This window comes from Scyliorhinus canicula, chromosome 16 (assembly GCF_902713615.1).
Source record: "Scyliorhinus canicula chromosome 16, sScyCan1.1, whole genome shotgun sequence".
In the NCBI taxonomy this organism is placed as follows: domain Eukaryota; kingdom Metazoa; phylum Chordata; class Chondrichthyes; order Carcharhiniformes; family Scyliorhinidae; genus Scyliorhinus; species Scyliorhinus canicula.
The window spans coordinates 110,857,490-110,922,246 of NC_052161.1; the positions used below are offsets into that span (position 1 = coordinate 110,857,490).

The following is a 64,757-nucleotide window of genomic DNA, read 5'->3' on the forward strand; positions in this document are numbered from 1 at the left end:
CCTGTAGGTACCTAAAGGCATTTCCCGGGGGGAGCCCGTACCTCTCCTCCAGCTCACCCAGGCTCGCGAACTTCCCATCCACGAATAGGTCCCCCAACCTCCTTATCCCTGTCCTGTGCCACCCCGCAAACCCTCCATCTATCCTCCCCGGGACAAACCGATGGTTTCCCCGTATCGGGGTCCACACTGAGGCCCCCAACTCCCCCCTGTGCCGCCTCCACTGCTCCCAGATTTTGAGGGTAGTCGCCACCACCGGGCTCGTGGTATACCTTGTTGGAGGGAGCGGCAGCGGCACCGTTGCCAGCGCCTCCAGACTTGCACCCTCACAAGACGCCGTTTCCAGCCTCTTCCATTCCGCCCCCTCCCCCTCCAGCACCCATTTGCGCACCATTGCCACATTAGCGGCCCAGTAGTATTCACAGAGATTGGGCAGCGCCAGCCACCCCCCCCCCCCCCCTCCCCCCACCCCATCCCTACTCCGCTCCAGGAATACTCTTCTCACGCTCGGAGTCCCATTTGCCCATACAAACCCCATTATGCTCCTATTGACCCGTCCAAAAAAGGCCTTTGGGATAAAAATGGGGGGGGCACTGGAACAGAAACAAAAACGTCGGGAGCACCGTCATCTTCACTGACTGCACTCTACCCGCCAAAGACAGCGGTAGCGCATACCACCTCTTGAACTCCTCCTCCAACTGCTCCACCAGCCTCGTGAAATTAAGTCTATGCAGGGCCCCCCAGCTCCTGGCCACCTCGACCCCCAAATATCTAAAGCTCCTCTCCGCCCTTTTTAGTGGGAGCTCACCAATCCGCCTCTCAACAGGACTATTTTTAAAGAATGTGGAGCATCATAGAACATACAGTGCAGAAGGAGGCCATTTGGCCCATTGAGTCTGCACCGACCCACTTAAGCCCTCACTTCCACCCTATCCCCGTAACCCAATAACCCGTCCTAAACATTTTTGGTAACTAAGGGCAATTTACCATGGCCAGTCCACCTAACCTGCATGTCTTTGGACTGTGGGAGGAAATCGGAGCACCCGGAGGAAACCCATGCAGATACGGGGAGAACGTGCAGACTCCGCACAGTGACCCAGCGGGGAATCGAACCTGGGACCCTGGAGCTGTGAAGCCACAGTGCGAATCACTATGCTACCATGCTGCCCTGACTTATAATTAACTATTGGAAATGTCTGTCCATCTCTACGAGAATTCTAGGGGACCCAGTTTACAAATGAAAGAGCCAGCATTTAAGATTGAGGTGAGAAGAGTATTTTTTGTCACAAAGCATCGTTAGTTTGTGGAATTCTCTTCCCCGGGGAGCAGTGGTAGCTGAGTCGTTGAATATATTTAAGGCTGAACTAAAAATATTTTTTTGAGTGATGGGGGGGGGGGGGGGGGGGGGGGGATATCAAGGGTTATGGGGCAGGCAACAAGTGGGTCAAGGGGATGGGAGGTAGGCTCAGAGGTAGAGTATGAGGCCACAATCAGAGTAGCCGGTCTCTCTTTTTTTGAATTTAAATTTAGAGTACCCGATTCTTTTCTTTCCCGATTAAGGGGCAATTTAGTGTACCCAATTCACCTACGCTGCACATCTTTTTGGGCTGTTGGGCAGGCACGGGGACAATGTGTAAACGCCGCATTGACAGTGACCCGTGGCCGGGATTGAACCCAGGTCCTCGGCGCTGTGAGGCGGCAGTGCTAACCACTGCACCGCTGTGCCGCCCTTAGCAGCTGTGATCACATCGAATGGAGTAGCAGGTTCAAAGGGCCGAATGGCCTACTCCTGCGCCTAAGTCTTGTGATCTTGTGCTTTTGTTTCAGTGCTAGTTTGTGATGATACCTGGGATAACTTCATTTTTTACCGATTGGCCTGTTTGCTGAAGTTCAGGTACAGCGATTCATTCTACATTCAATTTTGCTGCCGTTGGCCATTAAGGAGCTGCTGCAAAGCTTTCCCTTCCCCGTTGTCCTTAAGGGAATCTTTCGAACCTGAGGAGGAAGAAGAAAGAAGTGAAATAACAACGTAGGAACTCACCGGTTGCGACAAGAAACGCAGCCAAGACAAAACGGATCATGTTTGCAGAATACTGGGGTCTCTGAATGCACTCTGTGACTTTATTTATACCCGAAGAGGAATTATCTCTTCCACATGTGACTACCCTTTCAACCTTGATTGTGTGAATTAACAGCATTTAGCAAATGCTTGCGTCCTTGTAAAATATCTATTGATTCAGCAATTTTTCTTCTTTATCTTAGACAAGCTCCAGCAATTGTACACCCACAGAATTCCCATGGCTTTTAGGGAAAAATAACTTGCAGAAATAACGGCCGTTGGAGGGTTGCCAGCAGCTGCAAAATGCACCCCGGTAAGATTCAGCATCTTTGACAGAGGAGGAGAAGAAAATAGAGATGTTTTTAAGTCAAACGAAAACAGAAAATGCTGGACAATCTCAGCAGGTCTGACAGCTTCTGTGGAGAGAGAAGGGAGCGAACGTTTCGAGACTGGATGAACAAGGCTTTGACAAAGAGTCATCCAGTTAGGTCCCTTCTCCGCAGATGCTTTCAGACCTGCTGAGGTTGTCCAGCATTTTCTGTTTTTATTTCAGACTCCAGCATCCGCAGTAATTTGCTTTACCTTCATGTTTTAAGTCAAGATCTGTTTCTTACTAAGGGGCTTCTTTTCATTCCCATGATGCGTGTACTATGGACAAGTGTAGAATCCTCTCTGCAGTATGAATGGAGAACCACTAAAGTGTTTTCTTTTGCAATGAACAAGTCTGCCAATCAAGTGCATTCAAGCTGTGTGGGACAACGGCAGCGACATTAGACATTGACAATTCTGAACAAAAAAACATGTAAATAGCAATACCACCCTCACGTTCCCTCGTCTGAATCTTCAAAGAACATTTCACAAACTATCAGAGTGGTTTTTTTTCAGGCAATGCATTATTTCCTCCTCCATCCTTCTTCTAAAAACAGTGACTTCTTCCCAAAGGCTAATTGCCAGGACAAGATCAACTTCAAATGTGAGAATGTCGATTCTGTCAGAAACCTGTAGCTGGGGAACATCATATCAGAAACCTTCAAAAGTATCCCTCAACGTAATGAATATTTAAAATTTAATCTATGCTGTTTCTCGTTCAGCAAAGAAGGTCATTTTAAACTATCTAAAAACGGTCCTTTTGTTGACAGAGGCTAAGATCTCAAGTCCTCCTTTGCTATTTACAGTAAGAACTGGCATTTAACACCAAGCTATCTCATATAACCTTTCACCTTGGGGCGGCATGTGGCACAGTGGTTAGCACTGGGACTGCGGCGCTGAGTACCGGCTTCAAATCCCGGCACTGGGTAATTGTCCATTTGGAGTTTGCACATTCTCCCCTTATCTGCGTGGGTTTCACCCCCACAACCCAAAGATGTGCTGGTTAGGTGGAGTGGCCACACTAAATTGTCATTTAATTGGAAAAGAAAGATAATTGGGTTCTTTAAATTTATTTAAAAATTATAACTTTTCACCTAATCAGATTAGATTGGTTAATGTCTAGTGATACCTAAGTGTAAAATGAAAGCGAACTACTCTGCTTGGCCAGAGCTGTACACCCAAATTCCATCACTCCTTACACCACCTCTCAATTCAGGAAGAAGTGTAATGTCCTTATCAGAGGAGGTAAGATAAGAGGAGTTGGCCACAGCTTCCAAGAATGCACTGTGCGCATTAAGGTTCTGATTGTCATTCTTAAAAACTCGTATTTAATTGGCATTAAGTCCTCATGTCACTCCCTCGACCATAAGTGACATGAGCTGCAATGCTTAGGAAAGCATCCCAACCTTCCTTAGAATTATAGAATTATAGAATTTACAGTGCTGAAGGAGGCCACTCGGCCCATCGAGTCTGCACCGGCCCTTTTTGAAAGAGCGCCCCACTTAAGCCCGTGCCTCCACCCTATCTCCCCAACCCAGCAACCCCACCCAACCTTTTTCGACACTAAGGGCAATTTAGCATGACCAATCCACCTAACCTGCATATCTTTGGACTGTGGAAAGAAACCGGAGCACCCGGAGGAAACCAAAGCAAGCACGGGGAGAATGTGCAGACTCCGCACATTGTAGTTCAGTCCAGTCTGTGCACCACATTTAGAGAAAAATAAAAAGTGATATCATAGGAGATAAATGATTTGTTGGTGAGTATTTTGCTCATTTATCTTTCAAAACAGGTATAATTTATCCATAATTATCATATTCAATTAGTATTAGGAACTTTACTCATGGTAATAAGGCTTAGTGGGAGTAGATCGTGTTGCTCCTACTTCTGCACCAAGTGGTGCACAAGGCAGACTTTCCTCTGTTCTCTTCGTGAGATTCTTCCTGGAACATCGCCAATCTGCAGTCTGTCACGAGAGGCTTATGGTGCACCAATCCAGCATCAAGCAAGGCTGACCAGGAGTCTCCCACTTTTACCACCTGTCATTGGTGTGTGGAAAGGATTTTGCAGATTGCTGCTCAACCTGTTTGGCCGCATTATGAACGCACCTTCCTTGGCTATCATGTCCTAGGGTGGGACCTGAACCTGAAACTTGTTGCGCAGAGGCAGGGACGCTACCCTCTGTGATCCAAGATTTCATATTGGGAGTAGTATAAAATAAACGCATAATGAGGATGGAAGGGCAAGTGATCTGTTGCGGCTGCAGAATGTGGGAGCTCCAGGGAGCCAGTGTGATCCAGGGCAAACACGGCAGCAGTAAATGTTTACATCTTGAGGAGTTTTGTCTCAGAGTAATTGAGCTGGAGGCTGATTTGCAGACGCTGCGATGCAACAGGCAGGACAAAGGTTACCTGGACACTTTGTTCCAGGAGAGGGTCACACATAGAACAGTACAGCACAGAACAGGCCCTTCAGCCAGCGCCGGCCCTAGGGTTGCTGGCGCCCCGGCAAGCTGAACTTCGGCGCCCTTTGGGGGGGGGGTGGGCCGAGGCGGGGGGAGGGGGCCGGGGGGAGGCGGGCCCGAGGCCGGGGGGGGGGGGGGGGGCGGGGGGAGGCGGGCCCGAGGCAGGGGGGGCGGGGCCGAGGCGGGGGAGGGGGCCGGGGGGAGGCGGGCCCGAGGCCGGGGGGGGGGGAGGCGGGCCCGAGGCGGGGGGGGGGCGGGCCCGAGGGGGGGCGGGGCCGAGGGGGGACGGAGGGGGGGGGCGGTCGGAGGGGGGCTGAGGGGGCCGCCCTGGGGGAGGGCGACCACCGCACATGCGCTGGTTGGCACCGGCCCAACTGCGCATGCGCGGGGCCCGAGTCTCTGGCGCCCCCTAGCACATGGCGCCCCGGGCGACTGCCCGAGTTGCCGGTGCCTTGGGCCGGCCCTGCCTTCAGCCTTCGATGTTGTGCCGAGCAATGATCACCCTACTCAAACCCACGTATCCACCCTCTACCCGTAACCTAACCGTAACCTGGGGCGGAGAAACTACGACATCTTCTTCGCAGCCTTCAACACATCATCAATGAAGATGAACATCTTGCCAAGGTCATTCCCACACCCCCACTACTGGCCTTCAAACAACCGCGCAACCTCAAACAAACCATTGTTTGCAGCAAATTACCCAGCCTTCAGAACAGCGACCACGACAGCACACAACCCTGCCAGGGCAATCTCTGCAAGACATGCCAGATCATCGACTCGGATACCACTATTACACGTGGTAACACCACCCACCAGGTACGCGGCACATACCCGTGTGACTCGACCAATGTAGTCTACCTCTTACGCTGCAGGAAAGGATGTCCCGAAGCGTGGTACATTGGCGAGACCATGCAGACACTGCGACAACGAATGAACGGGCATCGTGCAATCACCAGGCAGGAATGTTCCCTTCCAGTCGGGGAACACTTCAGCAGTCAAGGGCATTCATCCTCTGATCTCCGGGTAAGCGTTCTCCAAGGCGGTCTTCAGGACACGCGACAACGCAGAATTGCCGAGCAAAAACTTATAGCTAAGTTCCGCACGCATGAGTGCGGCCTCAACAGGGATCTTGGATTCATGTCACATTACATCTACCCCCCACCATCAGGCCTGGACTTGCAAAATCCTACCAACTGTTCGGGCTTGAGACAATTTACACCCCTTCAACCTGTGATTATCCCTCTCCCTGCATCTGTAATGATTTGATTACCTGCAAATGCCTGCATTCCAAGCATTGTCCAGCATCTCTGACTTTGTCTATATAAATGTTTCTGGAACATACCTCGCCATTCACCTGAGGAAGGAGCCGCGCTCCGAAAACTCGTGTTTGAATCAAACCTGTTGGACTTTAACCTGGTGTTGTAAGACTTCTTACTGTGCTCATCCCAGTCCAACGTCGGCATCTCCACATCAAGATTCTGGATATCTGCTTAAAGCTGGAGAAGAACTTGCAGTGGGAGCGGGAAGATCCACATAGGTAACAACAACATAGAAAAGAGGAGTTATTGGGTTACAGGGATAGGGTGGAGGTGAGGGCTTAAGTGGGTTGGTGCAGACTTGATGGGCCAAATGGCCTCCTTCTGCACTGTATGTTCTACGTTCTGCAGAGGGAGTATGAGTAATTAGGAGCTAAATTAAAAAGCAGAACATCAAAGGTAATAATCTCCAGATTACTACCTGAACTAGACAAAGTGGCAACGGGTAAATCTGATTAGAGAGATAAATGTGTGGCTCCAAGATTAGTGTGGGAGAAATGGGTTTCAGTTCATGGGGCACTGACACCAGTATTGAGGGAATTGGGAGCTGTACCATTGGGATAACCCTCACCTGAACTGTGCTGGCATCAGCATTCTGGAAAGTTGAGGAACTGGGGTGATAAAGAAGGCTTTAAACTAAATAGTGAGGACAAGGGATCAAATTTGGGAAGATGGAATAAATTAAACAGAGAAGACAAGGCAAGAGAGAAAGGCAACGATAAGGAAATTGGACATATTGTAAAGAATAGCATAGGGTGGCTAAACAGTTAACGAAGAAGGAAAAAAATTAGAGAACCAGAGAAAGCTAACCTGAAATTTAAAACAGATAGCAAGAGTCTCTGCAGGTATTTAAAAAGGAAAACAGTAAGTAAAGAGAGTGAGTCTGCGGGATTACCAATGGAGAATAAGGAAATGGCGGGCAAACTGAACAGATATTTTGCTTCTGTCTTTATTGTAGAGGACACAATAACATCCCAGAAATAAGTGTGAATCAGGGGGTGAAAGAGAGGGTTGAATTTAAAACAATTTCAATCGCCAGGGAAAGAGAACTGAGAAAATTATTGGAAAAGCTGTCAAGTACCCAGGTCCTGATGGGCTTCATCCTTGAGCCTTAAAAAAAGTAGCTGCTGGGATAGTAAATGCATTGGTTTTAATTTTCATATTGAATTGGAAAATAACAAATATGGTTCCTCTATTCAAGAAAGGAGGGAGACAGAAAGCAGGATACTACAGGCCATTTTGCTTAGCATCTACCATAGGGAAAATGCTGGAATCTATTATTAGTAAAGTCGACATAGTCGCAGATGACCATTGGCCATGAGGGGGAGAGCTGACTGGTGGTGATTGAACCTGAGGGTCATCACACCTCAGGCAAGGGGCAAGGCGGGGCCTTCATGAATAGCCTCAGCCGGTACGGGAATTGAACCCTGTTGGCCTAACTCTGCATCAGAAACCAGCTGTCTAACTGTCTGAGCTAAGGCATTATTATGAAGGTTATGGTGGGCTCTTAGTAAATCTCAATGCATTCAGGCACAGTCAATATGATTTTATGAAAGGGAAATCATATTTTGAGGAAGTAACAAGCATCATGGATGAAGGGGACCTTTGGAAGTGCTGTACTTAGATTTTCAGAAGGCATTTGACAAGGTGCAATATCAACATTTACTACGCAAAGTTGGAGCTCATTATATAGAGGTTAACATGGATAGAGAATTGATGAGCTAACAGAAGACAGAAAGTAGGTAAAATGGGTCATTTTTTATGTTTGCAGGACGTGGTGAGTGGAGGGCATCAGGGATCAATGTGCTTAGTTAGGGTGCTCTTTCAGGGGCTGGTGCAAACTTGATGGGCCAAATGGCTTCCTTCTGCACTGTAAATTCTATGAACTCTATGTGATCTTACTGAAACATATATGATCCTGAGGGACTTGACAGGGTGAATGCTGAAAAGGTGTTTCCCGTTTTGGGAGGGATGAGGACATTGTTTAAACCCTTTTAAGTCGGAGGAGATTTTCTTTCTCTCAGAGGACGTGCGTCTTTGAAACTCTTCCCCGGAGAGGGGTAGAGGCAGGGTCAGTGAATATTTTCAAAGCTGAATTAGATAGATTCTTGGTTGACATGAAAGTCAAAAGGTATGGGGGACAGACAGGGAAAGTGGAGTTGAGACCACAGTCAGATCAGCTCAGCCATGACCTACTTGAATGATGATGGTTCAGGCTCGAGGGGGTTGGAGGACCTACTTCAAATTTGTATGTTTGTACATTATTGGGGAGGAATTTATAGAGTTGACCAGTCGAAGTGAGCATTTATTGCATGGTGGTTTGTAAATGTCACCACAGTCCCCTTTAAGGGCTGGCTGGTGGTGATTTAACTGGACGGTCACCACACCTCAGGCAGGGTTAGGGCTAAGGTTGAGAAGGATAAACTTCATGGATAACCTCAGCCAGTACGGGAATTGAACTCGCGCTGTTGCCATCGCTCTGCGCCATGAACCAGCCATCCAGCCAACTGAGCTAATCGACCCCTTTGTGATGATTTAATGTCTGATGTGCAGTTTGAGTGGTCCATCTGGTTTGAGTCACCTGGGTGTCTCACTGGGCCATCTCAGAGCAATGAGGAGCCAAGCCCATGGGTGTGTGGCTGGAGTCACAAATGGAACAAACCTGATAATGATGGTGTGTTTCCTTCACTACTGAATCAGTCGGGAGCTTTACACCAATGTGACGGCCTCATGGCCACTTCCTGTAGTTTATTATTTCCAGATTTATTTTGAAGCTAAATTCAAATTCTCAAACAATTTCGGCGCGCTTTTGAACTCAGTTTCTCTGAATTTCTGGTGCAGCAATACAACCACTAAGATACGTGCCCGTGTGAACAAAAAGAAGCCAAGATTGCCTGAGGATCGATTCAAATCAGATGTTTTAAATTGAGAGACTCATTAAACTGGTGGAATGTTGAAAAGAACTTTGAAGTGAACTGTGGGAAGTTTGGAACAAGAAAAATATGCTCATATGCAACAACTTTCCCCTCATCGGGTTCTTTTGCAGACAATGAATTACTTTTTAAGTGTAGTCATTGTCAATATGTCAACAAGTATTTACAAACATGACAGTCGGAATGTGCATAATTGGATTCCATAATGAACAATGAGGTGGATCACCAAGTGATTGTGTTGAGTGCGAGATGAATTGTTAGTTTGGTACTGAGAGAACTCCCTGCTCTTACTCAAATAAAGCACCTAGGAATCCTCCACATGTCAGACGGAATTTCACATTGGCCCCCAAGCCCGAATCCCCCCCCCCCCCACAATCGGGGAGCCGGAACCCCACAGCCCCTGCCACCTCGCTCCCTTGCACATTACACAGAGATATTCCTCTATAGACTGCTGCTGCATACCTTTCCCTTCCTTGCCCTCGTCCTTCGTCCAAACATACCTTGGCGCTGCTTGTTGCCATTCAGCGGCGGAGGTTCCTAGTGGAGGTTCCACTATGGAGGAGCCCTCCCCCTTCACATCGGGGACCTGGGGGAGGAGGGTGTGGCATACAGCAGTCCCACACAACCATAGGTTGCATCAGCTCACAGACTCCCAAGGGCCTTGTGGAGTCAGTGGACCATGTGTATGTAAGTTGCTTTAGACTGCACTCCCTTTTCAGTTCATTAAAAATCCTTTTATTACAGTTTTGTTTGCACTTGCACCCCACGCTCCTGGAGCGGGATTCTGCCGTAATCGGCGGGGCGGGCAACTCCGGCGGGAAGGAGTGGTGTGAACCACTCCAGCGTCGGGTCACCTCCGTACCTTCAGGGGCCAGGCCGGCACTGGAGTGGTTTGTGCCGCGCCGGCCGGCGGGGAAGGGGCTTGGCGCCATGCCAACCAGCACCAAAGGGCCTCTGCCGGCTGCTGCCGGCCGCCGCGAGTTGGCGCATGCGCGGGAGCAAATCGTGGTTGCAAATCCCGGGGCCAGATCCCGCCTGCGCCTGCCCGAGAACCCCGGAGGCCGCCCGCGCCGTCAGGTCCCGCCGGTAAGGGCCTACTCTAATTTACGCCGGCGGGACTGGCAAAAAAACGGGTGGCCACTTGGCCCATTGTGGGCCGGAGAATCACTGGTGGCCCGCTGTCAGCGGCTTCCCGCCCCCACCAAATCTCCGGCGCCAGAGAATTCAGCAGCCGGCGGGTGCGTGATTTACGCCGCACCCTCGGTGATTCTCCAACCCGGCGGGGGTCAGAGAATCCCGCACCTGATCTATGGGCACCCGGTGCGGAGTGAGGGGTGAAGACGGAGGAGGAACTCCTCGGGAACCTGCTCCTTGGCCTGGCCAAACTGGCCATCAACAGGTCCTGGCAGTGGGCGACCAAGGTGTCGGCCGACCTGACTATCTGCCCCTCAACCTCAGTAACATTTGCAGCAGGGTGTCTGTCCCTGGAGAGGGAGCATGCGATATCCATGGGCACCATTGAGGCCTTCCATGCCCACTGTGCCCAGCAGGGACCAGGGTGTCTCATTGACCCCTGTAATAACATTTTAGCTTTATGTTTTAAGTTTCATTTATGATTTGTTTTTGTTGAAGGCAGATCCCTTTGAGGGGCTGCCCCTTTAAATTTATCCCTCTTTAATTTAGTTTATTTGGTTTATCAAAATCGTTGGAATCCTCTACATCCACGTCAACAGGACCTCAGTTTAATGTATCTATTGAATGTTGCAGCATCTGATAAATTGTGCTCCCTTATTGGTGCACTAAGCACCAGCCTGTATTATGCTCAAACCTACTGTGTTTTTTTGAATGCACTACCATCAACCTCTTTAATGACCAGGAAGGCAAGGGTAAGAAGCACAAAGGATTTATTTAACGTAACATGAAGCCTGCCCACGGCAGTAACTATTTACACATCACCGTCCCCATTGGGCCAACCAACATGCTGGCCTCTGCTCAGGCCGGCCTTTTAGCTCCCAGCCCTGGCTGGGTGGGCCTCCACTGCCGGGGAAGCTTGGGCGAGATTCTCCGGACTCACGACGGGTCGGAGAATAGCGGGCGTCGGAATTTTTTACGGCGACGCTGTTCCGACGCCCTCCCGCTATTCTCCGAACCCCGCAAAATGTCGGAGTCGCCATTCCCGACAAACGCCTCCTTCCCGCCCCTGACACGACCAGAATCGCCACTGATAGCCCCCCCCCCCCCCCCCCCCCGCTATTCACCGGCCCGGATGGGCCGAAGTCCCGACGTCATGGCGCCCTGTTTGCACGTCGTGAAACACACCTGCTTTTTAAATTCGTCAACCAGTCGGCCTGGCTGACGACAGCTTGGAGGAGGTCAGGGCACCACTCAGCGCACCGCTCAGCGCACCGCTCGAGTCTGGCCACAACGGGGAAGGCATCCCTGAGAACGGGAGGGGGTCCAGAGCGGGGGGAGTGTGGGGCGACAGGGGAGGCAGTGGGGGGCGACGGGGGAGGCAGTGGGGGGCGACGGGGGAGGCAGTGGGGGAGACGGGGGAGGCAGTGGGGGGCGACGGGGGAGGCAGTGGGGGGCGACGGGGGAGGCAGTGGGGGAGACGGGGGAGGCAGTGGGGGGAGACGGGGAGGCAGTGGGGGGGGCGACGGGGGAGGCAGTGGGGGGCGACGGAGGGGGGGGGGGTTAGGTAGAGAGTGAGCCGTCCAACCCCGTAACAATATGTCTGCCAGCATGCCATGGTGTGCCGGTGACGAGGACACGGCCGCTGGTTCCCCTGTGGCTTCCGGACACAGGCCACTGACGCACCCATGAGGAGGCCATAGTTTACTGGCCGTTGGATGCAGAAAGTGACCAGGGGTTAGGCTGACCGCGTGTCAGCAGCGCGACCAGGCCACCGGGACACACTGGTATCCCATGGCTGGCGGCTGCCGAGGTGTCGACTAACCTCCGTCTAACATGTCCCATTTCTCTGCCTCCCACCACCCTTCTGTAGGTTAGCACGATGTATGGGAACAGAACGGCGATGTTCTGCGCAGTGGTTGGGGCCGCTCTACTGGATTTGGAGATGCAGCAGCATCCACACCCACAACCCGCAGTGGCTGCAGGGCCAGCTGCAGCAGCAGAGGGAAGGGCCGAGGAGTTGCCAGTCTTCGAGCAGCATGGGGGGGAGGAGGAAGAGGAAGAGGAAGAGGAGAGAGTGAGGGTGCAGCCACGGCGCCAGAGGCGACGACCAAAGCCGAGGGTGTACCGTGTCCGGGTCTCTTTCCTAACAATGCCGGACATCACCTGCAGGAGAAGACTCCGGCTGAGTAGGCAGACGGTGATACATATCTGCCAACTCCTGTCGCACCTCGCCCCACTTGGAACGGGGGGCGGACACGCGATCCCGGTTGCCATCAAGGTGACGGTCGCTCTGAACTTCTATGCTACTGGCTCCTTCCAGTCTCCGAGCGGGGACGTCTCCGGGATCTCCCAGTCATCGGTGCACAGGTGCATCCGGGATGTGACCGACGCCCTCTATGCCATCGCGGACCGCTACATCACCTTTCCCGAGGACCGAGCAAGTCAAGACTCGCGAGCCCGTGGATTTGCCAGTGTGGCCGGGATACCGAGGGTTCAGGGGTCAATCGACTGTGTTCACGTCCACATGCGCCCGCCTGCTGTGGACAAGGAAGTGTTCACAAACAGGAGGGGGACATACTCCATTAATGTCCAGGTGGTATGCGACCCCCACATGAGGTTCATGAACGTCTGTGCAAGGTTCCCAGGGAGTGTGCATGACTCCTACATACTAGCGCAGTCGTTCATCCCTGCGATGTTTGAGGGACGTCCCCCCCCGGCTGAGGGGCTGGTTGCTAGGCGACAGGGGTTATCCGCTGAGGTCTTGGCTGATGACGCCTATACGGAGGCCTCAGACCAATGCGGAAACACGATACAACGAGGCCCATGCAGCAACCAGGGGTGTGGTGGAGCGCTGCCTTGGCCTCCTGAAGATGAGATTCAGGTGCCTGGACCGCTCCGGAGGGGCCCTGCACTACCAGGCCGACAGGGTCGCTCGCATTGTAGTGGTCTGCTGTGCGCTGCACAACATCGCGATGCAGAGGGGAGATGACCTGTTGCAGGAGGAGGAGGGAGAAGCTAGTGGCAGTGGTGCCAGCACAGAGGAGGAGGAGGAGGAGGAGGAGGAGGAGGAGGCTGGCGGAGTGGCGAGCGCAGAATGCAGACACGACCCAGGTGCTGGTGATGTCCAGGAGGCGGCACGACGGACCCGGCAAGGACGGCGGGCACGCGACGCCCTGGTGGCAGCACGGTTCACGCATCGCATGTGACGTCCCCGATGAACACCAAACCACCACCTGCATCGCTAGTCATGCAGAGGGTCACCACACAACTGCCACCACCACAACCCCCCCCCCCCCCTCAGTGTACACTGCTCCACTTCGACATGACGCTTATCACTGGGTGCAGACGGAATGGCACAACATTGATGGCTGTGTCAGCGGGTGTGATCAGTGCCATGTGGAATGATGACAGCCCGCTCTGCGAAGAGCTGTGAGCTCAGAATCGTTAGAGAGAGTCTGACCCATGGCAATAGCTGAACCAACCACCTTGGTGGCCGCTGAGTTCGTCACTGACACTCCATCACGTGCCCGCGTGGGCTAGCTGTGGGAGGGGGTAGGGGCAGGGACTGCACACCCGGCACCGAGGTTTCACCCCCCGTCAGCCCCAGCGACACTCGGTCACCATCACGATTCCTGTGGCTGTGGAACAATCACACGGTATTACAAGTAAGGTGGAACAGTGCGTTTAATATTAACAATTATTTACAGGTGCCCTAGCCCCTACAACTAAACTGTGCCCTTCACCCGTGCCAACTTACTCAGTGTCTATCTTAGTTGCGTTACGGGCCCTACCACTACGTCTAAGTGACTCCCCAGATGATACAGCAGGAGTGGAGGAGGATTGCTGCGAATCGCCCCCCTCGACTCGTTTCTCCTTGGCTAAGCGTTTCCTGGGGCGACCAGGCCTTGATGGGCCAGGCTGCTCTGCGGGCGTCTCGGGTGACATTGTGCCACCCTGCTCTGCCTGCTGCCCACCCGATGCACCAGGGATGGGACGGGGGGAGGCCGAGAATTCCGGGACGTCCCGTGATGGAGTTAATGGGACGGGTCCCGAAACCTCCTCCTCCCTCGGGGAGCCCGGTGGCCCCCGGGCCTCACTTTGGGACAGAGGTGTGAGCGGGGAGGTGCCCCGTCGCACCACCGACACCTGGCGCTGCCAGTCCTGGAGGCCTGCAAAGGTATCCACCAGGATCCGAAGGTTTGCAGAGACGGAGTCCAGGGAGTTAGACATTCCTGCCAGGGACTGTGCGATCTCAAACTGTGTGTGCACGACGCCATCCAGCACATGTGTCAGGCGGTTGATGGTCTCCGCGACCGACTGCTGCGACTGGGCCATGACCTGCTGAGACTCGGCCATGGCCCGCAGGGCGCCGACAATGTCGTTTTGGCCCTGGCACATTGCTGCCTGTGAGAGGGCAACCCTGTCCAGGGCCGAGGATGACGCGTGCACATTAACCCCAACGTCTTGCATAACCTGACCCATTGCCTCCACCGCGGATGCCACCCGTGCGGTGTCGGACTGGGTCTCTGCCATGAGCGGCACCACTCCCTGCTCTTGGACGCGGTTCGACTCCTCTAACAGCGTCTGCAGAGCCAGGAAGGCTGCCCTCCTCCCGCCATTGTTTCCCTGGGTTTCCTGAGGCATCGGCTGTGCGGGTGGGTTGATAAACTCCAGGAACTCAGAAAATGTCTGGGAGCAGCTGCATCCTGGGCCTGGTCTGGCCTCCGCGAGTCCGGGCCCTCTGTTGCTCCGACCTCCACCTGCTGTACCTGCTCAGCTGTGATGTGCCAACCAGACTGTGCCCCAGGAGACTCATCACTAAATAGGCCCGCCGGGGTGTGTGTCTCTGGGATGATGGATGTGGTGGGAGAAAGCAGTGCCGCAAGCCCGACGCTCTCAATGTTTAGGGCCTCCTCCAGGGTGTGGGGCTGCTCAGCGACAGGAGGGTTGTCCCTGGCCATTTCTGGTGGTGGTGGTGGACTTCGAACCCTCTGTGCGTCCTGGTCCGCAGATTGGGTTGGGGCGGATAGGGCTGCCCGCTGATCGGGCACCCTCTGTTGTGAGGCCCCGGGTGAGGTGGCGGCAGATTCCTGTCTCCGTCTGGAGGCAGACGGCCCTGGTCGTTCGGCATCACGTCCTAGGGAAGAGAATGAGACGGGTTATTTCGATTTGCTCGGCAGGCCGCTGGACGGTTCCAGTGGGCAGGGTTTGTGAAGGGACAGAGGATGGGGGAGGTGTCCCAGTGGGCAGGGTGTGAAGGGACAGAGGATGGGGGAGGTGTCCCAGTGGGCAGGGTGTGTGAAGGGACAGAGGATGGGGGAGGTATCCCAGTGGGCAGGGTGTGTGAAGGGACAGAGGATGGGGGAGGGGTGAATGTTTGTCAGGGAGGGTTGTCTCACTTGCTGCAGTTCCGCCAACCTCGCATTGCGCGATATCGCGGGTGGCAGACCCCCCAACAAGGTCCAGGGCCCTCTGTTCAAAGGTGCTGAGGGGGTGCAGGTTGGGCGAACCCCCTCCAGTCTTGTGCCGCTCACGGTGGTTATGAGCGGCCTTGGCCTGTTGGGGGAGGGAACATAGGTAGATCATTACAAAACGGTAGGTATCAGCAGTCCGTTCAGATACTGGCACAGTTTGGGGGGGCAAGTTGTCATAAGACGATTGCATCCCTCCTCGGGGCCAGAGCGCTGGGTCTGTGACAACTTTGTGAACCATCCTCAAATAACTCTGCCGCAATCCCCCTCCCCCCCCCCCCTCCCGTGCCCGGGGGGGGGGGTGCTTAAGTTAAGTGGGAGGGATGGTTGTGACTAGGGGGCACCCTCATGGCACTTACCCTGGAAGACCTGGTGAGGTCGTGTAGCTTCTTCCTACATTGCTCTGCTGAGCGAGGAGTCTGCCCCACAGCACTGACGGCAGCAGCCACGTCACGCCAGGCCTGGCGTACCGCGCTGGCAGGTTGGCGATGCCCTCTCCGCGGGCGGATGATGCCCCTCCTCTGCTCCACGGCATCGAGCAGCGCCTCGACGTCAGCATCTACAAAGCGAGGAGCAGCTCTCCTCGGCTCCGACATCCTGCCCGACAGATTCTGTGGTCGCCCGCGCCTTTTTACGGCATCGGGCGGCGTCACGTGGGCGTGATCGTGTCATCGTCGCGTTCCGTCGTCATCACGCACGTAATTGACGCGGCCGCGCTACTAGCCCATTTCCAGGAAGTGAATCCGTCGGGAAATGAAGCCTTCGCGACCGTCGTAAAACGCTCCCGATTTTTACGACGGTTTTACGACTTTCCGCGGGTGCGGAGAATTTCGCCCCTTGTGTTTCATGAGCCCTGCAGGGAGATCAATTCCGGTTTCCCTGTGGGAGTCATCGGGGTTATTACAACCTCAAAGTGCAGCCATTGTGTCAAACTGGTGCTACCTTTTACAGTAAGAGTTGCATTTATATTGGCCGCACTACAATTTGAATTCCAGGAGATCTGCGGCATTTTAAGAGCAGTTTGCAGCATTTAACATTTCAAATCTGACATACGTACATACGAACATTAGAAGCAGGAGAAAGCCACTCAGCCCCTCGAGCCTACTCCGCCATTTAAGTAGATCATGGCTGGCCTGATTTTGAACTCAGGCCCACATTCCAGCCTAACCCCAATAACCTTTCACCCTCTTCTTAATCAAGAATATTGACTCCCTTACCGTGTAAACTGAGTGGTAGTGCTAGTTGTTCATCGCTCCTTGATACTGTCTCGAGGAATGTAAGTGGTAGTGACTGCCTTAAGGTCTCCCATGGTCCAAATCAAAATGGTGTTGATATAAAAGCAGCTTCATTTCCAGTGGAGCATCTCTTAATAGTTCAGGAGAGGAACATCAACTATATTTTCCAGCGCTTCCTCTGAGGATTAAAGTGCAAAAATTCTAATGAGGGACAGGTGGGTAGCACTTCCTGGTCAATGTATCTCCACAATGACTGTCAGCTCAGTTCTACCACACCAGCCTCGTTGTTAGCAATCGGTTGTAAGTTCACTCCAGATCTTTTGGATTGTGGGGGCGAAACCAACACAAACACGGGGAGAAGGTGCAAACTCCACACGGACAGAGACCCAGAGCCGGGATCGAACCTGGGACCTCGGCTACGCGAGGCTGCAGGGCTAATCCACTGTGCCACCGTGCCGCCCTCGAGCTGACCAATTTAGTTCCATACCATGCATTTTCCTGCAAATCAGTGGTCTTCAAGTGTTCAATTGTCTTTTAAATTTTCCCATGGAATCTGATAACACCACCATTTCAAGTGATGCATACCAGATCGTAACAACCCTCTTGTATATAAACTTCTGACTTTCCATCTTTTTTTTAACTAATTATTTAAAATCTATATCCTCTGGTTACCCACCAACTAGCTGGAGGAAACAATTTCAACCTCCTTGCTTGATCAAAATCCTTGGTCATTTTGAACATTCCAGTTAAATCTTCCCTTACTCTTCTCAGCTCTAAGGAGAACCAAGTTAACCACTTTAGCCCCTCCACATAATTTTAGCCCCTACATCCCTGGTATAATCCTAGTGAATATCCTCTGTATCTTCGCCAGGGCCTTGAAGTCTTCATCAAAGTGTGGCACTTCAGCTGAAGCCTGAAACTAGCTACAAATGTAAAAATGGATAGCAAGAGTTTCCAAGTGTATTAAAAAAAGAAAAAAGTAAGTATACCTCAGAGAATGATGGTAAGGAGTTAACAGTTGAAAATAAGAAAATGGTGGATGAAATGAACAAATAGTTTTGCTTCTGTCGTCACTATAGATGATAAAAAAACGTTCCAGTAATGGTTGTTAATCAGGAGGTGGAAGGGAGAGAGGAATTTGGTGAAATTTCAATCACTAGGGAAGCCGTACTGAGCAAAGTGATGGAGCTGTGGGCTGATGTGTTTCCAGGTCTTGATGGACTTCATCCCAGGGTCTTGGAAAAAAATGAAAAAATGAAAATCGCTTATTGTCACGAGTAGGCTTCAAATGAAGTTACTGTGAAAAGCCCCTAGCCACCACATTCCGGCGCCTATCCACATTCCGGCGCCTATGAGGTGGCTAATGAATTATTAGATGGGCTGATGTTATTTTTCCAAAATTCCCTAGAATCTGGAAAGACACAAATCAGGGGCGAAATTCTCTGACCCCCAGCAGGGTTGGAGAATCACCCGGGGCCGCCGAAAATCCCGCCCCCGCCGTGGCAGAAATTCTCCGCCACCCGGGAATTGGCGGGGGCAGGAAACGCGCTGCACCGAGCGGCGAGCCCGCTGCGGCGATTCTCCGGCCCGTGATGGGCCGAAGTCCCGCCGCTGGGAGGCTTCTCCCGCCGCCGAGGTTTGAACCACCTCTGGTGGCGGCGGGTTTGGCGGCGCAAGCAGGCTCCCGGGGTCCTGGGGGGGGGGGCGGGGTGATCGGACCCTGGGGGGTGCCCTCACGGTGGCCAGGCCCGCGATCGGGGCCCACCAATTGGTGGGCGGGCCAGTGTCGTGGTGGCACTCTTTCTCTTCCGCCGCCGCCACTGCCTCCACCATGGCGGAGGCGGAAGAGAATCCCCCAGCGCGCATGCGCGAACCGGCGAAGGCCTTTCGGCCAGCCCCGGCGCCGGGCGGCGGGCGTCCAAGGCCGCTGGTGCCAGTTTTGGCGCCAGTCGGCGTGGTGCCAACCGCTCCGGCGCGGGCCTAGCCCCCAAAGGTGCGGAGAATTCCGCACCTTTGGGGAGGCCCGACCCCGGAGTGGTTGGCGCTACTCCCCTACGCCGGGACCCCCCGCTCCGCCGGGTAGGGGAGAATCCCGCCCCTGGTCTCAGAAATGTTGAGGAACATAGAGTTTAGTGAGAATGAAGAACTCAAAGAGATCAATATTAGTAGAGAAATTGTGTTGGGGAAGTGATGGTACTGAAGGCTGATAAATCCCCAGAACCAGAGTACTTAAGGAAATAGCTTTAGAAATAGCGGATGCATTGGTGGTCACCTTCCAGGATTCTATAGACTCTGGAACAGTTCCTGCAGGTTGCAGGGTGGCTATTGTAACTCCACTGTTTAAAAAGGGGGAAAACAGGGAATTATAAGAACATAAGAACATAAGAACTAGGAGCAGGAGTAGGCCATCTGGCCCCTCGAGCCTGCTCCGCCATTCAATTAGATCATGCCTGATCTTTTGTGGACTCAGCTCCACTTTCCGGCCCGAACACCATAACCCTTAATCCCTTTATTCTTCAAAAAACTATCTATCTTTACCTTAAAAACATGTAATGAAGGAGCCTCAACTGCTTCACTGGGCAAGGAATTCCATAGATTCACAACCCTTTGGGTGAAGAAGTTCCTCCTAAACTCAGTCCTAAATCTACTTCCCCTTATTTTGAGGCTATGCCCCCTAGTTCTGCTGTCACCCGCCAGTGGAAACAACCTGCCCGCATCTATCCTATCTATTCCCTTCATAATTTTAAATGTTTCTATAAGATCCCCCCTCATCCTTCTAAATTCCAACGAGTACAGTCCCAGTCTACTCAACCTCGCCTCATAATCCAACCCCTTCAGCTCTGGGATTAACCTAGTGAATCTCCTCTGCACACCCTCCAGCGCCAGTACGTCCTTTCTCAAGTAAGGAGACCAAAACTGAACACAATACTCCAGGTGTGGCCGCACTAACACCTTATACAATTGCAACATAACCTCCCTAGTCTTAAACTCCATCCCTCTAGCAATGAAGGACAAAATTCCATTTGCCTTCTTAATCACCTGTTGCACTTGTTATCCAACCTTCTGTGACTCATGCACTAGCACTAGCACTAGCAGTAAGCCTGACATCAGTAGTGGGGAAAATTCTAGAATCTATTGGCAAAGATTTTATAGCAGAGCACTTAGAAAATAATGGCAGTATTGGCAGAGTCAGCGTGGATTTATGAAGAGGAAATCATGCTTGACAAATCTACTGGAATTCCTCAAGGATGTAATTAGTAGAGTTGATGGGGGAGCCAATGGATGTGGTATATTTGGACTTTCAGAAGGCTTTTGACAAAGTCCCGTATAAGATATTAGTGTATAAAACTAAAGCACATGGGATTGCGGATAGTGTATTGAGATGGATAGAAAACTGGTTAGCAGACAGGAAATACAGAAGGAATTAACGGGTCCTTTTCAAATTGGCAGGCAGTGACTAGTGGGGTACCACAGGGATCGGTGCTCGAACCCCAGCTATTCACAATATATATTAATGATTTACATGAGGGAACAAAATATAATGGGCAGGATTCTCCTGAACCCGGCAGGGCGGGGGGTCCCGGCGGGATGGAGTGGCGTGAACCACTCCGGCGTCGGCCCGCCCCAAAGGTGCTGAATCCTCCGCACCTTCAGGGATTAGGCCGGCGCCGGAGTGTTTGCGCCCCGCCGTCTGCTGATGTCATCCCTGCGCATGCGCGGGGGGGGTTCACCTACGCATCAGCCATCGCGGAGGCTGACACGGCCGATACGTAAGAAAAGAGTGCTGCCATGGCACAGGCCCGCCCGCGGATTGGTGGGCCCCGATCGCAGGCTAGACCACCTTGGGGCACCCCCCGGGGCCAGATCGCACCGCACCCCCCCCCCCCCCCAGGATCCCGGAGCCCACCCGCGCCACCAGGTCCCGCCGGTAAGAGATGGCGGGACTGACATGATGTATAAGGAGAGATTAAACTGGTTTGGATTGTATTTTCTGGAGTTCAAAAGAATGAGGGGGATCACATAGAAACCTATAAAATTCTAATAGGACTGGAGGACATGGTAGATGCAGGAAGTATGTTCCTGATGGTGGGCGTCTCCAGAACCAGGGGTCACAGTCTGAGAATACGGGGTAAACCATTTAGGACAGAGATGAGGAGAAATTTCTTCACCCAGAGAGTGGTCGGCCTGTGGAATTTGTTACCACAGGAAGTAATTGAGGCCAAAAGATTGCATATTTTCAAGAAACAGTTAGATATAGCACTACGGGCGATAGGGATCAAAGAAAATCTGTGGAAAGCGAGATTAGGTTATTAGGTTGGATGATCATAATGAATGGCAGAGCAGGCTTGATGGACTGAATGGCCTCCTCCTGCTCCTATTTTCTATATTTCTATTCCATCTTATTTGAAAGTAGGAAACTGTAGGCCAGTGAACTTGATGTATGTCATTGTGCTGGTGTTAGAATTAAAGAGGTTATAGCCGGGCATTTAGAAAGACTCAAGGTAATCGGGGAGAGTCAACATGGTTGTGTGAAAGGGAAATCATGTTTAACTAATTCATTGGAATTCTTTGAAGGATTAATGTGTGCTGTAGATGAAGGGGATCCTGTAGATGTGCTGTACTTGGATTTCCAGAAGGCATTTGATAAGGTGCCACATCAAAGGTTATTGCGGAAAATAAAAGCTCATGGTGTAGGGAGTGACTTATTAGCGTGGATGGAAGATTTGCTGGCTGAGTCTCAGATTGAATTGATTAGGGGGAAATTGTGATGTAAGGTTTGGGGCAGCAGGGTAGCATGGTGGTTAGCATAAATGCTTCACAGCTCCAGGGTCCCAGGTTCGATTCCCGGCTGGGTCACTGTCTGTGTGGAGTCTGCACGTCCTCCCCCTGTGTGCGTGGGTTTCCTCCGGGTGCTCCGGTTTCCTCCCACAGTCCAAAGATGTGCGGGTTAGGTGGATTGGCCATGCTAAATTGCCCGTAGTGTAAGGTTAATGGGGGGATTGTTGGGTTACGGGTATGTGGGTTTAAGTAGGGTGATCATTGCTCGGCACAACATCGAGGGCCGAAGGGCCTGTTCTGTGCTGTACTGTTCTATGTTCTAAGGTAAGTGTGCAGCATGCCCAATAGGGAATGGAAAAATCAGTCACTAATTGCTGCCATAGGGTGAAGCCTGCAGGAAAATACTCTGTAGTGTGATTGTCAGGATGCCCATTTCTACCCCTCTCGCTCCTCATCCTTGTTGGATACACTGTTAACACAAAGAAAATTCAATCCAAGGCTTCCAGCATTTTAACATATTCAAAATGCCAGCCCACCCTGTGGGAGGATATTGGCCACCCACCCCTTGTTCCCTCGGTAAAGAGGTTGGCAGGCTGGTGCCGGATTTCCAACATGCTCGGAGTTTTTGCCTCTCTCAAATCCCCCTACCCCCGCACCCAATCCCACCCCCTCACCCATATTTAGAAAAAAAACAATTACTGTAAAGCCTGAAAAACAAAAAGTTCTGGAGTATAGTGAATTCTCACCAGACCATATCTCACAGGAGTAGGCAGCTTCAAGTGACGAAAGATGCCACCTGTAACTTTCCTGACATATTCAAGTTAACGATTAACTGAGCAATCGCTTTTTTCCCCACTTACTGACACCTGTCAGAATGACCTGTTTAAATTACGAGTTCTGGCTGTTTCACCTTAATCTCTGTTTGTCATTGAACAACCTCAGTGACATGTTATTAAAGGCTACTGCATTGGCCTCACCTATCTTTCAGTGCTTCCCGAGACTTGGAACACTTGAGCAACCCAGAACATGTGAGGTGCTATCGTTTCCGAAATTAGAACAGTGCCTGCACTTTAAACGCATTTCATTCAGAATGACAGAATCGTGTCAGCACAGGAAGAGGCCATTTGGCCCACCGTGTCTGCATCGGATGTGCGGATGCAAAGTACTTTGAGACGTCCTGAAGTTCTGAAAGGCACTATATAAATGCAGGTCCCTCTTTTGCTTTTATAACAGGTATTGGCTTGAGCCCATTCCCATCAAATGCAACAAACAGCACGTTGGCCAGAGTTACATTGCTGTCTCCATACCACACAGCAACCCAGGGAAATTAAGATGCGGTGGCTACATGCCAGCAGTGCCTACCAGTCTTTTAAATTCCAGTATTTGCTGTCAATGGTTTACACATAAAATTTAAATGTGTACACAGTTTGCCTCCGTCTGTGTGAATCATAAATGTGAGTGGATTAGACTCACCAACAGTGAAGAGATTTAAGAAACCTGTGTAAAATCTCTAGTGCAGTGATGCAGGGAGAGTTTACAACTGGTGTGAAGTTCGAGCGCTGTGGGATTAAATTCCTGAAACCATTTCTCAAACTTGTCCTAAATTGGGCCAGTTTCACCCCATAGTTTTATCACACATTGTAAGTAACTAGCAACAACTCCAAATCGATGTTGTCTCAAAGGTAGCAGTGTTGGAGGTTAGGGTTTGGAGTTCTGAATGCATGATGTAAGCGATTCCTAACGGAGGTGCGCTCAATCTATGGGTATAATCCCGCATTAGGTAAAGGAATTTGAATTTTGGAACTCCTGTGGTTTTCTGATGCAGCAATTGTATGATCTGGACAAACACTTCCCTGGTTCTAACGGCAAATCATAGAATTTACAATCAGTTTCAGGACCCTGACATGGGAAACCTTTTAGAAGTCCTGAGATGAGGGTGGCACAGTGGGTTAGCCCTGCTGCCTCACAGCACCGAGGACCCGGGTTCAATCCCGGCCCAGAGTCACTGTCCATGAGGAGTTTGCACATTCTCCCCGTGTCTGTGTGGGTCTCACCCTCATAACACAAACAGATGTGCGGGTTTGGCGGATTGGCCATGCTAAAATTGCCCTGTAGCACGGTGGCACAATGGTTAACACTGCTGCCTCACGGCGCCGAGGTCCCAGGTTCGATCCCAGCTCTGGGTCACTGTCCGTGTGGACTTTGCACATCTACCCGTGTTTGCTTAGGTTTCGCCCCCACAACCCGAAGATGTGCAGGGTAAGTGAATCGGTGTCGCTAAATAGCCTCTTAATTGGAAAAAAATGAATTGGATACTCTAAATTTATATTAAAAAAATAAATAAAATTGTCCCTTCATTGGACAACATAAATCTAGTGTACCCAATTATTTTTTTCCAATTAAGGGGCAATTTTAGTGCGGCCAATCCACCTAATCGGCACATCTTTGTGTTGTGGGGGTGAGACACGGGGAGAATGAGCAAACTGCACACAGACAGTGACCCAGAGCCGGGATCGAACCCAGATCCTTGGCGGCGTGAGGCAGCATGGCACTCTAAATTTATTTTTAAAAAACAAACAAAGATGGTGGGTGGGATACTCCAACCCTCAGCACCGGAATCGCGCCTGGCGTGTGGGCGGAGAATAGCCGTTCACGCCGGATATCCGGCGCGACAGCGCTTCCACAATTCTCCGCGAACCCGCAGGTCGTGCGCGCACGGTCGACGCGGCGTTGGTCAAGGGCCTTTGGAACAGGCCCCCATGGCGATTCTCTGCGGTTGACCGACCAAACTCCCGCCGGCGTGATTTTCATCCAGTACCACCCGGCAGGAGCTGGGACCTGCGGCCGCGGTGGCGGTCCTGGTTGGGGGGGGGGGGGGGGAAATCTGACTCCTGGGGACCTTAGCGATGGCCAGGCCCATGATCGGGGACCAACGATTGGTGGGCCATCGTGATCTGGGGGGAAATTACCTTACTCTGCGTGGGCCCACTGTGTGGCTCCACCATGTCGGTGATGCCCGCGCCTAGGTGGGTCGCCGTGCACATGGGCGGACCCGCTTACGGCTGCCGTGCGCATGCGCGGCTGCGCGGTCTGGACAGCAGGGCCCTGCCGGCAGCCAGAGCTGCGGTACGCAAGCCGGGGCTCTGCTAGCCCCCTGGTAAACCGAGAATCACCCCGGACCTTCAAGGAAAAAGTCCGGAGTGATTCTCGCCCGTTTTCTGGCGGACATGGGGACTTAGTCCCTAGAAGGAAGAATCCCAGCCAGTATCTCTCTTTTCAGCAATATATTCAGCATTTCAGCATTTGATAAGCTTCCCCATGCTAGACTTATGCAGAAAGTAAGGAGGCATGGGATAGTGGGGAATTTGGCCAGTTGGATAACTAACTGGCTAACCGATGAAAGTCAGAGAGTGGTGGGTGGATGGCAAATATTCAGCCTGGAGCCCAGTTACCAGTGGCATACCGCAGGGATCAGTTCTGGGTCCTCTGCTGTTTGTGATTTTCATTAACGACTTGGATGAGGGAGTTGAAGGATGGGTCAGTAAATTTGCAGACGATACAAAGATTGGTGGAGTTGTGGATAGTGAGGAGGGCTGTTGTCGGCTGCAAAGAGACATAGATAGAATGCAGAGCTGGGCTGAGAAGTGGTAGATGGAGTTTAACCCTGAAAAGTGTGAGGTTGTCCATTTTGGAAGGACAAATATGAATGCGGAATACAGGGTTAACGGTAGGGTTCTTGGCAATGTGGAGGAGCAGAGAGATCTTGGGGTCTATGTTCATGGATCTTTGAAAGTTGCCACTCAAGTGGATAGAGCTGTGAAGAAGACCTATGGTGTGCTAGCGTTCATTAGCAGAGGGATTGAATATAAGAGCTGTACAAAACCTTGGTAAGGCCACATTTGGAGTACTGTGTGCAGTTCTGGTCGCCTCATTTTAGGAAGGATGTGGAAGCTTTGGAAAAGATGCAAAGGAGATTTACCAGGATTTTGCCTGGAATGGAGAGTGGGTCTTACGAGGAAAGGTTGAGGGTGCTAGGCCTTTTCTCATTAGAATGGAGAAGGATGTGGGGTGACTTGATAGAGGTTTATAAGATGATCAGGGGAATAGATAGAGTAGACAGTCAGAGACTTTTTCCCCGGGTGGAACATACCATTTCAAGGGGGCATAAATTTAAGGTGAATGGTGGAAGATATAGGGGGGATGTCAAAGGTAGGTTCTTTACCCAGAGAGTAGTGGGGGGCATGGAATGCACTGCCTATGGAAGTAGTTGAGTTGGAAACATTCGGGACCTTCAAGCAGCTATTGGAAAGGTACATGGATTACAGTAGAATGATGGGGTGTAGATTAATTTGTTCTTAATCTCGGACAAAAGTTCGGCACAACATCGTGGGCCGAAGGGCCTGTTCTGTGCTGTATTCTTCTATGTTCTATGTTCAAGTTCTGTACTACCAAATGATTATTAATTCAGGAAGTGGTAATAGACCACTTTGGAAAACATGAGTCATTATGGTTGTACTTCCTGTGGTGGCCATGGAGTGAGTGGTTGCACACAAGGCAGCTCTGGCTTGAAGGCATTGGTTTTTGAACTTTTTACCACATAACAAAGTAGTTTCGGCAGAAAAGTGGAGTGGAAGGTGTAGGAGATGAAGTTCTCCCCAGCTGGGAGTCAATGTAAGAAGGTTGCTAAACGTGATCATGATGCCCCCGGAAGGTAGGGACGTTGAAGTGGTGGTTGCGATGGACGCGGAAAAAGCCTTCGACCAGGTCTAGTGGGATTACTTATGAGAGGTGCTGGAGCGGTTCAGATTTGGAAGGGGCTTAGTTGACTGGGTTAGGTTCCTGCACCGGGCTCCGGTAGCTAGTGCACGGAAAAACAGGACGACTTCAGAATATTTCAGGCTACATCGGGGGACGAGACCAGGATGTCCCCTCTCCCCACTGCTGTTTGCACTGGCGATAGAGCCGCTAGCAATTGCTCTGAGGGCCTCAGGGGCTGGAAGAGGTTGGTCCGGGAGGGGGGGGGGGGGGGGGGGGGGGAGATGGTGCACAGAGTCTCACTGTATGCGGATTATCATATCATAGAATTTACAGTGCAAAAGGAGGCCACTCGGCCCATCGAGTCTGCAACGGCTTTTGGAAAGAGCACCCTACCCAAGGTCAACACCTCCACCCTATCCCCATAACTCAGTAACCCACCCAACACTAAGGGCAATTTATCATGGCCAATCCACCTAACCTGCACATCTTTGGACTGTGGGAGGAAACCGGAGCACCCAGAGGAAACCCACGCACACACGGAGAGGATGTACAGACTCCACACAGACAGTGACCCAAGCCGGAATCGAACCTGGGACCCTGGAGCTGTGAAGCAATTGTGCTATCCACAATGCTACCGTGCTGCTTACTGTTGTATGTCTCAGACCCAATGGAGGGGATGGGGATAATTATGGGAATCTTCAGGGAATTCAGCCAGTTTTCGGGGTACAAGCTTAATAAGGGGAAGAGCGAGTTGTTTGTGGTTCAGGCGAGAGGTCAGGAGAGGCGACTGGGGGAACTGCCCTTTAGAGTGGGAGGGGACAGTTTTAGGTACTTGGCGAGGGAATGGGACAGGCTCCACAAATTGAACCTGGCCCGGTTGGTGGGCCAGGTGAAGGAGGATTTTCGGAGATGGGATGCACTCCCGTTGTCTCTGGTGGGTAAAAATGACGGTCTTCCCGAGGTTTCTTTTTGTTTTCTAGTGCCTCCCCATCTTCATCCTGTGGTCCTTTTTTGAAGTGGATCAATAAGATTATTGTGGGCTTCATGGGTGGGTGGCAAGTCCCCGCGGGTGAAGAGGACAATGCCCGAGTGGAGTCGGGGGGATGGTGGGCTGGCGCTGCCAAATTTCAGTAATTACTACTGGACAGCTAATATAGACATGGTGAGGAGGTGGCTGGTGGGGGGTGAGCCAGTGTGGGTGCCCATGGAGGCGGCTTTGTGTAAGGGCAAAAATTTAGGGGCATTGGTGATGGCGCCCCTGCGTTCCCGCCGGCGCGGTACTCCACCAGTCCAGTTGTGGTGGCGGCCCTGAGAGTCTGGGGGCAGTGGAGGAGACATGTGGGAGCAGAGGGGGTGTCTGCGTGGTCCCCAATCTGCAACAACCATCGGTTTGCCCCGTGGAGAATGGACGAGGGGTTCCGAATTTGGTGGAGAGCGGGGACTGAGAGGATGGGGGACTTGTTCTTGGAAGGTAGCTTTACGAGTCTGAGGGCGCTGGAGGAGGAGTTTGCATTGGTGGGGGGGAAATGAATTCCGATATTTACAGGTACGGGACTTTTTGCGGAAGCAGGTACCAACCTTCCCACTCCTGCCGCTAAGGGGGATTCAGGATAGGCTGGTCTCTAGAGGATGGATAGGGGAGGGGAGCAACTCAGACATATATAAAGAGCTTATGGGTTTGGAGGAGATGCAAACAGAGGAGCTGAAGCGAAAGTGGGAGGAGGAGCTGGGGGTAGAGATGGGAGTGGAGAAGGGCCTCTGGGCGGACACGTTAGGAAGGGTCAATACTACCACAACATGTGCCGGGCTCAGCCTGATCCAATTTAAGGTGGTTCACCGGGCTCACATGACAGTGGCCTGGATAAGCAGATTCTTTAGGGTGGAAGACAGGTGTGCGAAGTGTGCGGGGTGGGGCCAGCAAATCACGTCCATATGTTCTGGGCATGTCCAAAACTGAGGGGATTTTGGCAGGAGTTTGCTGATGCCATGTCCACAGTATTAAATATGAGGGTGGCAATGAGTCCAGAGGTGCTGATTTTTGGGGTGTCGCAGGATCTGGGAATCCAGGAGGAGAGAGAGGTGGATGGTCTGGCCTTTGCTTCCCTGGTAGCCCAGAGGCGCATATTACTAGCATGGAGGGACTCAAAGCCCCAAAATCAGAGACCTGGCTTTCGGACATGGCTGGCTTCCTCTGCCTGGAGAAAATTAAGTTCGCCATGAGAGGGTCTCTGCTGGGGTTCGCCCGGAGGTGGCAACCATTCATCAACTTCCTCGAACAGAACTAATTGGCAGCAGAAAGGGAGGGAGGGGAGGTGGGAGGGGTTAGGTTAGCATAGGTTAGGGGGGTAAGCAATGGTAAGACCTGTGGAAGAGTGAGGTGGAATTTGCACTATGTTTATATCTTTCTTGTTATGTTTATTGTTGATTTTGTTGTTGTTGAAATGGCAAAGAAATACCTCAATAAAACGTTTATTTTAAAAAAAGTTCGCCCCAGGATTGGCAGGTCTACTGGCTAGCAGACCAAGCAGAAGGCAGTGAAGGACCTGGCTAAGGAGTTGGAGGAGACTTGTGACGCAGCACCAATTTCGAGATTGGCGGAGGGGGAAGGGCTGCTGAGAGTGGGAAAGCCTCAAATGTAGCAATTGATGAGTTTTATCTCGGAGGAATTTTGGTTGCAGAGGAAGGAGGTGCACAGCGACTGGTCGAGGGTAATTGAGGGAGCAATGGTGCATCTGCAAGTCTCTTTGGACAGGGTGGAGAAGTGCCTTGAGGTGCAAGAGGTGACTATGTGTGAGGTGGAAACGGTGGTGTCAAATCAGAGCGACTGTATTGTGTCCTTGGAGGCAGAGGTGGGAATCCTGGGGGCTCTTTGCAAGTCACTGAGGGTGAAGATGGAGGAGCAGGAGAACAGGTCCAGATGGTAGAGCGTGCTGACTGTGGCTGGTTTAGCACAGTGGGCTAACTAGCTGGTTTTTAATGCAGAACAATGCCATCAGCGCGGGTTCAATTCCCGTACCGGCCTACCCGAACAGGCGCCAGAATGTGCCGACTAGGGGCTGTTCACAGTAACTTCATTAAAGCCTGCTTGTGACAATAAGCGATTATTATTATTATTATTATTGTGGGTCTGCATGGAGGTGAGGTTGCATAGTGGTCAGCACTGCTGCTTCAGGGATCCGCGTTCAGTTCCATTCTTGTGTCTGCGTGGGTTTCCTCCGGGTGCTCCAGTTTCCTCCCACAAGCCCCGAAAGACATGCTTGTGAGGTGAATTGGACATTCTGAATTCTCCCTCGGTGTACCCGAACAGGCGCCGGAGTGTGGCGACTCGGGGCTTTTTACAGTAAACTTCATTGCAGTGTTAATGTAAGCCTTCTTGTGACACTAATATAGATTATTATTAAATTTGCCTAACTGGGATGATGCGGGGTTTGTAATGGTGTTTCTGGGAGCGATTCTGGACTTGAATATGCGCCAACTGATTATGGGTGTAGATTAGAAATGTGTAATGGTGGACAGATCAAGCCCCAAGTCAATGGGAAGGTCAAAGATGGCAAAGGAGCTGGGAGGGTGGATCTGTGGAGGTCTGGAACCTGGAAAGGAGGGAGTATTCCTTCTAGCACATGTATAAGGTGTATTCTAGATTCTGATTTCCTTGTGGTAAGGCGGGCAATGCTGATCGGGGTGGTGGGTGCAGAATATGCAGGAATTGGGATTTTGGACCATGTGCCGCATTGGTTGACGGTGAGGCACAGTTCGGGGCAGGTGCAGAGGCCGGGGTGGAGGTTGGATTCAGGACTTTTGACGGATGAGGCGGTTTGTGAATAGGTGAGACTGAGGATTGGGAATTATGTGGAGCTTAATCAGAATGGGGAGGTGTCAGCGGCACGGTTTGGGAAGCATTGAAGGCAGTGATTTGAGGGGGGATTATTTTGTTTAAGACTCACAGGGATAGGAGGAGAAGGGACGAACATTGGAGGCTGCTGGATGAGATAGTTGAGGTGGATAGGAGATACTCGGCGGCCCCCCAGAAAGGAGTTGTTGGCGGAGAGGAAGTAGTTGCAGGGGCAGTTTGACAGGTTGACAGCGGACAAAGTGGTGGGGCAGCTACGGAGTGGGTTGCAATATGAGTATGGAGAGAAGGCCGGGGTGGAGGTCCACCAGTTGCGGCGGCAGTCGGTAGCTAAGGAAATTTTAAGGGTGTGAGCAGAGAATGGGAAGTTGGTGTCGGAACCGGGAAAGATAAATGAGGTGTTCAGGGGGTATTACGAGAAGTTGTATAAGGCCGACCTGAGTGGAGAAGTGGGGGATATGGGATGATTCCTGGGCCTGTTGGAGTTCTCAGAGTTGGAGGAAGTGAAGATGCAGGCATTAGAGGAACCGCTGGGGTTGAGAGAGGTGATAGATAGTATCAGGGGAATGCAGTCGGGGAAAGCCTGGGGTCAGGCGGCTTTCCAGTAGGACTTTAGAAGTTGTTTGCGGCAGAGTTGGCCCCTTCACCTGTTGGGGATGTTTAGTGAGGCAATAGAGAGGGGGGGAGATGCCAGTGATACTGTCTCAGGCGTCAATTACACTGATCCCAAAGAAGAGGAAGAATCCACTGAAGTGTGGGTCATACAGGCCCATCTCGTTGTTAAATATGGACATGAAAATGCTGGCAAAGGTGTTGGCAGGTAGGATAGAGGGGTGCCTGCCAGATCTGGTCTCTGAGAATCAAACAAGTTTTGTGATAGGCAGCTCTCCAGCAACATCAGGAGGCTCGAATACAGTTATGACTCCGTCAGGGGGGCGGGCACCGGAAATTATTGTATCCATGGATGCAGAGAAGGCCTTTGACCGGGTAGAGTGGAGGTACTTGTTCTAAATTCTGGGAAGGTTTGGGTTTGGGCCAATGATTATGGCGAGGCTGTGTCTTTTGTATGCATCTCCGGTGGCAAGCATGTGTACGAACGAGATGAGTTCAACGTGTTTTGGGTTGCATAGAGGAACATAGGCAAGGGTGCCAGCTGTCACCATTGTTATTTGCGCTGGCGATAGAACCCCTGGGGGATCTGCTGAGTGGCAAGGGGTTGTGATGGGGCGGGGGGGGGGGGTGCACAAAATATACTGGGTGTTGTTGTACGCAGATGACCTGTTGTTGTTTGTATTGGACCCGCTGGTGAGTATGGGCAGAATCGTGGGCCTGTTGGAGAGGTTTGGGGCCTTCTCCGGGTATAGGCTGAGCATTGGGAAGAATGAGGTGTTTCCAGTGAATGCGGTGGGGCGGGAGGGCTAATTTAAGGGACTACCGTTTAAAGTAAGTTTAGGTACTTGGGGATTCAGATTGTGCATGAGTGGGCCACGATGCACAGGTGGAATTTGATAGCGTTAGTGGAGGCGGTTAAGGGGGATTTTAAGAGGTGGGACACTTTTCACTTGACGTTGGCAGGGGCGATGTAGGTGGTAAAGATGAATGAGCTGCCAAGGTTCCTGGTTATTTTTCAGCCCCTCCCAATCTTTCTTCCGAAGGTCTTCTTCCGGAGGGTGGAGGCTCTGACTTTGGAGTTTATATGAGGGGGGGGGGGGGGGGGAGCTGAGGGTGAAGTGGGCTCCGCAGCAGAGGCAGAATCAGAAAGGGAAGTTGGTGCTCCCGAACCTGCTGTATTATTACTTGCCGAATGTGCAGAAGGTGAGGCAATGGCGAGGGGAGTGAGAGTCGGGTTTCCTGATTATCGTGGGATTTTCCATGTACTCCGCTGGTGCCGCGCATGGCTGGTGAAGGCTCAAAATCATCCCCATAGTTTAAGTGTGTTTTAAAGTGTGTTTAATGTTTCTGTGTCGGGAAGGGTAAAACCTACAGTTAGATTCATGCTGGACAAAGGTGTTTGTATGTTTGGGTGCTGGTTTCACTTCCAAATGTGATTCTATTGTGCTTAGAGAGGGTTACGGTGTGAAGTGTAAATAGACCAGCAGTGCTTGCTTAGCAACTACTTGTAAGGCAGAGAAGCTTTTCCATTTTAGTTTAGCTAATTTGATTGCAGTTGGAGATAGGTAGCGAGAGAAAGAAGGCAGCTCTTCCAGGTTTGATCCAGGCAGTTTAGAAGGCCAAAGTGGGAACATCTGTCTCAGCCTTGCGAGAAAAATAACTGTACTATGGAGTAATGATCAAGGAAACAGATGCCAGAAACCTGAAGTCCAGCTAATTAAGGAAATTAGAGAAATGTAGAGAAGTTTCCAAGGAGTCTGGAGTTAACGGAACAATGGAAAATGGGAACCCGGCCTTCCAGTGACGAAGTCGGGCTGAGAAGCTGCACATCAGATAGCTCTCCTCCCTCGGATCCATAAAACAATTACTTTTTAACAAAACTCGCCAAAATTCCCATCCATTTGTTCCCCAAACATTAAGAAAATGGGGACGAGAGAAGGAGAAAGAAAAATGATGGGAAAAAGCCAGCCCAGGAGCTGCATGGAGACTAGGAGTGGAAGGGGTCTGGAGCAGAGGCAATCGGAAGAGCGGATAAGCGCATGAGGCAAGTCTGGCTGGAGCGAAAAGGGCAGAACAGCCAAGTACAAAACCCTCCATCACTGGGATGGAACTGGATGGCATCCCTCTCAGAAAGAGCACCAGCAAGAAATTAAAATGGACATACAGGCCGCGGTTAATGGTGCAGGGGCCGAAACCCTGGTCAAATACAGATTGCTCTGAGCAGGGCCAAAAAGAAACTGGATCCCAAGAAGCCACCATCAAAGACCTTGAAAGAGCCGCAACCGACCAGAGTGATCGGATTGTGGCACTGAAAAAGGAGGTGGCCAGACTGGCCACGACGCAGGGTAACTTGAGGGGAAAGATTGAGGACCAGGAGAATCGGTCAAGGAGGCAGAACCTGCGGATCGTGGGTCTACCAGAAGGAACCAAAGGCAGAGACCTCATGAACTGCGTGGCCCAAATACTGGGCAACCTCGTGGGAAGGGAGACCTTCCCTGACCCAACAGTCATTGCGACCAAAAGCCAAACCCGGGAAACAACCAAGGGCCGTCATAACCAAACTGCACCGGTACCAGGACCGGGAAAGAATTCTGCGCTGGGCCAGGCAGTCCAAGCACTGCAGTTGGGAAGGAAACAGACTCAGAATTTATCAGGACATGAAAATGAAAATGAAATGAAAATCGCTTATTGTCACAGCGTGGGCCTACCCCACAGTGGGTAACCCCATTGACCAGCTGGCGTAATGGAGCATCCCGTCGGTGGGGTGAATCTGAAATGTGGCACGGAGGGGCAGAGAATCCAGCGCATGGTTTGAAATAATTGTGGAAGTTGTTTATTCATCTCTCTCTCTCTCTCTCTCTCTCTCCACTAAAGGCTGTGTAAGCAGAATCCAGGATCTGGTAACTCTCTAGTCGACAGCCCGTAATGATCTTCTTTGCAGTTCAGCAACATATCTTACTCACAGCTTTTTCACGAGAGGCCTCGGCCTTCACATCAGCTTGTTCCTGGAGAGAGTTATCAGATTCTGGGGCGGGATTCTCCGGCACCAGGGTTTTAGCAGTGGTGGGAATCGCGGCGCTCCGGTCGGCGATTCTCCAGCCCGCGATGGGCCGAGTGGCCGCCCATTTTCGGCGGGTCCCATCGGCGTAAATCACGACAGGTTCTTACCGGCGGGACCTGGCTCCACGGGCGGCCTGCAGAGTCCTCGGGGGGGGGGGGGGGGGGGGTGATCTGGCCCCGGGGGGTGCCCCCACTGTGGCCTGGCCCGTGAACGGGAGCAACCGATCCGCAGGCGGACCTGTGCCGTGGTGCACTCTTTCCCTCCTCACCAGCTGCTGTCAACCTCCGCCATGGCCGGTGCGGAGAAAAACCCTCCTGCGCATGCCCTGGGATGACACCAGCACACATTGGCGCTCCCGCGCTAACTCGCGCCGGCCGGCGGAAGCCCTTCAGCACTGGTTGGCTTGGCGCCAAGCCCTTCTGCGCCGGCTGGTGCAGCGCCAAACACTCCTGCGCCGGCCTAGCCCCTGAAGGGGTTCACGCCACTCCTCGGCACCGGAGTGGCCCACCCCGCCGGTTTGCGGAGAATACCGCCCCTATTCTCTGCTTCACATCATCCTTTTTTGCAGGGAGAGAATGATCAGATCCTGGATTCTGCTTGTATAGTCTTTAGTGGAGAGAGAGATAGAGAGAGAGTTATCAGATTCTCACAGTGGCCTTTTAGTGAGAATTAATTGGACATTCCTGGAGTGAGTTGGTTAGATTCCTCCATCCAGCCTGGAGGGGTGAAACCATGATCAAGAAGGTGGTTCGCCGAGGGCGAGGCTAGTCCATTGCACTTCGGGTGTGCTAACACCTGCGATGTCCACGAGTGCGGGATAGTCAACTGCAAAATTTTTGGTAGTGGGGAACTGCGTTCGTGCTCTCCTCTGCTTCCTGAATCAAACATACAAAAGACAAGCTTTATGACACCTAAAAGCACAGCAGTATGATCAGATCCAATCACCACCTGTCACTGGGCAGAGCAATGCCCCTTTAGGCCAGTTCATTGCCATCAGCCAAATCAATCTAATCGAGTCATCACTGATCTCCTCTGCTGCTGCAATCCTCTTCTTGAATTGAAAGGCACAAGCTGCTTTGCCTTAAGATACAGGTAATATTAAAGTCACAGGCCCAATAATAATAATAATCTTTATTGTCACAATTAGGCTTACATTAACACTGCAAAGAAGTTACTGTGAAAAGCCCCTGGTCTCCATATTCCAGCGCCTGTTCGGGTACACAGAGGGAGAATTCAGAATGCCCTTCACTCCCTAAGGGGGAATGGTACCATTTGGCCCCGCCATTTTGGCGCCGATTTGGTGGCGCCGTCGTTTTGGCGCCATATGTTTTGGCGCCCATGCTTTTGGCATTCAACGATTTGGCGCCGGGTTTTATATAACAATGATTCCGAATTTGCTTTAAGAGCTAAAATGATCATAGCCTTATGCTTCGTGCCTGTTCCTTACTTGGATAACTACATTGATACCCTGTCAGAAGACTTGCCGTTAGAACTTCAATCGCTGCTTAACTGGTTTGAAGATAATTACGTAGGACGACCAATGAGAAGAGGCAATGGCAGGCGGCCCCCTCTTTTTCCTTCAGAGATGTGGAACCAGTACAATCGAACAATCAACGGAGAGGACCGAACTAACAATCACGCAGAAGCAGCACATAGAAAGGTATATGCGGAATTAGGAGTTCACCACCCCATTATATGGAAATTTATTGATGGACTGAGAAAAATTCAAAAGAACCGAGATGCATATTATGAACAATTGGTTGCTGGCCATGCTCCAAAACAAAAACTTCTTAAGTATGTGAGAGCTGGCGAGCGCATTTTGAATATTGTGCGCCAGTTTGATGAGAGAGAACCATTAGAATATTTGCGTGGTATAGCCCACAATTACGAAATATATTAAATTACTGAGTTTTAATTATTATTTTCTTTTTCTTTTACATAAATATTTTAGGCCAGAATAAAGGTTTCGTATTTTTATCCTAGTTTCATTTAATCCATTTATTACATGCTTTAATTTTAATTTTGGCGCCAAACCGTGGTGGGCCAGGAAAATGAGCGCCATAACAACTGAGCGCCAAAAAAACGGCGCCAAAAGATCGGGGCCAAAAAGGCGGCGCCAAAAAGCACCCGACCCCCCTAAGGAGTCTGAATCATTGTGGCAATTTACACTTTTACATGCATGCTGTAGCCCGGAGCTATTGATAGTGAAGTTAGAGGCTTAAATGCACATTCCATCACATGGCTAACCAGGAATTTCTCCCACTCCTGTTGTCTGACATTGGCGTGTGTGTGTGTGTGTTCAAAGCATTTTGTGAGGTCGACCTAACTCAACCTATTCGGCTGGGTTATGAGTACACCTTCCTTGGCCACCAAGTCCTGGAGTAGGATCTGAACCTGGAGTTTCTGGCACAGAGGTGGCACTTTATCCACTGCTCCACTCCCTTTCATATTAATATCAAACAATGGAAAAAGTGTAGCATAAATCAGAGCCAAATATTTTTCAGACAGTAGCCCCTCCAATGGTGACTTCCAAGATACACATATGCAAAAAGGCAAACACCTCAGCTCTGTATGGAGGCACAATGTCACACTTGTATCTAGTTATAATCTCAACAGCTGCCCCATTTCACATCGCATGTATACAAAAACAAAGAATCTAACCATTAGAGTCAAGGTTGTGGGACGATTTGAAGGGAATACCTCCATGTTTCCAGAACCTTGCCTTAAAGGACAGGGTAAACTCAACCAGATATCAGTGGCTGACATTGTAACGATGTAGTAAATACCTGATCATTATTGCTTTCATTGTTATCTTTGAAAGCGACAGTGATGGCCATGTATGAGAACTCTTTTCATTCAGGAAGGCTAGGTTTTTCTTCTGCGCCTTCCTAACTGAGCCTTACAGACTAATGAGTGATGTGTTGGGTATGCTGGGTCTGCAAGCACTGCGTTTACTATAACAGTGAGAGAGAGACAGGCTTCCAACACTTGGAGAATTACAACTCTTTTTTATTGAATTACCAACTGTTAAACATACTTGAACTGTGGGTTGACACTATGCTGAGTTAACTGGAGACCTGAGGCTAACCTGACCAGACTATCTTACTACCACATGGTGGATGTTTGTGTTGTTGCTCACGGGCTCTGGCTGTCTCAGAGGCTGCATCCCAAGAGAGCGGGAAAACTAGTGCCCTCTGGCTTTATAGTGGTTGTGTCCTGTCTGGTGATTGGCTGCTGTGTTCTGTGTGTTCATTGGTCATCCTGTGTGTCAATCAATGCCTGTCTGTGCACCATCATATACTTGTGTGTATATTATGACAATGAGATCCTTGGTCTTATTAAATGGCAGACCAGGCTCAAAGGGCTGAATGGTCTACTCCTATTTCCTAGGGTCTTATTTCAATCTGTGACTTGTGCTCAGTTAGATGATTTCAGTCAGACATCGCTCACAGAGAAACCAAAGCTGACTTTAACACTCAGGAATAGGGAAGAGAAATGAGTCAGGGTTCCTGCTTGTGGGGATTGTAGGTCCTGAACTAATTGCGTGGATGCTGGGTGTATTGGTGCACAGTCAAATAGCCCTCCAACTCTCCCTGCCTAAGTTTAAGAATTAATTCCAGGGCAGCACGGTGGCACAGTGGTTAGCACTGTTGCCTCGAGGCACTGAGAACCTGGGTTCGATCCCGGCTCCGGGTCACTGTCCATGTGGAGTTTGCACATTCTGCCCGTGTCTGTGTGGGTCTCACCCCCACAACCCAAAGATGTGCAGGGTAGGTGGATTGGCCACGCTAAATTACCCCTTAATTGGAAAAAAAGAATTGGGCACTCTAAATTTATTTATTTTTAAAAGAATTAATTCCCCCCTTTTTTCTTTGTTTCTTTTGTGGTCTGTTTACCAATCTCTTTGGCCCTGGAAGACTGACTTTTATCCAATCTCTTTTGTCTTCCGCTCTATCACAAGCCTTCTTTTTGTCCTTGTTCTGGAAGGACAAAATGGAGTTTTGAAGGAAGAGAGGGGTTTTCATTGAAGCTTATAGAATATGGAGAGGCCTAGATAGAATGGACGTGGATAAAATGTTTCTACTAGTAGGAGAGACTTGAACCCAAGGACACAACTTCAGGCTGAAGGGACGATCCTTTAAAACTGAGATGAGCAGGAATTTCTTCAGACAGATGGTTGTGAATCTGTAGAACTCATTGCCGCAAAAGGCTGTGAAGGCCAAGTCACTGAGTGTCTTTAAGAGAGATAAATAGGTTCTTGATTAATAAGGGGATCAGGGGTTATGGAGAGAAGGCAGGCGAATGGGGATGAGATATATCAGCCATGATTGAATGGTGGAGCAGACTCGATGGGCCGAATAGCCAAATTCTGCTCTTATATCTTCTGGGTTCATGGTCTAACTCTATCTTCCCTATAGATTTTGCCATAACCTGCTGAGTAGTTCTGGCAATTAACCTTCATGGAACCATTACCTCAGGATATATTCAAATGTGCGCCCAATGTCAGAGCCGTAAGACTGACCTGAAATTGGGCTGTGGGCTTCTGGTGGCAGCTCATTGGTTTGGGGGTTTCTGAGATGGTTCAACTGCATCACCAGAGTGGTCTTGGGTGAGATTTAGTGGGGTGGGGGGCAGTAGGATAATCAGTGACCAGCAGCGGAACCACTGAAATAGGAATAGCGTTCCTGTCCCTCACGCCTCTATGTGAAGGTAAGTATTGAAAATAATTAGTAATATGGTAGATGAATTTCAGTCCAGTGTGATACTAGGTATGTAGTCCATACTGGGCGGCACGATGGTGCAGTGGTTAGCACTGTTGCCTGACAGCGCCGAGGACCCAGGTTCGACCCTGGCTCCGGATCACTGTAACTTTGGAGTTTGCACATTCTCTCCGTGTCTGCGTGGGTCTCACCCCCACAACCCAAAGATGCGCAGGGTAGGTGGATTGGTCACGTTAAAGTGCCCCTTAATTGGGAAAAAAAAGAGTTATGTAGTCCATATGCTCCAAATGGGATCAAACAGCATGTCAGTTCAGCTGTTCGCAATGGGCATGGTACAGATCTCAACCAACCAGCCCGTGCTTGCAAAACTGAAAACACAGTGTCCAAATTTAGATGTCATTCTATGATTGAACAACATTGGCTATATCTGCGTGGGTCTCACCCCCATAACCTGAAGATGTGCAGGGTAGGTGGATTGGACACACTAAATTGCCCCTTAATTGGAAAAAAATAATTGGGTACTCTAAATTTATAAAAAGAGAACAACATTTGCTAAATAACCCTCAGTATGCTAAGAATTACACTGACAATCAAAGTACAGGAAAGAACCAGTGCACAAATTGCACCTGTTACAGCTAAACAAAATAAATGACAACCATTCACTGGTTCATTTCTCAAGGCAATACCTTAACTAATCAGAATCAAGCTGCCTCGTTTGAACTTCAAACAATGCTTGGCAGTTAACTGTTAGCCACCATCAACTTGTGCATTCTGCATGGCAACGTCTCTACCAATCAGAGTCCAAGCAGCTTTCTCTTCTCATTCAGTATAATTTTGTTGATTTCCCTTACATTGTAATCTTGCAAATTTCCTGCTGAATGCAAAATGTAAAGCTTCAGCAAAATAAGTCTCTGATCTTCAGCAATATTCAAAAAGAAAAAAAATTCTCTAGCCTCTCTTTCAGCCTCCAGCCACCCAGTTGAAGACCTGTGTCTTAGATTGCAGATGGAACTGGTGAGGGAAGCAAGGAGGAAGCAAGAGGTGAGAGACTTCATAAATGTGAAAACGAATGGGAATCTATTCTATAGAATCCATCAATAGAAAATGAATTGTTCAGTGTGAGATGGAATCCAGTGAGGTGCATGAGTTAGTGGAAGACAAGTAGAAAGTACAGATGATACTGTTCAATGTTCAATAAAAGACATTGGAGAGAAAATAAAGGCCAATTTGGTTAAAAGAGAGATAAAAAAAATAACATCATAAATAAAAGATTAGTGTTAGAAAAGTTAGTTAAACTGAAGGAGGACAATGTCCAAGGACAATGTCCAGTGTCCAGGTATGGCACGGTAGCACTGTGGTTAGCACAGTTGCTTCACAGCTCCAAGGTCCCAGGTTCGATTCCCGGCTTGGGTAACTGTCTGTGTGGAGTCGGCACGTTCTCCCCGTGTCTGCGTGGGTTTCCTCCGGGTATACCAGTTTCCTCCCACAGTCCAAACATTTGCAAGTTAGGTGGATTGGCGACGCTAAATTGTCCTTAGTGTCCAAAAGGTTAGGTGGGATTACTAGGTTCCAGAGATAAGGTGGAGGTGTGGGCTTAGGTAGGGTGCTCTTTCCAAGGGCCAGTGCAGACTCGATGGACCGAATGGCCTCCTTCTGCATTGTAAATTCTATGTCTTTGACCTTGAGGGACACATTGAATGATGTTGAGAAAAGTGGGGGAAGTATTAGCAGAGGCCCTAGAAATTATATTTCAAATGCTCTATTGAGAGTGAAAGTGTGTCGAAGGATTGGGGATTAGCCAATATTCATTTTCAAAATGGATGACAGAGAAAATGTTGGATTTTTAAATTAGAAATGAAATTATTAAATATGTAAGTAAAATTAGCCCACATGAGATAATAATTAGATTCCCGGAAGGAAGATCATGCTTGTCAAGCCTGACCTGAGATACCTGGGAGGATTGCAGTGAATGTAGTATACATGAACATTCAGAAAACCTTCGACAAAGTACCACACTAGAGACCAATGGATGTCTGGGCCACCAGCCAAGTATACATAATGAGGCTTGGCTGAGCGCCCCAAAATTCTATTAGTCTGAGCACCAGAGAAAACACTGCTTGATTCCGAGCTCTGTCTCTCTGATCTATGCTGCCACTTGCACAATGTTTACTCACACAAGGTTGAGACTTTTCAAGCGCTTGTAGTTTAATCAATTGAAACTTTAAAGGGACTGCATGATTGATGCTTTTATTAGGCTGTAGTAAAGTTGATTTTTTTTCAACAGAGCAAAAACTTATGAATTTTCTTTCTCAAACTTTTTTGGCACATCCTCTTGTCACTATATGGTTCAGTGATTCTATACAGTGTATAGCGAATCAATGGGCATGGAAGTGCCACAGCTTGGCATATGGGCAATGAAAAGCCAGGGGGAGAGGTGGAGGGGCATAGCTTGCAATGAGGGGCATGAGGAGTCACAGGAGTTATTTGGCAGGGAGGCATACATTGGGATAGGGTGCATGAGGAATCATAGGGTGATTGGGTGTATGAATGGGAATAGATGGACTGTGAGGTGTGTGTGTGAGGGGCTGTGAGGGCTGGAGAGCCTTCCTGCTTTGATTTTAACTGGGACCAAGCCTCACAGCACCGAGGTGGACATTTTAAAAGCCCGACATGGCATCCGGCAGTCCCTGTGGCTGTATCCAGTTTGTTCCCCCTGTCTGCTAGCCCAATGCCATTCTGCACCCACTCCCTCATAGTGAAAATCCCGTCTTTGCGGATACTTTCTCCTGAAGCGGGCGGGCGAGCCGGGACTTTCCATAACTCCCGCCACCCACCCCAAGTATGCAAGTCCAGGCCAGTGTCAACATTTAGGAAGAGGCCAGGTAGGCATTTGGGGAAAACGGGATTAAGGGGAGATGGAAACATATCAGACACTTGAGGCGGGATTCTAAGTTTCTGAGACTAAGTAATAACGTTGATGCAGAATTCATGGACTTTCGCGACAGAAAAACAGGTTCCAAACCTGGGTCGATGGAGGAGCTAGCACCGGCACCATGTGGAGCACAATCGATTGCAATGAAAAACCGTGCTGGAGTTGTCGGGTCTGTGATTGACACTCGGGAGGTTGACACAAGCTGCAGCTGCACATACATGTTACAATCCCCACACACACTCATCCCAGCCAACAAGATGGCACTGGTTGTGCTGTAGCGCACCCATACAGCTGATGTGTCGGCTGGGGCTAGAGGGCACCTAGGTGGGGTGGCCTGGGGGACACTTATTTGCTCCGTGGCCCTAAATTCGTAGTGGGCTGCTGCGGCAATGATGTTCCGTGCCTGTCCAGCCCAACTTCACAGCCCACTTCCTGCCCACCCCTCACTACTCCTCCAGGCCCTGGCAGAAGACCCCGGCTAGCGGCACCACTGTCAGCAAACTAGAGTGATGTTGGGCATTTTCAGTAAACATTCTCTCTCCCTCAGCAGCCATGCTGCCGCCTTCAGGATCTTTAAAAGCACAAGTGAACCGCGCCGTCGGGTACGTGGCCCATCAGAGGCGGAGCATCACGGAGGCCCCAGAGAAAATTGGGTCAGGCCCACTAATGATATGCAAACGGTGTTTACTGTACGTGCGTTCCGGAATGCATTGACGCTGCTGTCGAGGGTGACGGAGAATTGCGATTTGGCGTCAAATCGGCACCCGCTGCGATTTTAGCATCGGAACCTATTCTCCGCCCAATTGCATTTTGCGATTTCCCCGTCAGCCAATGGAGAATCCAGCCCCTGAGATTAGGTTGCTCCCGTGGAGCATAAACAGCGCCTCAGAGTGGTTGGGTTGAGAGCCCTGTTTCTGTGCTGGGATTTCTATGTAATTCTATTGAATTAAAGCAGGAGCTGTGGAGAAAGTTAACCTATTATCTGCCTCGCAAGAGCAGTACTCCTAATCCTATCTGCCTTAGCCTTTCCGTTTTCCTACAATTAATAAGAGTCAAGACCCCCAAACCTGTTGTCACCTAAATCTCTCTTTATCTCTGACCACCAATCTTTCTCCTCAGCTTGGCAGTTCGAGGATTAAGTACTGAAGTTGAGTCAAAACAATACTTTTAAGTAAAGCATGATGATAAGACAATAGAGTGTGGCACAGCACTGCTGCCTCAAAGTGCCAGGGCCCCGGGTTCAATTCTGGCCTTGGGTGACTGTGTGGAGTTTGCACTTTCTCCCTGTGTCTGTGTGGGTTTCCACCGGGTGCTCCCTCAGTCCAAAGTTGTGCAGGTTAGGTGGGGTTACAGGGATAGGGCAGGGGAGTGGGCCTAGATCGAGTGTTCTTTCAGAAGATCGGTGCAGACTCGATGGGCCAAATGGCCTCCTTCTGCACTGTAGGAATTCTATGATTCAATGCGGCAAAAGACACATTATGGACTAATTCAGGAAGCTTTTCTTCAGGCGGTATTTAATGCTACTAAAAGCAAAATCTCTGGAACCTTTCCAAGCCATTTAGAAGCTGTGATGTGGAGGATGTCAGGCCCCCGGGGAGCTGAGCTCGTTCTATCTGCGCTGAAGTATGTATTCACTATGGTATATTTTACCACATTTAAAGCCACTCTATAAATGCAATTTGTTGTCAGTGCTGACTTGTGATGTCGGCCGCTGACAGCAACATCTTCCAATTGACTTAGGCCATAGCCCTAAGGTCCAATGAAGACCCCGGTGAGTCTGCAAGCGGTACATTTACTGTTGGCGTCAGCTGGACCAAGCCCACAGGTCAGGGCTACGGAGCCGGCAGTGAGAATGGCACTGAAGCAAACACAGAAACAACTCTGGGTTGCACTGAGTGACCTCCTCATCCGTCCTTATCTGGCTGCGCTCTTGAATCTTGCTGTTATCTGGCACGTCAGGCCCTGACCTGTCCCCTCGCCTCCTCCGCTGGAACAAGTCACCATTGTTAATGAACTCCGGTGAAACTTTGAGCACCTGCTAACATGCCGGGGACAAGCTGCCTGTCTCGCACAGGCGGCACGGCCCTTTATTCCCTGCTCCTAATCTGACACCTAGATTAATAAACTGCCAAGATAAGAAGGTCGAGCGTGTCTCTATAAATGTTGGGGAAGCGGGGACTGAACAGCAGAGGCAGAGATATGATTTCACTCGTGGTTGCAGCTTTGCTCCTGGCTCGTGGTAAGCATCACTGGCCTGAGGCTAGACCGAACGCTGGTTCTAGAATTTAATTGATAATTATTTCTTCGTCCACCCCGAAAGATGCTGCCTCCTTGCTGAGGTGTGGCACAGCCAGCCTTCTGGAATCTCACCCAAGTGGTCAGTCGCTGTGTATAATCCCAAACGGGGTTCATCAGCGAGATATTCAATCGGGGAGGGGTGGGGGTGGGGTGGGGTGGGGGTGGGGAAGGATCACATCTGAACCTGACTCCAAGATCAGTTATAATCCTGAATGGGTCTCTGGCACAGGAAGTGGGTAGCTGGCTGGAGACGGGAAAAGATCAGCTTGTCAGTGGGGGATGGGGGAGGTTGCTTGGGAGGGTCAGGGGGGGAGGGTTGTGGGATTAATCCAGCGCAAGGAGGAGACTTTATTTTTATTATTCGTCCATGGGATGTGAGCATCACTGCCAACGCCAGCAGTTACTGCCCACTGCCTTTGAGAAAGTGCTGGCGAGCTGCCTTCTTGAACCGCTGTGGTGCAGGAGGTCGATACACTCAGAGTATTGTTAGGGAGGGAGGTCCAGGATTTTCACCCAGCGGCAGTGAAGGAACAGCAAAAACATTTTGCAATCAGGATGATGTGCGGTTCGGCGGGAAACCTGCAGCTGGTGGCATGGGCCTGCTTCCCTCGTCCTCCCAAGTGGGAGAGGTCGCGGGGTTTGGGAGGAGCACACGGCTGCCACTGTACACTGGTGGCAAGGGCAGTGAATGTTTAATAAGCTGGATGGGGTGCCAGTCAAGTGGGCTGCTTTGTCCTGGATGGTGTTGTTGGAGCTGCACTCATCCAGGCAAATCCATCACACTGCTGGCCAGTGCATTGCCGATGGTGAACAGGCTTTGGGGCGTTAGGAGCGGAATTACTCCCTGCTTCTGGCCTGCTCTGGTATTGTTCAGTTTCTCGTCAATGGCAACCCTCCCCCCAGGATGTTAATAGTGGGGGGAATTCAGCAATGGCAATGCCATTGAATTTCATGGTTATATTCTCTCTTGTTGGAGATGGTTTTATTGTTTGGAACTTCTGTGGCGCGAATGTAACTTGCCACTTGTCAGCCCAAGCCTGGATATTGTCCAGGTCTTGCTGCATTTGGAGATGGACTGCTTCATTATCTGAGGAGTCGTGAACATTTGTGCAATCATCAGCAAAAATCCCCCACTTCTGACCTTATGATGGAAGGGGGGCCATTGATGGTTGTGCCTCGGACCCTGAAGGACTCCTGCGGCGATAGTCCAGCTATGAGATGATTAGCCTTCAAAATCCACAGTCATCTTCCTTTGTGCCAGGAATGATTCCAGCAACCTGCTGACCTCACAATGGATGACTGAGGCCCAGGTCAGAATTCCGTTGGGATCCCACTGACAATGAATAGCGTTTATACCTGATTCCAATGAGCAACCCATCCACTGACAAAACCAGCATCAACATAACTGAAGATGAGCCACAACTGAGTGGGAAATGGAGCTGGTCCACTTTAACTGTTCATCTGCTCCTTTCCCAGGTGTGTGGGGTGAGTCACAATTGCCCCCTTTGTCTCTACCTGACACCTGCATACGAATGCAGTCCCTGGCTAGTGATGAGAAATGGCAATCCTGACATTCCTGTCTAGCTCACTGGCCCAGAACTGCCGTAGCCTGGCTGGATGGGTTAAATCAGCACACACTGACGATGGCGCCCTCCTGGTTGGTATAGCTCAGTGACACACCGGCTAGTGCAATAACTCGCCATGAGCGATCTGAGGCATGTCAGCACGGAAAGTGGACTCAAAACTGGGAGTTCAGAGACAGCTGTCAAACAGTGGGTACTCCCAGCCCAGAGACGGAGCACCATCCCTCTTCAGCGCCATTTTTGTAAAGGGAACCCCCCCATAAGGCCAGAGGGAAGATGCAGGGGGCTGGGATTGATTGGTTGATTGGACGGGTCTTTCAGTGAGCCAGCGCCGGCGTAATTGGCCAAATGGCCTCCTCCATGTTGTCTGATTCCGCCCATTCTGTGACTCTGTGCAAAGTTTGTTCTAAAATGCAGCTTGGATTGAAGGTGAGTGCTGTCTGTGTTGCAGCCTATGGATGCGGTTCTCCTGCTGTTCCACCTATGACCTCCAGGGTTGTGGGAGGGGTGGACGCACAGCCCCACACCTGGCCGTGGCAGGTAAGAGATACTTTTCCACATCCTCAAAGAAACAGAAACAAAAAGACATCGGCGGAGTTTCACGTAAATTATTCGATTTTAGGTTCTTCCGCTCCCTCCCCCACGTGCGGATGTGGACCACTTGCCATGTGGAGTCCCAGTTATCAAATCCTCTTCCCGCTATTTTTACTTGTGAACTAGTTAGCTTTGGTGCTTTGTTGATCATAAACATGATCTCCCTAATCTGTAACCGCAGATCAATTGGTGTCGCTTAGACGCAAAATTAATTTGTAGATAAATTGCTTACTTGTGAACATGCTATTTAACTGGGAGGTTTTACCACCTCCGCTGCGACCTCTTGATCATTCCTTAATTATTTCGACATAAGATTTCAGCAGTAAACTGCATGGAGGTGAGGTAGCGCAGTGGTTAGCCCTGTTGCTTCACAGCGCCACAGTCCCGGGTACGATTCCTGGCTTGGGTCACTGTCTGTGCGGAGTCGGCACGCTCTCCCCGTGTCTGCGTGGGTTTCCTCCAGGTGCTCCGGTTTCCTCCCACAATAGTCCCAAAATACTTTTTAGGGGAATTGGACATTCTGAATTCTCCCTCAGTGCACCCGAACAGAAGCCGTAGTGTGGTGACTAGGGGATTTTCACAGTAACTTCATTGCAGTGTTAATGTAAGCCTGCTTGTGACACCAATGAAGATAATTATTATGACCCCGCCTCTCCCCCCTGGATATCTGTGAGCCTGCTCCAATGGCAAGTGTATAACCCTGGGGACAATGAGTAAAAACAGCGATTTACACCAATTCTCCATGGTTTCCATCATTACGAGCATTTGGAAGAGGAGCAGGAACAGACCATTCAGCCCCTCGAACATGATCCACCATTCAATCTGACCATGGCTCCTTTTCTTCCCCAGCTTTATTTTCCAGCCCGCTCCCAGTATTCCTTGATTCCCAGAGAGACCCAGAAGCTGTCTGTCTCAGCCTGAGGTACATTCAGTACTGGAACATCCGCACCTCTGTAAGGTTGAGAATTCAAAGATTCACAACCCTTTGCGTGAAGAAGTATCTTCTTATCTGAGTATTAAATAATCGGCCCTTTGTTCTGAGATTGTCCCCCTGTGTTCTAGATCCGCAAGCCTCGAGGAACGCCCCTGTTCAGCCCCTTCAGAATCTCCAAAGCGATCACCCCTCACTCACTCTTCCAAACAACAGAGTATTGGCTCAGTTTTACACAGCCTCGCGTCGCAGGACAATCTTCTGCCGACGTTACAGTGGGCGACCTGGAAAATTCCACAGGAATTCCCGCTCCCCCACTTAATAGCAGACAACCCAAACGCAAAACCTTTGTGCTAATTCCCATCCTTGTGTTCAAATCTTTCCGCAGCCCCAACTCCCACCATCTTGTAAATTCATCCCAGGCCCCCCACACTGAGATCTCTTGTGCCTTCTCCAATTCTGGCCTCTTGCACCTACTCAATTTCCATTGCTCTGCCTTTGCTGGCCGTACCTTCAGCTGCCGAAACCCCGGGCTCTAGAATTCTCTGCTTTCTCCTCTCCACCTCCCTACTTCTCTCTCCTCCTTCAAGGCCCACATTAAACCTATCTCATTGACCAAGGTTTCGGCCATCTATTACTTACGTGACCTGGTATCAAATTTTGTTTGACCGTGCACTTGTAAAATACCTTCAGGTGTGTTAGTTTGTTCAAGGTGCTTCATAAATACTAAACAGTGGACTGCATTAGAACATGAGCAATTTTCTAAATAAGAACAACACCGCCATCTCCTGGTGGTTAAACAACACCGCAGCACCAGAAGGTCCATGCATCAAAAGTGACTAAAATTCTTCCATCTTGACGTCTGGTGTCTGTTTGATCCAAGGGTGTGGGTGATGCTACTCCAGGCGATTGATTGCCAATTCCTAATTGCCCTGCAAAGGTGTTGTGGGCCTGCATATCCACCGTCAATCACAGAACTTTGGGAGGCATTACTGTCATGATCGTGTTAGCTAGGGAATTCCATGATATTGACCCCGCCATGATGAATGGGAATATATGTCTAAGTCAGGATGGTGCTCGATTTGAAAGGCTGCATGAAGTTGATGGTAAGCTCACAATAATGTTGCTATTGTCCTCCCCGGTGATTAGAGATTGAGGGAGGGAGATGCGGTTGACATATCCTTGTCCAGTTGTTACAAGATACTCTGTCGGAGAGGGTGCATGTGGGGGTCATGGTGGTAGAGGGGGTGGAAGTTGAGTCCAGTGCTTCCATCGCTGATCAAGTGAACTGCTCTGTTCTGGATGGTGTCAAACCTCTTGAGCGTTTTTGAGTCTCCACCTGTCCATCACAGTCCTGACATGTGCTCTGCAGAAAGTGAGGCTTTGAGGAATCCAAAAATGACTCACTTGTTGCACAGTTTCTGCGCTGCCAACCCGTTGACCCTGCCCAGTTAAGCTTCTCGGCAGCGGTGGCCCCATAAGGCTGATGGTGGTATTGGCGAAAGTGAGGAAAAAACATTTCGGCCACTTCTAAGACATCTCCCTGTATCCAATTATTTCGAGAACACAGGGCCAAATATTGCTAAAAGCAAATTCCTGCAGGTGCGGGAACCTGAAGCAGAAACAGAAAATGCTGGCCCATATCAACAGGTCTGACAGGGTCTGTGGGGAGAGAAGGAAGCTAACATTTCGAGTCTGGATGACTTGCAAATTCATGGGCGTACCCCTAATTATTCAGGGAACCTTAATATGTAGATTTCCCTCCAATAAGAAGGATATAAAAACAAATTTACACTGTGGGGTAATGCCAACTACATCTGTGGAGGTGAAGGTTAAAAGCAATCCGCAGTCACCTGCAGCAATGGTGCTGGAAGATAAGCTGATGTTGAAGACCGGGGGAGGGGATACGCTGTCTTCTTTCTGTCTATGGTCCTGAATGTGAAAATTCCCTGGATTTCCAAGCTACTGCATGATGACATTAATGTCACGAAATATGACAATGGCCATTTTGGGTTTTTTTGTGGGGTTTGGGGGAGGGCAAGGGTGGGGGGGTGGGGGGAATTTCAATTTCAAATCCTGCAGCATGATTTGTTCCTTTTGTTTCGCATGCACCAAGGTCTCTCTCCAATATTTCAAAACTGATCATTGGGCCCACACTTGTGGAGGATCCCTCATCGCAACCAACTGGGTCATGACTGCTGCTCACTGCATCAGGTGAGTTTAGTCACTAATAGCTCGACGGTTGACAGTTGCCCGACACTTCATTTCATTTCAGCTTTCATTGCTTTCCATTTTCATTCAGGACTCTTCTAAGCTTCCCTCTCTTGTTCCTCCAAAGCTGTGTTTGCAACATCCCGCACACATCATTTGTAACCTCATCGCTTTTCAATCAAGACCCTGTTGCATGGTTTGAGATGAAGAGATGGGGGAAGATGATATTCATCGTGAGGGGGCGAGGAGGATGCCATAGATCGGGAGGGTGGAGCAGAAAGGGAACAGTAATTTTCAAAGGGGAATTGGATATACTTCAAAAAGGAAAAGCAACCCAGGAGGGAAAAAAAAATGATTAAACGGATAATTAAGAATACTGGTCTGAACTGATCTTGTATACGTTAAAATGGAACATCAGTAAAACAGGAAAAACAGCTGCGCAATTCAGCGGGCTTGAGTTGAATGGCTGCAGCGCCCAGAAACACCCGGCTATTCGACGCCACTTTGCCGTTTTTCTGGACCTCGGGGAGATTCTCTCCGCCTAGGCCGCACGCAGAGTAGCTTGCCAACAGGAAAGGCTCCTTGCAGATCGGGGTGCCATTTTGGAAGGCTGCCCCGATCTTCCTCCTCCCCCTCCCCCTTTCAGACCCCTCCCTCTTTGTGTGACCCTGCCTCCCCCCCCCCCCCCCCCCCGTCCAACTTGTGGAGACCCCCGGGAATGCCCCCACCACCCCACCCTCGACTTGGCAAGACAACCCGCCTGGGTCTGGTCAATGCAGTGCCAACCTAGCACACGGGCACCCTGGAACTGCCAGCCTGGAACCCCAGCAGGGTCAACTGGGCCCCCTAACAGTGACAAGGTGCCTAGGTGCCAGAGGGAGAGCCAGGGTGCCAACTTGTCCAGTCCCCGACCATCAGGGGTCTTCAATGGCGTGGGAGGCCCCCCTTACACTCCCGGGTGCCGTTACACCTGGCCCACGTTTGTGTGGGCCAGTACTCTAACGAGGTCTCCCAGGCGTGGCTGGTGAATCCCAGGTGCCGGGTGAATCCAGGTATTTAAATTCTGCTCATTTAAATATTCAGAATCTCGAGAGACAATTAGAGCATCACAAATCTCGAGTGAGAGGCCTCTCGCGAGATTCAACGGCCTCTTCTCAACACCAAGTCAGGCGAGACAAGGCCGCTGAATCGCACCCAACAATACTGGTCCGAACTGGTGTTGAATTCTTCAAAATGGAATACCAATAAAATGGGGAAATAAAAATACTGGTCCAAACTGTTCTTCTCCTTCTGAGAAATAAATTGCTCTGGGGATAGAGCAAGAGCAGGGAAATTAGATATCTCTTTCAAGAGCCAGCACTGACAAATTGGACTGGTCTTTATCACTGCTAAATGATTCCCTCTCCTACTTTTACTTATTCTTCCCCAGGACCTCAAAACTGCAGTAAACTATGGTTCGCCCCCTTCCTCCTCTAATTGAAATGCTTTTAAAAGGCTCCTCGAAAGCCTCCTTCTGTGCTGTAACAATTCTGTGGATTCCTTTGGCGAAAAGGCAGGGGAATGGCACTGAGTCATGTTGTTTGTTTGGAGAGTGGGTGCAGACACGATGGGCCAAATGGCCTCCTTCTGCACCGTAACAGTTCTGTAAATCTGTGTAAACCAAAGTGTGGTACAAGACAACTACTACCCTTTGACTAATCTCGTCTTCACATCTACTCTTTCCAATATTAGTGGGTCCGACATGATCGCCCCATATCCCCATTATTGATTGAAGCAATGTCCGTCCCTTGCACTGAAAGCCCTGATTTATTTTCCTCTTTAAGCAAGAACAAGATGTACCGGGTGGTGCTCGGCAAGCACAACCTCAAGACTTCAGAAATGGGATCAGTTACAGTCGAAATTGCGCCGCAGAACATGTTTGTCCATGAGAAATGGAATCCGATTCTCGTTGCTCTTGGGTAAGCACCAATTTAGTTTCTCGCACTGAAGAAGGGGTCTTACGTCCCAATATAAGTCCCAATATAAGTTAAGTCCAAGGGGGTGGGATGGTGAGGGGCTGGGGGGGGGGGGGGGGGGGGGGGGGCTCCCTCTCGACAAAATATTTTGAGTTCCACATCATTCTTCCACCTCTCTTGGACCACTTCAAAGTCCAATAACTCTTTGTGGGTTTGTGCATTAACTGGACAACATTGCCCCCAACTTGCGTGGTAAGAGCACTCGTATAACACTCATTCAGACTCATTTATCAAAGGGCCCTCACAGTCCCAGGTGGGACTGCGGCCCATCGATCTTGGCTGGATTTCAGGAATAACTGGACAGCATCTCTGAACCACCGATTATTGTCGTCTCCATGAATCTGGTTCCGATTTCTTTTTTGCATTTAACAAGTGTGTAGCAGCTTTGGCCATCCCATAAGTGAGCCAGGTAGGTTTACAGATCTCCAGCTGGTCAACTATGCAGACTGCTCACTAATGGTGAAGTGGTCGACTTATTGCCAGGAGGTTTTTTTTATCAAATAGGTCCAACCATGTTGACCAAAGCCCTCATGGATAGGATGGTCTTAGCTGGACAAGTAATCGGATACCACAAGCCTTTCACATAGTGAAATCCTGGCAGCATTCTGACACACGTTGGCCTTCATTGCGTCAACTTACATTTAAACTATTTTGATTGAGGCCAGCGGGATGTATTCCTACGGGAAGAGGGTGTGCGCTTAATTCCTCACAAACTGAAGCCCATGGGATTGGTGTAAATCCCCCAGTTGCCTGAATTGTCGACTGTTTATGATGGGTTTCTCCATGCGTGGAGACACCCTGCTGACCAAGGTCTCTAACAGGACATTGTCGGTGCATTTCGGGGTGGGGGAGTTTCAAGCTCAGTTGGAACAACAGTCCTTTTCCTGAAGGCTCACTTTGAGCCTGCTGCCTGAGTTGGTGGGGCGGCTTTCTGCTCAAAATGCTCATTTACTGCACTGCAGTGTTTGATCAAGCTACAAACTAGTTGTCGTGTGACTGACGAGATTCTGCGCAGTCCTCTCTATGTAAACGGGATGAAATGTATTCCCACAGTGACAAGACTCCACTACCCTTACAAGCAGAAAATTAAGTATTGCGGAGAAAAAAAAGGACAACTTTTTGTCAAAGCTTTTGGTCTAGCACTCATCAGAACAATTTTCAAGAAAAGACGATAGTGACATTTAAGGGGCAGCTTGATAAAAACATGGATAGGATGGGAATAGAGGGATACGGACCCAGGAAGTGTAGAAGATTGTAGTTTAGTCAGCCATCATGGTCGGCACGGGCTTGGAGGGCCAAAGGGCCTGTTCCTGTTCTGTACTTTTCTTTGTTCTTTGTTGTTCCAAACATAAAGGGAACAACAATTTATACTGAATGAGAAGAGAACGCTATTGGTTGGCAAGTGGACCTATGATTGGTAAAGGCGTTTCCTTAGAGAATCCACTAGTTGATGGGGACAGGCAGTTAACTGCCAAGCATTTAAAAACCAGGCAGCTTAACTCAAATTCATCAAGACATTGCTTGAAAAATGTCTTTTTTTTTTCCAGCAACACTCAAGTTCTGTTCTGTCAAATGACTATAAGGAGAAAATTAAGTGTAACTACTGCAGTGCTTTAATTTTGCTCATTTCTTACATCCCTTCCCCTCCTGGCAATACTAGGTTATGTCAGGGTACAATTCCACAAGGACCAATAGCTCTGTGGCAGCTCAACCAAGATAATATTTGTCATGGATGAGTTTTAACAATGCGGATATATTATTTTATCATGTGCTGTCGTCTGGACACAAGCAAGAGGTATTATTTCCAGGAATGGGAACCTCAGTTTAGTTTAGAGGTCCCAATAGCAGTGACTTTTTTTAACCCAAATTCCAATACCACATAGCACAACCTTTATAGAAATGGGCTCAGTGGTTTTTGCAGTCTGCTGTTCCAGGAAACCAAACTTCCTGAAGATTCTCTGGCGAGGCCATTACAATTTTTTACATAACGGTTAATTGTAAATTCCTCCAGGAATATTGTTCTCTTAAACATATTATCTTAAATTTCTATTGCTAAACTCCAGTGTTGACCAGTGTCTTTTGATTCAATCCAACAGGTATGATATTGCACTCATCAAGCTTTCCAGTCCTGTGACTCTGAGCAATTCAGTGGAGCTGGGCTGCATTCCTGCTCCTAATACAGTGCTTCCCAACAACTATTCCTGCTTTGTAACAGGATGGGGTCGCCTCTATAGTGAGTGGTACACAAAGTATTTTCTTTGTACGGATGCTAACATTGGATTTTTCCAAAGAGCACTCTCGAAAATTCAGCACGCTGTGCCCATATTGTTTCATCCCCAGTCGAAGTAGAGAAAGACTACGATCGCGAAAGGAAGTGTTATTCTTTCTCAATATGTGCATAAATGTCACATAGGACTTGAGTAGGCCATTTGACCATCAAGCTTGCTCTGCCATTCAATAAGATCATGTTGATCTAGTTGTGGTCTGAACTCCACTTTCCTGTCTGCCCCCACCTCCTCGCATAATTCCTGACTCTCTTGTCTATCAAAAATCTATCCAACTCAGCTTTGAATAGATTCAAAGATCCAGCATCCACTGCTTTCCGGGGGAAGACAATTCCCCTGGACTAACCACCCTCGAAGATAACCAGAATGCTCCTAATCTGCCTTAAAATCTTACTTTTAAGTTATGTCCCCTTGCTCCAGTCCCTCCCACGAGGAAACACTCTCCCAATGTCCCTTCCTATCAAAGTCTTCTTGGGATCTAACATTTTTCAACATGATCACCTCACATTCTTCCAATCTGCTCCACTTTTCTTCAAGGGATAGGCCCACCATCCCAGGAATAAGTCACGTGAAACCACTGCCAACTTGTTTGTATCCTTTTTCAAATAAGGAGACTAAAACTGGACAGAGAACCCTGTGCAGCAGCTCCCCTACATGACAGGCGGTGTGCTAGAAAACTTAGGAATATTTGGGATTGTTACTAATGGTGGAGAATATGTGCGTTGAGAACACATAAGCAATGTGGAACCACCCCTTTGCATGTAATACTGCTCACTGTTCAATATATGTGTCCAGTGGTTTATAGTTTGAACCCCACTGATAGATTCACTTCACTTACTGATGACAAGGAGATTGTGTCCAAAGGTGCTAACAATCCACTGGGGTGCAGTGGCAAGAGTTCTTTGCTCAGCTCCTGGGTGAGGAAAGGATTAAGCTCGGCTGTATTCCTGCCCTCAAATGGAAACGTAGAAACAATAGGCCCTTTTGGCCCTTCAAGCCCGCACCGCCATTCGTTATGATCATGGTTGATTAGGCTCAATAGCCTAATACACTGCCAACACTTACCAAGGTTGACACATGGATAATAGCGCCTTGGCAAGTACCCCAAAGAGTCAACATCTTCAGGAAAGGATGGGAGATGATCTTTTGAGATTTTCTTTTAACAAGATAGCCAACTTCAACAATCTCAATTTGGTTCTCATTGCAGCGAATGGCCCCATTGCTGACAATCTCCAGCAGGCTCTTTTGCCGGTGGTAGATCACGCAACATGCGCCAAACTAGACTGGTGGGGGTTTGCCGTGAGAAAGACAATGATTTGCGCTGGTGGAGATGGCGTCGTTGCGGGATGCAATGTGAGTATTTTGGGAAGGGATGCACAACCACACAATGGGAATCCTAAGGATAGCTTCTGTTATTGAACAAATTGGACGAAAGGCAACGCAAGATTCAAACAAGTGTAAAGAGAAGAAAACACAAAACAATGAACTTGGTTTCAAAAGTCGGGGGGTGGCAGGAGAAGGGCAGGGCCAAATGCAGCAAGAAGCTCCATAGTTTTAAGGGCCAGGAAAAGAATAGCTAGAGTTGGAGACGTGTGATGAGTTTGTCGAAGGTTAGAAGGAAGGCTGAAGTGCCTCATGGTGCTGAGGACCCAGGTTCAATCCCGGCCCCAGGTCCCTGTCTGTGTGGAGTTTGCACATTCTCCCCGTGTCTACGTGGGTCTCACCCACACAACCCAAAGATTGCAGCGTAGGTGGATTGGCTATGCTAAATTGCCCCTTAATTGGAAAAGGTTTTTTTTTAAAAAAGGCTGCACGTTGACAGTGCATTTAGTTTTAGTGGAATAAACATTAAGGGAGGAACCACAAACCCTTCCTAAATTAGGCAACAAAATTGGTATTATAAAATATAGAATGCTACAGTACTTGAGGAGGCCACTCGACCCATTATGTCGGTGTTGGAAATAGAAGAAATGAAGCTTTTTTCAACTAAGTTAATATCCGCGCAAGCATCCACACCACAGGTTTATGCTATCACTCAAGGAAAATCCCAAATAGAATGCTTTCTGGTCAGTTGATTGATGGTTGAAGACATCACTGTCCTCTCCAGTCTGCGGAAATACCATTTCATTTGGGTCGATCTCCCATCTAGAATCTTATGGAGTTGGAATTTCTCTTAAGGTGATGTAGGCATAGGCGGCACAGTGGTTTGCACTGCTACCTCACGGCACCGAGGACCCAGGTTCGATCGTGGCCCCGGCCACTGTCAGTGTGGGGTTTGCACATTCTCCTCCGTGTCTGTGTGGGTTTCGCCCCCACAACCCAAAGATGTGCAGGGGAGATGGATAGGCCACACTAAATTGCCCCTTAATCGGAAAACTATAATTAGGCACCCTGAATTTATTTTTAAAAAGATGCTGTGGGCATGTAGATTCCATCAGCAGCCATCAAACCTGCCTTCTGAGTTAGAAAATGACAGATGGGTAGCAAGGCATGGGGTCAGATCAGGTCAATTGGACAGTGCCTCAGGCTAATAAGACCCGACTTCATGCTGTTACAAGCCAAATAAAACTAGGTCAACTAATATCTCATAGCATTCCAACAGCCAGCCGACTATAGGCGCGACTTTGTTAAAATAAAAGGAGAAACCCACCCACTAACCTTTCTCAACAGGGTGACTCTGGTGGACCTCTGAACTGCCAGGCTGTTGACGGAACCTGGGAAGTGCAGGGCATTGCCAGTTTTGTATCCAGCTTGGGTTGCAATGCCAAGAAGAAGCCCACTGTCTTCACTCGTGTTTCGGCCTATAATGACTGGATTACCCAGGTACGTTGTAGATACAGCTGTGAACGGCTGATATTATGGATGGGACAAATTTTCTGGATGAGGTGGTACAACAGAATTGAATATCCCTGGGTGTTCAAATTCACCTTATTGCATTAATATCCTACGCTAATACTAAGGTGTGTAGTCTTCGAAACGTTTTGAATCAATGGCACGGAGATGGGCCCTTCAGCCCAAACTGATCCATGCCAACCAAAAAGCCCATCTAAGCTAACCACATCTTGTTTTTCCTCCTCTCGCTATCTAATGTTGAGAACAGGGACATATAGAGGGACAACTAAAAAGGAGCAAGTCCAGGATAAGCCTCTACTTAGGCATTGGCATTCTGTGAAGCGCACTCCATATGGATAAAAAAAAAGTTGTTCTTTTAGTTCAGTTAAACATGTTGGTCTTTACTATGTGTAAATTTCAAGCGCCATTTCCAAGGTTCTTTTGCCAAAATTCTCTGCAGGTCATGCACCGGGCATTGACGCTAGCTGCAAATGACCTGCCTGGAAATCGGGGTGGGAGCAGTCATCCAGCAAGGCTGGCTCAGAAATCAGTGCAATTTGGGAACTGTAACCTCAGTAAACCAGGAAACTCCAATGCTAATGTTTCATGACTCAGAGTCTTGGTCTCGCTCATCTTCAGCGAGGAGAAATTAGTACTGGAGACAACAACATGAGTTAACAGTAACCAACAATATTCTGAACACAATAGTGGAGAAGTTTTGAACAGGATAACAGGTGGAATGAGATCACGTGTAGGTAAGTACATTAAGCAAGGATACTGTTCTTAAGCGCGTCGTCAAATTAAGTATCAAGCTAATTAAAATTCTCTGACCCAATTCCTCTAATTGTGTCAATGGTTTGACTTTAAAGTTAATTTATTGCCATTTCTGTTCTGCAGTACACTTGGAGCATAGCTTCACAGAGGCAGTAACCCTTTGTGCCTTTCCCAAGTGGTGGTCCTTTATACTTCAGCCCAGTCAGTGAGCAGTGATGGCCTATTCAACCATGAAGCACATTGCATCTTCATGCAATGATAACCCAATTCACATTCTAGCAGGCATCACTGATCAGGACCAGAAGCTGTGTGTTTATGTTTGCTTGGAATTAATTAATACAATTCTATATAGACAGATAGGCGTTTCTGTGGCCGCGAAAACAGGAGGGAAATCAGACAGTCATTGTTCACATTGGCATAAATGACATAGGTAGAAAGAGTAGCAAGGTCCTGCAACAGCAATTTAGGGAATTAGCTAGAAGATTAAAAAGCAGGACCTCTAGGGTAGCAATCTCAAGATTAGTCCCTATGCCACGTGCTAGTGAGACTCGGAACAGGGATAGTGCAGTTGAACACTTGGCTAAACTGGTGCAGGAGGGAGGGCTTCAGTTTTTTGGATCACTGGGATGTCTTCCAGAGAAGGTGGGGCCTCTACAAGGACAGGTTACATATGAACTGGAGGGGCACCAATATCCTAGTTGGGAGGTTTGCTAGTATGGGTCAGGTGGGTTTAAACTAATGTAGCGGGGGGGGGGGGGGGGGGGGGAATCAGAACAGTAAGCTAGCAAATTAGAGACTGGGGATGAGTATGGTACCAGGGCCAGGCTGGCTAAGAGGAAGGGCAGGCTGGGGGAGGTCGAACTCAGTGGGCCTGGAGTGTATCTGCATCAATGCGCGGAGTATAACAGGTACGACAGATGAACTTAGAGCCTTGATTCATGCACGGAACTTGGATGTGGTTGCTGTAACGGAGACTTGGTTAAAAAAGGGACCGGACTGGCAGCTAAATATTCCAGGATATAGGTGTTTAAGGCAAGACGGCGGGGTTGGGGAGGTAAAAGAGGTGGGGGAGTTGCAATACTGGTTAGAGAACATATTGCAGTTGTACAGAGGGATGACACCATGGAAGAATTAAGTAACAAGACAAAGTGGCCGCGATTCTCCGCACTCACGACGGGGTGGAGAATAGCGGGCGGCGCAAATGTTTACGGCGACGCTGGTCCGACGCCCTCCCACTATTCTCCCCCCCCGCCACGCCCGCCCCCCGACACGAATCGCTGCACGCCGTTTTTTACGGCGAGCAGCTATTCTCCCCTGGCTGATGGGCCGATTTCCAAGGCCTTTACGGCCGTTTTCACGATTTTTAATACACCTGCTATACCAGTTCGTGAAAACGGCCGCAAAGTGCCGTTCTGCACAACCATGCCACCGATTGGCACGGCCGCGCCAAGGGTGGCATGGGCCCGCGATCGGTGGGCACCGATCACGGGCAGCGGGTCCGATTCCCGCGCACTCTTTCTCCCTCCGCCGCCCCGCAGGATACGTCCGCGGGGCGGCTGAGGGGCATTACGGACCGCGCATGCGCGGGTCTGATGCATATGCGCGGGTGATGTCATCCGCGCATGCGCGGGTTGGAGTCGTCCAATCTGCGCATGCGCGGCTGACATCATCATATGAGTCAGCCGTTGCTAACATTGGCGTGCGGGCTTAGCAAAATTCGTTAAGCCCGCGATGCCAGATTTCATGGGGCAGCGATGCTAGCCCCGACCGGGGAGCAGAATCGGGTCCCGGGAGGGGGCGCGGAGGCTGCCGTGAAACACGGCCGGTTTTGTGGCAGCCTTCACGACTCTCCACCTTTGCGGAGAATCGCGCCCAGTGGGTTGAACTCAGAAACAGGAAGGAGGCAGTCACTATTATGGGGGTGTACTACAGGCCTCCCAACAGCCCATGGGAAGTTGAACAGATATGTAATCAGATTCTGGACAGATGTACAAATAATAAGGTTGTTGTAGTGGGAGACTTTAATTTTCCTCATCATTGACTGGAAAACCTTTAGGACTAGGGCTCTGGATGGTGAGGAATGTGTCAAATGCGTCCAAGAAGGTTTTTTGGAACAATATGTGGATAGTCCAACTAGAGAGGGGGCTATACTGGACCAATACTAGGGAACGAGCCCGGCCAGGTTACCAACGTTGAAGTGGGAGAACATGTAACGAGCAGTGACGACAATTCCATAAGCTTTCAGGTACTCATAGAAAAGGACGAGTGTTGTCCTAGGGTTAAGGTGCTAAATTGGGAGAAGGCTAACTACAACCAGATTAGGCAGGATTTGGAAGCTGTTGTTTGGGAGAGGCTGTTTGAGAGTAAATCCACATTTGGCATGTGGGAGTCTTTTAAAGGAGCAGTTGATGGGAGTGCAGGACAGGCATGTGCTGGTAAAAAGGAAGGACCCAGTGTGTGCGTGGGTTTCCTCCGGGTGCTCCGGTTTCCTCCCACAGTCCAAAGATGTGCAGGTTAGGTGGATTGGCCATGATAAATTGCCCCTAGTGTCCAAAATTGCCCTTAGTGTTGGGTGGGGTTACTGGTTTATGGGGATAGGGTGGAGGTGTTGACCTTGGGTAGGGTGCTCTTTCCAAGAGCCGGTGCAGACTCGATGGGCCGAATGGCCTCCTTCTGCACTGTAAATTTTATGATAATAATACAGGAAAGGCATGAACCATGATGACCAGGGAAATTGAGAGTCTTGTCAAAAAAAGGATGCATACTTGAGGTACAGGCAACTAAAAACAGATTAAGCACTTGAAGAATACAAGGAAAGTAGAAAAGAGTTCAAGCAGGGAGTTAGGAAGGCAAAAAAGGGGTCACGATCCTTGGCAGACAGGATCAAGGAGATTCCTGTGCAGTATTGTTCTTTGTTTGTCTAAACATGTTCTGATTGTGTGGGTTTTAAAGCTCATTCGGCTGACAACGGTGTGAGGGGCACATGTTTTGCAAAACAGATTACTCGAGATGAATATCCAAAATTGCCATCTCCCTCAACACCGCAAGCATCAAGACATTAAATAGGCACTGCGGATCTGTTAGTCCCACACAATTGCTTTGTGAAAGTGTTGATTCTGCCACAATCACCCTGAAGCTATTAACTCTGCTCAATCCCACAGACAATGGCAAACAACTGAGTGAGTCACAAAAGGGGTGCACGATTCAAAGTGGATTGTCTCTACAAATCAATAAAGAAATTATTTGCTTCTATCTGCTTGTTTTTTTTCTCCCCTTCCCCAAAATTGATAGTTTATGCAGGTCAAATCCAAATGCACACCAGTCCTATACCACAGAACATCTAGATTAATCTAAAATCCATAGGCTTCTATTCTCGTTAAGCTAATAGCATGCAAATCACTAAAGCACTGCCCTCACTTTTGACTAGTTAATATCCATTCAGGTCAGCTCCCTACCATTCAAAAGGTTGCAAACACGGTGGCAGTGGTTAGCACCGTTGTTCCACAGCACCAGGGACCTGGGTTTGATTCCCGGCTTGGGTCACTATGTGTTCAGAGTCTGCACATTCTCCCCGTTTGCGAGGGTTTCCTCCGGGTGTTCCAGTTTCCCTCCACAAGTCCCGAAAGGTGTGCTTGTTGGGAGAATTGGACATTCTGAATTCTCCCTGAGTTTACCCGAACAGGGACCATAGTGTGGCAACTAGGGGATTTTCACAGTAACTTCATTGCCGTGTTAATGCAAGCCTACTTGCGATACTAATAAAGTTTATCATTAAGTAGTTCTCAGCTAAATCAAAGCTTTGTTCTTGATGCCTAATTGAGCCACCATGCAGCCAGTTTGAAAGCAAGACATTTTTTTGAATGTTTGACAAGGCTTTCATTAATAGAGTGATGTATGGTATCAAACTGTCTGTCACTGCTCTCCTGTTTAAAATGAATGAACAAAAGCATCTAGTTTGATGTAATCTAGTTAGAAATTATGGCCTCTTCATCCTCAGTAGTATTGAACCGCATTGCTTCACCTTCAATCCCGATCAGCATGCAGGGTTTCTCCAGAATTCTATTCTGACTCTGGTGGTTCGATTTTTCTTTTTACATCAAAGACACTAAATGAATATAAATTGTTCTTGGATGACATATCCGGTGTTTCCCCACTCCCAACTATCCCAGAGTCAAGAAGGGCCATTTAAACAAGTGATCATCTTGAAGCTACTGAGAGTTCTGAAAGGCCTCAACCCAAAACATTAACTCTCTCTCACTCCAGATGGTGCCACACTACTGAGTAGTTCCATCATTTTAATTATGTATTAAATTTACTGTTGTTCTGTTGTCCAATTGTGCAATGATTGACCTTGGCACCCTTTACTTGCAGACTCAACATCAATCTATATTCGTCACCCACATCAGTATATCTTTCTCCACTCACTCAATTGCTGCTTCCAACATTCTCAATTTCTTCGACATTCTGCTTCCATCTCTATGATCCACAGCCCCTTCTACCATCCCCCTTCGCTCTACCGCAGCGATCAAATGATTCTCTGCTGTTTCCTAGTAAACATCCACACAAACTTCTCTCAAAAGGCCAATTTCTTTCTTCCTAATGACTGCTTTGTGAAGCTATGCAAACAAGGCCACCTCACTAATTATAATTAATTTGTGTGGGTTCCCTCCGGGTGCTCCAGTTTCCTCCCAGTCCAAAAATTGGCCCTTAGTGTCCAAGGTGTGTGGGGGAAGAGGCAGGGGCCTAGGTAAAATGCTCTTTCAGATGATGGCCCAAAGGCCTCCTACTGCACTGCAGGGATTCTATGAATAGTCTGGGTCTCAACCCCTTATGAAATAGACACCGCAAGGTCCATCAGGCTCTCATACTCCCTTTCCTTGTTTGACTGCATTCCCTTATTTGGCTGAGCTTTGAAAGGGTGGAGACAATTTCTTGTAGCAATCACCTGTTTAATCTCAGCATTAGCCTCGGTAGTGCCTTCAACCTTCACCTGAACTGCCCTCGCCTCGTGACCTCTCTGCTCACCAGTACTTCTGCTTTGCTCATTCGAATGTGTAGCCATCTGGGGTGGCCACTTACAAAGGATCTTGGGAAATATGGTCAACCCAGGACTCAGAGCTTATGTATATTGGAAACTCAGATAACTAGACGCTATCGAAACCTCCAGCTACTTTGCATTCTAATTGCTCATTTCCCAGAACAAAAGACCTGTACTCAGGTAACAGATACAGAAACAGAGTCATCGGCACCACTCCCTTTGCTCAGGGAGCCCAAAAAGCCACGGTCAATGACCGCTCAGGACACGCCCCACCATCAAGGCACCCGCCCCTTTATTGGCAAAAATCGATGGCTGTAAACTAAGCCTGCCGTATTATTGGGTCCAAAGCTAAGGACTGCCCAAAAGTGCGCAAAACCCCAGAAGGATAAAGAGAGAGACTGCCATGTGTTCAGTCTCTCTTGGCCCCGACCTACGTCTAATACTAAATGGAGCATCACGACCAGAAGACAAGTTCAAGACCAACGATCGCTACCAGACGGATGAGCCCAGCAGAAACGAGGTCACTTCTCCAGACCCAGCCACGCAAGATCCGAACAAAGGCCTTGTTCCTCTGCATAAAGCCGGGTGCCTGAAGTTAAGTACAGGTTGTTGTAGTGTTAGGTGCAATTTAGCTTGTTGTGTTTTATGTTGCATGGCAAAGTAATTCTTGTGTGTAAATAAACTATTATTGAACTTGAACTAACTAACTAACTGGTTGTTTGGTCTTTGATTGATATCCGGTAAAACCCTGTGGTGATACCCTGCGACTCTGAAAAGCAATATCATCATTAATAACGGTCATATCAGTATCCAGTTAAAAGAGCAACAATATTGGCGACATCTGACGGGACTCTACCTAGAAGTGATTTCGTCACTCCGAGAGAACCCACAAGGCGAAAGTTACAAGAATAAAGACACCATTTAAAGATGAAATGTCTGGCACAATGAATACCCAAAAGTACTTTATAGCCAATCAAGCACTTTGACAGTCCGCGAACTGTTGAGCCACATGTGGCCAATTTTCACATGGCAAATTCTCCCAAACAACATGATAGCAAGCAGATAATCTGTACTTTGGTGTTATCCAAAGTAGAAATTTCAGATTACAACATCATAAATTCAGGGGCAATAAGAACAAAATAAAAGCGACAAGAAACTCAGCAAGGAATGTTCTCCCATTTTACAAAATTGAAGAAAGTTTTTACAAATCATGTTGGGGACTTAAACTGTCACAAACATATTTCTGTTAAGATGTACTGGTGGTTCAACTGCAAAGTTTCACAGACAAGATAATCTAAGCATACACTTCAAATTCCACAGTTGTTCATGGACTGTTTAGAAATTGCACCCATAGTCGCACACAATGGAAGGAAATCCAAGGTAAAATTTATTCAATTTATTGCAGGAAATACAAAAGTAAAAAAAGGAAAGTTTACAGCACTGAACAGGCAGCTAATTGGCTACAAATCACTAACTAAATCTAATGATGCCAAGAAACTAGTCATTAATAACCAGCATGAAAAGAGACGCTGCCCCTTCCCACCCTCCCTCCTACCCGCTCACCTTACTAAACAAGCCCACTGCCCACCTCCACTTGGGGAAGTGTTAAAAACTTGAAAATGTTCAATTCCATCATTAGTTTTGAGTTTCCAGGAAAACTATCAACAGTACACCAAATGGATGGTGTTTGTGCGCAGCAGAATAATTTCCCCAGGCACCACAGCTACAATGAAAAATTCAATCAATTCTCCTTTGGGGTAAATTAGTTGAAGGAGCAGGGTATTCACCCCCTCCTCCCCAATTCTTCCTAAAAAGGAATTGGAGATGGGGGGGGGGAAAGAGAACAAAAAGACAAGAATGGATTCATGACTCGGCAAATATGCTTTGCCCATAAACAAGGTTTAAGCAAGTTGAACCACTTTCTAAATTTGGACATTTGAAAATAGTCAGAAAAGAAAACACAAGCCCTGGTGCTTAAATGGGAAAGTCCAGCTGTGACTTCCAATTCAGACGATGAGAATTAAAATTAGCAGGATTAGCTCCCAGACACCGGGAGCCGAAAACCAGAAACAATCTTTTCAAACGTATGAAAACGCAAGCAACACATATATGGAGTAGTCAAATGCAGGTGATCACAGGCCCTTTGACCTGTAGCCTTAAATAGCTTTCCTCTCGTGATGGAGAAAAATGATTCAAGAGGGCAAGACAACAAACATTAAAAGTTCCCATACAGGAGCACCATCCCATGCTTGGTTTAGCCGTATTATTCACTTTTTACACAAATTCCACCCAGCTCAGGGGGACTGAAAGATGGAAACAAGTCCAACGTTATCAAAGTGATTTTATTTTTCAGACAATTTGGTTGAATTCCATGCAATACTTACAGAAGAGAGTGCATACTCACAGCTCCTGGTGCAATACACTGTTAGTGCAACTTGCACCTGCAAAGCTCTGTGGTACATTCATACCCAATTCCATGAAACCAGAAGCAAAAAGATCTGGGCC

General features: G+C 49.3%; 2 protein-coding genes and 1 non-coding gene across 5 annotated transcripts in view; 2 read left to right on the forward strand and 1 right to left on the reverse strand.

Annotated features, from left to right (window-relative positions):
* The window catches only part of LOC119950643 (chymotrypsin-like elastase family member 2A), an 18,016-nt gene extending 15,900 nt beyond the window's left edge, over positions 1–2,116 (reverse strand). The window contains exon 1 of the mRNA XM_038773252.1: positions 2,039–2,116. Within this exon, the coding sequence (XP_038629180.1) occupies positions 2,039–2,078 (40 nt within the window). The 5' untranslated portion in view covers positions 2,079–2,116. The remainder of the gene's footprint in view (positions 1–2,038) is intronic.
* Positions 2,117–34,747: 32,631 nt separating this feature from the next.
* On the forward strand, positions 34,748–34,908 carry LOC119951087. The gene has a single exon (XR_005457492.1). It is a non-coding gene; the product is annotated as a U1 spliceosomal RNA (small nuclear RNA).
* A 4,341-nt stretch (positions 34,909–39,249) lies between these two features.
* On the forward strand, positions 39,250–60,466 carry LOC119950641 (chymotrypsin-C-like). 3 transcript variants are annotated; one of them, XM_038773250.1, is made up of 8 exons: positions 39,250–39,800; positions 46,024–46,112; positions 49,214–49,311; positions 51,132–51,266; positions 53,420–53,556; positions 54,816–54,961; positions 56,279–56,431; positions 60,376–60,466. In XM_038773250.1, the coding sequence occupies exons 2-8, from the start codon at positions 46,056–46,058 to the stop codon at positions 60,391–60,393; spliced, it is 744 nt and encodes a 247-aa protein (XP_038629178.1). In that variant the 5' UTR covers positions 39,250–39,800; positions 46,024–46,055; the 3' UTR covers positions 60,394–60,466. The 3 variants fall into 3 exon arrangements, with proteins under 3 accessions (XP_038629178.1, XP_038629179.1, XP_038629177.1); XM_038773251.1 differs by lacking the exon at positions 39,250–39,800 and adding an exon at positions 43,384–43,462; XM_038773249.1 differs by lacking the exon at positions 39,250–39,800 and adding an exon at positions 43,747–43,930.
* The last annotated feature ends 4,291 nt before the right edge of the window (positions 60,467–64,757 follow it).

Coding starts and splice junctions, on each gene's coding strand:
- LOC119950641 (XM_038773249.1), top strand. CDS start 43,852: ATGTTGGGGAAGCGGGGACTGAACAGCAGAGGCAGAGATATGATTTCA. Junction 43,931..46,023: donor AGCTTTGCTCCTGGCTCGTG/GTAAGCATCACT, acceptor TCTGTGTTGCAG/CCTATGGATGCGGTTCTCCT. Junction 53,557..54,815: donor AGGATGGGGTCGCCTCTATA/GTGAGTGGTACA, acceptor TTCTCATTGCAG/CGAATGGCCCCATTGCTGAC.